The sequence below is a fragment of the Triticum aestivum genome, chromosome 4B (genome assembly GCF_018294505.1).
Source record: "Triticum aestivum cultivar Chinese Spring chromosome 4B, IWGSC CS RefSeq v2.1, whole genome shotgun sequence".
NCBI lineage: Eukaryota > Viridiplantae > Streptophyta > Magnoliopsida > Poales > Poaceae > Triticum > Triticum aestivum.
In genome coordinates this window covers 181,596,930-181,669,018 of record NC_057804.1, presented here as the reverse complement: position 1 = coordinate 181,669,018, position 72,089 = coordinate 181,596,930, and the positions used below count along the sequence as shown (strand labels likewise).

Sequence of the window (72,089 nt, the reverse complement as noted above, 5' to 3'; positions counted from 1 at the left end):
AACTGTACCCACAAAAAATGAACATCAGATTGCAGAATTGAACCAACCAATTAACTGGACAGTGGAACAAATGAACCAAACAATTAACTGAGCACCACATTGTAGAATAGAACATATACTAGAAGATAAGACAGTTACCAAATCAAGAATGCTTGATGACTACAAGAAATGTAGCAATTGTTGGACCAAACTATTAACTAAACATTACATTTCAGAAGATCAGATTGGATATTAACATTATAGAGGACAATTCACTAGAAGGCACTTGCGCTAGCCTTGAGAAAATACCATGAACTGTATTTTGAAGTAGCCAACCGCGTCGCGACATCGATAGTGGCCTCGAAGGCAAGGTGCTCCTCCAAGATCTGGCGATCGACACGCATGGCAGCCATCGCGACCTCATCCGCGCGTGCGACCGCGATTTGCTTCTCCCTGCCAGATGCTCCTGAGCTCCTCGCTATACTTCATGCAAAAATGGCTATGGGCGGCGCTTATTTGGAGGACGGGGCAATCATTTGGGCAGAAGGTGTCGCATTGTCCGTCGGGGCATGTGTGATGGAGAAGGAGGAGGAGGATGGGGTGTGGATTACCTGACTATATGGATGAGGTCGTGCAGCAAGAAGAAGGGTCGCTGGCGAGGAGGAGGCGCTATAAGTAAGCAGTGACGGTTTGAACTTGGAAAGGAAGGAGGAACAATGGAAATGTGGCTTTTGGTCGGGGGGAGGGGGCAGGGAGCTAGATATTTCTGCGGTTGCCGAAAATCTTTGCTCGGTGACACAAGAAACTGGCGTGAAGTGTGGTTGAAGTGTGGGTAGTGGACTATAGACGATGAAGATTTCGGCATAAGCCATACAAGAGGGTGTGCCAAGATATTTTATATCACATCGCACACGATTCTTGCTAGTAAACTGTTTATGGTGCACCTAATTTTTCATTCTAATTTGAAAGACAAAATGGTGTTACGGAGGGAAAGGATGGTGTTTGAATTGCTAGAACATTTATCTTCAGTGAACATGCAACTATATGAGTGTCGTGTTAAAATTTGGAATTATTCAGGGTTCGTTTGGCCTTTTCTACACATTAATTGAGTTTCTAGGATTTAATATGCATAATTCGAATTTGAACTACAAGCACATGCTCCGGTGCACCGAAATGAGTTGAAAAATCATGTATGTGTCCTTCGGTGAATGTTTAGTTCCCATGCAAGAAATGTGAATGAATTTCAAACACCTCGGCATCATGGCTCGACCGGAAACATTGAGATACTTGGTTTTTAAATTCCTGTAAATCCAAAAATTGCCTAAATATCATGAAACTTGGCATGATATCATTCAATTGCACTAATATGTTGTGGTAAAAAGTTTATCCTATTTGGGACAAGTTTTGGTATAAGCTTCTTACAAAACGGAGCTTCTCTCAAGAAGCCTCATGGTTCCAAGAGGGGATGTGTCACCTTTGTGTGCAAAAGGACATACACCGCCTCTTCCCCGTGAGTCATGGACTTAGCACTACAGTAGAATAGAATATGTTGGTAGGGTATAAGGGAAGTCAAAAAGGAAGAAAATCTCGTATCAACTTGCTGGATCGATGGGCAATGGAGAGGCCTATCAATCGATATCGATGCGAGGAGTAGGGATTGCCATGCAACAGATGCACTAGAGCTATAAGTGTATGAAAGCTCAATACTGAAACTAAGTGGGTGTGCATCCAACTTGCCTTCTCATGAAGACCTCGAGCATTTGAGAAAGCCCGTCATCAGAATATACAAGTCAAGTTCTGTAATGAAAAAATCCCACTAGTATATGAAAGTGATAAATCAGGAGACTCTCTCTATGAAGAACATGGTGTCACTTTGAAGCATAGGTGTGGTAAAAGGATAGTAGCATTGTCCCTTCTCTCTTTTTCTGTTATTTTTTTAGAACAATATCATGAACCTCATCCCCACATTTTGGAGGACTCATCAGTCTCCATCATTCTTTACCTCATTGGGACAATGCTCTAATAATGATGATCTTCACACTTTTATTTACTTACAACACGATAAATTGAAATAAGATGACTCTATATGAATGCCTCTACTAGTGTACCAAGATGTGCAATGATCTAGTATAACACATATAACAATGATGAACGGTGGCTTTGCCAAAAATATCATTTCAGCTCTATATGATCATGCAAATCAATATGATGATGAACACAAATGTGATAAGACGGAATGGTGGAAGTTGCATGGCAGTATATCTCGTAGTGGCTATGGAAATGCCATGATAGGTAGGTATGGTGGTAGTTTTTTAGGAAGATATAGGGGGGCTTATGTGGGACAGAGAGTATCATATCACGGGATTTGGATGCACTTGCGAAGTTTGCACTGACTCTCAAGGTGAGAAAGGGCAATGCACGGTACCGAAGAGGCTAGCAATATGTGGATAGGTGGGAGTGCCGTATTAGTCCATTAGATCATCGATGGCATGTGTTGCCGCAACCGTCTATTTGTACAACAAGGTGATAGAATTTTTATAAATATATTACACATGAATAGTGAAAGTTGTATTTATACAAAAGAACTCATGTATGAGTTGTGAATTGAGGGGAATATCACACACACTAAAAGATTTCACACATACAAATTAACTTGATACAACAGTTTGCACAACAATCTTTGAATGAACCAAATATAAAATCGAATGCAACATGTATATGCTCTTCAATGATGAATTTAATCATATGGCCCACTTCACTATTGGCAACTTATCAAAGTGCAAACTAAAGTTAGTGATACTGGAAAAGATGTGTTAGTACTCTTTCATAGGAACAGAAACATCTGAAAGGGAGTAACAATTAAGGGGGTATACTTTCTAATTTCACCAAAACACATATTATTCATCAATAATATATGGCCACATGAATTAAATGTCGCGCACCAGTGCTCTTCTATGTGACCAAAAAAATCATGCAAATTGGTGATAACAATCCCACCATGTCCTTAAAGTGAAGTAGATTACACATGAATTTGGATCGGATCCATCACAAACTTGAAGCAATCTACGGTCATCTTCATGCAAGCATTTGCAACACAGACTGCAACTCTTTGAACTTTCCTAAAAACGCATCCAATTAACAAATTCGGTAAATTCTCAACACAAAAATTGAGGGAAGTCAATGGACAACAACATTGTGATATCTATACCTACTTGCAAGCATTGTGTGAGCTGCCTCTACAATACCTCATATAACAAAACATGTTCATGTAAAGCATGTAAGATCAATGTGATTGTTTACGTTCCCAGTTATTACATCATGGTACTTGGTTCTAGCAAGCGGAGATCGGAGTACAAGAAGCAAGCCATGGCGGACAATGGCGTCAATAGCAAGTTGCATGGCGCTGAAGAATTAAGTGATGGCACATACAAAGAGCAACATCTCATCGGGGCAAGCCACAATGCCATCACCACTATCAACCAGCCATACAAGCACATGTGCCGTAGTTCCAATAGGAAGTAGCTCCATACACCCCCATGCATAGAAAGACCACTACACAAAGGTCCTCCAATGACGTGCAGCAGTGTGTCTCCCCCTAGGCACAACCTCAATGGATGGAAGAAAACGGGTCTAGCAATGTTTTTCAAACAAGCGTAGAAGCTAAAGCACGAGCAATAGTCTAGACAGAGTGATTTGGGGGAATAAATAAAAGAGTAATCAGATTGTTAAATGAAGGATGTTTCTGAAACAAGTTAATTCAAGCTGCTCATTGAAACAAATCTCTAGATAAGTTGTGGTTCAATTTTTGTAGCAAGAACATAAGAAATAAAAGTATTAACTCAAGAATCCATACAGTATAAAGCAACTAATATTTTTCAAAAGAACAAAGAAACTCTCATGTTGTATGGATATTCTTCTATACACTGATCCCATAACACGAAACTAATGCTAATCTAGTAAATCATAGAGTTTCGACCTTTGGTTAACTTCAGACAGCCGGAATTGTGCTGGTTAGAAACAAAACATATTCGAAGGCATAGGAAAGTTCAAATGGGGTAAAATATATAAACAAAAAAATATAGATGACTACATACTTCCACATTACGACAACTTGAAAATATTTGTCTTATGAGTTCAGGCTCCATTCAAGAAACGAGAAAATAGTTTGACATCAAAATTAATGCATCTCTTGCTCCATGACACTGATGTGATTATGAGTCCAAATCGCAATAACAAGTATCCAGATTGCTCTCCTATGGAATGTCTTTGTAGAGTAGAAATTTAAACATATAATGAGGCTGGCCAACTTGCCTCTAGAGGGCTCCCTCGTGCGAAACCCCTTTTGGCCGTCTGATCTGGACTTCGGCGCATTTGGATTGTTGGATATTCCCCTCATGGTTAAATCTTTTTCACCGCACGGTTGTTTTTCGTGTCCAATGACGGCTGGGCTCATCTCGAGCTCGCATTGGCTGGTCAGACCCGCGCATGTGCGGGAGGTTTTTGCCCAATCCGCTCCTCCCGTGCTGCATCGTCCTCCTTGCCCAATCCCCTCGTCCCGCACCACCTGAACCCTAGCCCCCTTTCCCCGATCCCCACAGCAGCCGCCTCCTCTCCTCGCCTCCATGCTGCCGGCCTTGTTGAGGGAGTCCTGGATTAGGGGGTATCCGGACAGCCGGACTGTATACTTTGGCCGGACTGTTGGACCATGAAGATACAAGACTCAAGACTTCGTCCCGTGTCCGGATGGGACTCTTATTTGCGTGGAAGACAAGCTTGGTGATCCGGATATTATATTTTCTTTGTAACCGACTCCATGTAAACCCTAGACCTCCCCGGTGTCTATATAAACCAGAGGGTTTAGTCCTTAGAGACAGAATCATAATCATCATAGGCTAGCTCCCAGGGTTTAGCCTCTAAGATCTCGTGGTAGATCAACTCTTGTAACACTCATATCATCAATATCAAACAAGCAGGAAGTAGGGTTTTACCTCCATCAAGGGGGCCCGAACCTGGGTAAAACATCGTGTCCCTTGCCTCCTGTTACCATTGGCCTTAGACGCATAGATCGGGACCCCCTACCCGAGATCCGCCGGTTTTGACACTGACATTGGTGCTTTCATTGAGAGTTCCTCTCTGTCGTCGCTGCAAGGCTCGATGGCCCTCATTGTCAAGGACAACATCACCTCCAGGGGAGCGCTGGCTGTAGGCCAAACTCTCCGACTAGGCGGCTTCGTCATGATTGCCCAATCGGCTGCCGCGCCGACGATGACCTCTCGGGTCATCACGAATGGCCTCCACGTCAATTCGGAACTCGCCGAACAGATGGATCCAAGCGAGCTCTCCTCCCTCAACGAACTCTTGGATCGCATTGCCGCTTTGGGAGTCGCCACAGACTATGACCGGATTGGGCTTAAACCCGACCAAAGGGATATTAAATCCCCATCGGTCACCCACGAGATAGCGGTAGTGGAGGAGTCACATGTGGATTATCCCTCTATTTTGAGGACGAATTATGTCCGGATTACCGAGCACTCTGAGCCGGATACCCGCTCACGGGAGGACATGACCCAAACCCCGGACTTAGAATCGGGTATCGGGCCGGAAAAATCAGGCAGCACCCCGGATCCCGAGCTATCAAGCCCGGAAGCTCCTCTGCCCCTAGGCGTTAGATCAGATCAGAATCCAGATTCAGCTACACCCACCCACCCGGACTTCAACTGTCTCTCCCATATCGCAAGAGCCCCAAGAGACAGTACATTGCTACTGGGCCAGATTCCTCCTTGTGCTAAACAAGGTCAAGGACTATCGTGAGGAAGACGCAATCTCACTTTTCTGCAAAAACTGCATGAACAAAGGGATCCTTAATGCTATAAGTTGTTGTGACATAATACACCTTGCTGACTTAGCAGCCATAGTAGAGAAGTACTGTGCGATGGAAAGCGCCTGGAAAACCCAAACAGAATTTTGGGATGGTCCAGCTCTCACTAAAACCATTGTCCGAGCTAAACGGGCAAACTCTCGTAAGTTAGCCGATCCAATCCCCAAGAAACCAAAGCCCACCCCAGGGCGTGGAACCGTATTGGAAGAATGGCTCAATGGGCCATGTAAACTCCACAGCACGCCGGATACTACCCCAACGCATAGCCTTAGAGCATGTTGGATACTCCGGCAGGTAGCAAAAAGTGGCGAGGACCTCCTTGTAAGCCATAAAGCAGAACAACATCCTGCCAAAGAAAACAATGCGGTACTGACAGTCTTTGAGACTTTCGCCTCAAACAATAGGCGCAAGTGAGCTCATCGAAATTTTGCTGAAATCTGCCACGTGGCAAAAATAAATCCGTGGAACGACACTGCTATAACTTTTAGTGCCAGTGATGAACCTCAATTCCAGACAGTCCGGGCACCAGCCGCTTTGGTCCTTAGCCCAATCGTGGACGGCTTTTGGCTCACTAAAGTACTCATGGACGGCGGAAGCGGATTAAACTTGATCTACGAAGAAACACTCAACAAGATGGAAATTGATAAAAGCCGCATTGAGCAAAGCGGCACAATCTTCAGGGGAATCATCCCTAGTCGGGAAGCACGGTGTGCGGGTAAAATCACACTCGATGTGGTATTCGACACTCCGGAGAATTACAGGTCCGAAGAAATCACATTCCAAGTGGCTCCTTTCAGCAGCGGATACCACACCCTTTTAGGGCGGGACGCGTTCACAAGCTTTCAAGCTATACCCCATTACGGGTACATGAACCTTAAAATGCCCGGACCCAATGGAATCATCACTCTAGACAGTGATCCGGACGTCGCACTTTGCGCCGAAAATAAAACCGCAACACTAGCCCTGGAAGAATTATCTGAAGCTCTAGCAGCCGAAGAACTAACAACGCTGTGCGCTACCATGGACAAGGACAACATGATACTCGACAAGCGACCCAAGTCCACCTCATTTAAACCTGCAGACGAGATAGTCAAATTCCAGGTCCATCCAACGGACCCCAGGAAGACAGCTTCCATCGGGACACAGTTGAGCCCCACAATAGACGCTGCACTACGAGACTTCCTACGCGAGAATTGGGACATTTTCGCCTGGCACCCTTCAGACATGCCGGGCATCCCACGCAAACTGGATGAACACAACCTCAATATACTGAAAGGATACAAGCCTGTCAGACAGACTCTTAGGCGCTTCTCAGAGCCCAAACAGCAAGCCATGGGAGAAGAGCTAGCCAAGCTACTTGAGGCCGGATTCATCAGAGATATCAAGCATCCGGATTGGCTGGCAAATCTGGTAATGGTACCGAAGAAGGACAAATCCTGGCGCCTATGCGTCGACTTCAAAGACCTCAACAAGGCTTGCCCCAAGGATCCCTTCCCCCTCCCTCGCATCGACCAAATCATCGACGCCACCGCATGACACGACTCACTGTGTTTCCTTGACACATACTCTGGATACCATCAAATAAAGATGGCAGAGTCTGACCAAGCTGCAACGGCCTTCATAACGCCATATGGTCCTTTCTGCTTCAACACTATGCCTTTCGGGCTTAAAATGCCGGCGCAACCTATCAACGCATGATTCAAACATGCCTCGAAAAGCAAATCGGCAAAACAGTGGAGGCATATGTGGACGACGTGGTCATAAAAACAAGACACGTCGAAACCATAATAGACGACTTGAGGCTTGCGTTCGATAACCTCCGAACATACAACATCAAGCTAAACCCGGAAAATTGTGTTTTCGGCGTACCCTCCGGGAAGTTGCTCGGCTTCATTGTTTTCAACAGAGGAATTGAAGAAAATCTGGCAAAAATCCGAGCTCTGCCGCAGTTGGCTATCCCAACAGACCTCAAGCATATCCAGAAACTAGCTAGATGTGTGGCTGCCTTAAGCCGCTTTATCTCCCGATTGGGAGAAAAGGCATTACCTCTTTACCACCTTCTTCGGCGCACCGAACATTTCATGTGGACGGATGCAGCCGCGGCCAGGCTGGACGAAATAAAAACCTTATTGGCCAGTAATCCAGTCCTAACAGCGCCAAATACTGGCGAACCTATGCTATTGTACATAGCCGCAACACATCAAGTTGTAAGCGCAGTGCTCGTCGTCGAACGAGAGGCTGACCGATACAAATTCCCGCTCCAGAAGCCAGTATATTACGTATCCACGGTACTCGCCCCATGCAAATCCCAATACCCACACTATCAAAAGATAGCATATGCGGTCTTCATGGCATCCCGGAAGCTACGGCACTACTTCCAGGAGTGTTCGATTACGGTGGCCTCTGAAGTATCACTCAATGACATAATAAACAACCGCGACGCTACGGGCCGGATTGCTAAATGGGCCATCGAGCTCCTTCCATTTGACATAACATACAAACCACGGCAGGCCATTAAGTCGCAAGTACTGGCTGACTTTGTCGACGAATGGACAGAAGCCGAACTCCCTAAAGAGTACGGTGCATACTCTAACTGGATCATGCACTTCGACGACTCTAAAATGCTGGCCCGATTGGGAGCAGGTGTAGTCCTGACGTCTCCCACCGGAGACACAGTCCAATACGTACTCCAAATATTGTACACAGACTCCAACAACGCAGCCGAATACGAGGCTCTGTTGCATGGTCTTCGGATGGCAGTATCTATGGGCATTCAACGCGTGGAGGTGCGCGGGAATTCGAACCTCGCAATATCACAAATAAACGGATACTTTGATGCCAAGGATCCGAAAATGGCGGCCTACCATAATGCCATCCTCAAAATTTCATCTCGGTTCGAGGGGCTTGAATTCCACCATGTGGCTCGAGAAAACAATCAAGCGGCGGATATCCTCGCCCGCATCGGCGCTAAACGCGACCCTGTCCCAACTAACATATTCCTGGAAAGGCTGTTCAAGCCATCCGTGGTATGGGAAGGGGAGTCCGGCAAAACTGGCATGGATCCAAATACACCCCTAGATTCTGAACCATCAGACGTAATCGGAGGCTCCGCCACCAAAATAACACCTTCGGCCCACGAAATCATGGCTGTAATCGCCACGTGGACCAAGCCTTTCTTGGCCTACCTAAATAGGCAGGAGCTCCCCGAGGACCAAAATGAAGCACATTGCATCGTGCGGCATTCCAAAGCCTACAAAGTCCATGAGGGAGAACTCTATAAGAAAAGTGCGACCAGAGTGCTCCAAATATGCATCTCCGAAGAGGAAGGGCGGCAGCTCTTGGTTGAAATCCATGCCGGACTCGGCGGACACCACGCTGCGGCTCGGGCACTTGTCAGCAAGGCCTTCCGTACAGGCTTTTATTGGCCGACAGCCCGAGCAGACGCACAGGATCTTGTCCAACACTGCGTCATTTGCCAGCTCTTTACCAACCAGAGCCACATGCCCCCTACCGCTCTCCAAACAATCCCCATTACTTGGCCCTTCGTGGTCTGGGGGCTGGATATGGTCGGACCCCTTAAAGGGGGAAGCCATAAGAAAAAATACTTATTGGTCATGGTGGACAAATTCACCAAATGGATAGAGGCCAAACCAGTTAAAACGGCCAAATCCGGACCAGTGATAGACTTCATATCAGGGGTTGTACACCGTTACAGCGTCCCCCACAGCATCATCACTGATAACGTCTCAAACTTCACAGCCGCTGAAGTGAAAACTTGGTGCGGCAACATGGGCATTAAGCTCGACTACGCCTCCGTCTACCATCCCCAAACAAACGGTCAGGTCGAACATGCAAATGGTCTCATTATGAGCGGCATCAGACCCAGACTAGTGCGATCCTTGACAGAATCGGACATGCACTGGGTTGAGGAGCTCGACTCCGTACTCTGGGGGCTGCGGACCACGCTGAATCGCACCACCGGATACACACCATTTTTTATGGTATACGGCGCAGAAGCAGTACTACCCTGCGACATAATACATGATTCGCCTCGCCTGCGCATGTATGAAGAGAAGGAAGCCAAATTAGATCGGCAGGACAACGTAGATGCCCTGGAGGAGCACAACGTCGCAAAAGTCCATTCCGTATTCTATCAGCAGCAGGCTCGACGGTACCAAAACAGAGAAGTGCGGGCCAAAACTTATAATATTGGCGAACTCGTTCTACGCGTACCAGAGAAGAAGAAGGACAAGCTCAAACATAAGTGGGAGGGTCCCTTCGTTATTGATAAAGTTCTCACCGGAGGAGCATACTGCCTACGTAATGCATCCGATAACAGACTCGAGCCGAACCCATGGAACGCGGCCAGACTCCGGAGATTCTACGCCTAGCGCCAAACTCAGTGTTCGTCTCCTTACCCCCTCCTTTTTAATCACGTTCCTCCACTTTTTTCCTTTCTCGCCCTTTTTCCTTCTTCACACAAAGTACTCAATACAGTGCGGATGCCCGGATCACTCCGGCCGCACTATGTGTGTAAGCCATACCTGGGGGCTTCCTATACGGAACTATATATAATTGCTTCCATGGCTCCTTGCCTATCACATATGCGTTCTTTTTCCATATGTGCCTTTTCTTCACCATTATATGCATCGATATGACTTAAGATGTGGCCATGCTGGGTTGCCTGGCTCTTGTGTTTATGCCCTACGTGCTCGTTAATTTGGCTAGGGCATAAGGGGAGCACCTCTGCGATTGTTACTGCCGGTCCAGCCAGATGTGTACCTCAGACTGGGTGAAGCCGAAAGCTAGCGTTCTTAAGGGAATATTCGGTCGGTGAACAGAAGATGTTTTTTCTTCGTTTATCACAACATGAATCCCTAGAAGTTTTGTATCCTGCGTCTCTGTTCACAGTCCGGACATGTACATAGATGCATGCGTACCCAGGGAAAGGAACCCCTAAAGGAACTATTCTCCCTGGAAGATGTTTCTTACTATCCATGTAATATAACATAACTAGTTGGGTACTTGTCTGTTCAAGCACTTATGACCCCTACGCCTGGTTTCCACGCATACCCCGGTTCTGCATAACTGAGCAAGTATTCGGATACACCCCGGACTGTCGGATCCGGGGGCTGAAGCTAAAAGGTCGACCATGAAAAATGATTTTAATCCGGCTAGGGACTACATATGTCCATTGAATTACATAGTCACTTGGACTGAATATATTCTTCCTCTATACCGTCCAACCGGCTATCTAGCTTACAATCCTGTTGGGAATACTTTGCGGCTTATGCTACTTGGTCATACACCAGACTCACGGGAATTTCTTGCCCATCTGGCCCCGCCGGTCCGACTTTGGACATATGGTTCGGGTCAAGCTTGGTGTAGCACGTCTTCACCATGGCCCAGGCTTCTCTTGCACCTTGTCGGCAGGCTGACATCTTCCACAATCGGAAGCGCCACCGTGCTCCTTGGAGCATATCCACGAGCTCCCGCATGTCTTTTGGCAGGGAGGGGGATGGCCACAAGGCCTGGGCAATACCCTCCATCACCTACCGAGCTCGCTCGTGCAGCTGTGAGAGGTCTCGCAGTAAATCACCTGCGGATGCGGGCGTCTCCTCTTCAGGGCGGCTCGTCAACATACCTACAGATATAAACTCTTTCAATATGCTTCCTCGCCGAGCTGTACTACACTTCGTATAGGCATTTACCATCAATGCCACGACGAAGCCTTCTGTTCTCCTTCACGGAGTCCCCCAGCTGAGCGCGAACATCTCCTAATTCGACGCCCAGCCGGACATTGGCATCTTGAAGATTGTTCTTCTCCTGCCTAACTTGCATAAGAACACGCTCGCCAGCTTTTAGATGCCTTTGGAGATGTGACTCATTACCTCTTACGACCTCCGGATCCACCCCGGGATTGTCTACAGAATTTTCTGTTAGACTTATCATGCAAGCCACTTACTAACTGGTACATTTCCATACAATTGAGACAAATGTTACTAGATGAGGCCTTCTGGGATTCCTCTAGCTTGGCAACCGTGGCCCTCAGCTGGGTCTTGCACTCCTCCAGCTCTCGAGACAATTGGGCATTCTTATCTACAAGGACCTATGCATAAATTGATCCTTAAAACAGTTGTTCCAACCATTTGAAGTCTTAGGGGCTACTGCTATACATGCTTATCAAATTTCTTACCCATATATCTTTGGCATACTGGTTCGTCGCCCGAGCAAGCCCGCCTTGAGCAGCTCGGATGTATGCGTCTCCCAAATTGAAAGCATTAAATGCCTCTTCGAAAAAGATGTTATTGCAAAGTACAGCCCGTCGGCACCGGTGATTCATGGCACTCTCTACTTCGGAATTCGTGGTAGAGAGCATATCCGCATCCTCTGTCGGAGGACAATTCGGCATCTGCCCCGTGTCCGCCTCCTCTCTCGAAGCCAGTTCTGGAATCCGGCTGGTGGAGGCGTGGTTGGCAGGATCTCTGGATATAGTCCGGCAACTCCTCTTTCTGCCAGGACACAAAGGACGCTGTTACATTTCAAACACAGTAACCATAGAGCAGATTATTACCATACCTCTGTAATGGCGTTTCGGCCGTAACCGCCTTCCTCTTAAGCCTGCCCGATCCTGACGCCCTTTGCTGAAGAGCCCCCAGGGACTCGGCGCCACGTTTCGGTGGTCGCCTCTACAAAAATAGGATATTTTAGGCATAAGGCATGGTGTCAGAAAGGAGTCCTCTTCGGAGGATAAGGTTTCAGATTTGCCTAAATGCGATGCGGGCAGCAGTCCGGGATAGTCGGTGACAATAGCCACCGTGGCGCCATCGCAGTTGGCCTGATAAAATGTCTCGTTGGCAAGCTCCACAGTAATATCCGGATCTTCTTTGAGTCCGGGATCGAAGGCCCTTCCGGGGTCCTCTGGCTGCGGGGAGGGGCTGTTGAATCCTTCTACGGTCCTCCTCAGTTCCTGCTCAGAAATATTGAGGTAAATAATTATGACGAAGGATGCCAGAAGGGATGGAGCGGGGGCAAAGAGTGGCGACTTACCCAGCTTGGGGGGTTGTACATAGAAAACCCATCCCATGGTTTAATATGAAGGAATTCTTCTTCTTCTCCTTTATACAAATCGGACAATATCCTTGCCAGAGCAGTGGCAGAGTCCGGACCTTTACGACCACAGCGGGTGGCATCATCTTCCCCGTTGTAATGCCACATGGGCTTCCCTTGATATTGAAGCGGCTGAACTCCCCGCATTATGCATATTGCCATAACCTCGACTATTGTCAGCCCTGATTTGGCCAGTATCTTTATCCTGTTCATCAAGAAGTGTACTTCTCTGGTATCCTCCTCTTGGGGGCCCTAAGGGCGCCAACTTCGGCGTGCCTTCGGCGGAGGATTACTGAACTCCGGGAGACCAGTCCGGACTGGATCCGGAAGGGGAACATCATCAACATAAAACCACTCCAAGGGCCAGTACACAGGTGCCTTCTTGGGAGTACCGGATAGGTATCCGGTCTCGGCGATGCGCCATACTTTGGCTCCGCCCACTTGGCATATGGATTCCCCTGGTTGCGAGGGACGAGGCAAAACAACTTCTTCCATAACCCGAAGTGAGCCTCGCAACCCAGAAATAGTTCACAAAGGGCAACGTATCCTGCTATATGCAGCACGGAGGCAGGGGTGAAGTTGTGCAACTGGAGACCGTAGAACTCCAAGAGCCCGCGAAGGAATGGGTGAATTGGAAACCCGACACCTCTTAGCAGATGCGAGATGAGGCATATTCGCTCCCCCGGGGATGGATTAGGAGATCTCTCCGCTTGCTCCCCGCCATTATAGGTGGTTAGTCCGGCTCGGACGGGGACCATGAAAGCTGGTGGAAGAAACCCTTGGGTCTGCAACTCTATCAAACGACTTTGAGGAACTGAACAATCTTCACAGTCGCCTGGCTTGGAGCGAGGGGAACAAGAAGAAGAGCTGCGGCGACCGGCCATGTCGGAATGGTTTTTTCCGGAGCACTCTGTTGGATGCTTGCTCGAGGGAAGAGGGTGAGGTTTGGATCTGAGGATCCCCGTCCCTTCAAATAGACGGTTTGCCTGCAGGACCGGGGTGGCGAATGCAAAAATGCCTCGGCTCCTCGTATTCGCTCGACACGTGGAGATGGTCATTATTGAAGCACAGAAGCCGAGGAGTACAACATTGATGGGAAGCCGAACATTGTTTGTTGCAACAAGTACTTTGGAGTATTCGGAGATGGAACCCACCTTGCAATGCCGAAGATAAAACTGCGCGCCGAACTCATCGTCATTGCAACCTGGTTCAGGGGCTACTGAGGGAGTCCTGGATTAGGGGGTATCCGGACAGCCGGAATATATACTTTGGCCGGACTGTTGGACCATGAAGATACAAGACTCAAGACTTCGTCCCGTGTCCAGATGGGACTCTCCTTTGTGTGGAAGACAAGCTTGGCGATCCGGATATTATATTTCCTTCTTTGTAACCGACTCCATGTAAACCCTAGCCCTCTCCAGTGTCTATATAAACCGGAGGGTTTAGTCCTTAGAGACAGAATCATAATCATCATAGGCTAGCTCCTAGGGTTTAGCCTCTACGATCTCGTGGTAGATCAACTCTTGTAACACTCATATCATCAATATCAAACAAGCAGGAAGTAGGGTTTTACCTCCATCAAGAGGGCCCGAACCTGGGTAAACATTGTGTCCCCTGCCTCCTGTTACCATTAGCCTAAGACGCACAGATCGGGACCCCCTACCTGAGATCCGCCGGTTTTGTCACCGACACCCGGCACAACCAAAGCTTCCTCAACAAGCCAGCTCCACCTGTGGCGTGCTCTGCAATCCAGCCATGGGTCAGCTCCCGTCCCATCCAGGTCGTATGATGGGACGAGTCCCTTGCCTCCTGCTACCATTGTCCTTAGACGCACAGATCGGGACCCCCTACCCGGGATCCGCCAGTTTTGACACCGACACTTGTCTCTTCGCTCGTCTCCTCCTCTCCTCTTCTATGTCGCCATGGTTCCAGATTGGCCGCGGGTCGGCGTCATGCGGGAGCAGGGCAGCGGGATCATCGCGGAGGAATGGAGGGTGAAAGTGCAACTATCCCTGGGTGGTTTTGGTAATGATTAACAACATATAGCTCACTGAACTAATGCTATTTCAAGATGAATATTTCAGGAAAGTTCAATGATTAGCATGGCATGGATTAGGATTGTGGACCCTTCAAAATGCTAAGGACAAAGGATTGGCTCAAGCTCTAAAGCTCAAGACTCTACATTTCACTTTTAGTGATCCAAGATCACATTGAGTCTATAGGAAAAGCCAATACTATTAAAAGGGGATGAGGTGTGGCTTAATGGCTTGCTTGCTCAAAATGCTTAGTGATATGCTCCAAAGCCCTCAACCACTTTCTCATATCCACAATGTCCCAAACCAAAAGTCAAACTTGGCCCCACCGATTTGATCCATCCGGCGCCACCGAGTTCATTTGACATAGCCACTGCTAGAAACCCTAGTCACTTTGGTCTAACCGATAGGGATCTCGGTCTCACCGAGATGGGATTGCAAACTCATTGTTTCCCTTCGTAATGTTTCGGTCTAACTGAGATGAGCGGTCGGTCCCACCGGGTTCGCAATGCAAACCCCTGTTTCCTTTTTGTAACGTTTTGGTCCCACCGAGATGAGCAAATCGGTCCCACCGAGTTTGCCTGGCCAACTCTCTGGTAAGCTTATTACCAAAGTTGGTCCCACCAAGTTTGTGTAATCGGTCTCAACGAGATTACGTTATGCCCTAACCCTAATAAAATCGGTCCCACTGAGTTGACATGTCGGTCCCATCGAAATGCCTAACAGTCACATTATGAACTAAATCGGTCCGACCGAGTTTTCTGATTCGGTCCCACCAAGTTTGGTAAATTGTGTGTAACCATTATATTTTGTGTGGAGGCTATATATACCCCTCCACCCTCTCCTCATTCGTGAGGGAAGCCATCAGAACATGCCTACACTTCCAACATTCATTTTCTAAGAGAGAACCACCTACTCATGTGTTGAGACCAAGATATTCCAATCCAACCATATGAATCTTGATCTCTAGCCTTCCCCAAGTTGCTTCCCACTCAAATCATCTTTCCACCAAATCCAATCCTATGAGAGAGATTTGAGTGTTGGGGAGACTATCATTTGAAGCATAAGAGCAAGGAGTTCATCATCAACACACCATCTATTACCTTTTGGAGAGTGGTGTCTCCTAGATTGGTTAGGTGTCACTTGGGAGCCTCCATCAAGATTGTGGAGTTGAACCAACGAGTTTGTACAGGCAAGGAGATCGCCTACTTCGTGAAGATCTGCCCTAGTGAGGCAAGTCCTTCGTGGGCGATGGCCATGGTGGGATAGACAAGGTTGCTTCTTCGTGGACCCTTCATGGGTGGAGCCCTCCGTGGACTCGCGCAGTCGTTACCCTTCGTGGGTTGAAGTGTCCATCAACGTGGTTGTACGATAGCACCACCTATCGGAACCACGCCAAAAATCTCCATGTCTCCAATTGCGGTTGCTCCCTCCAAACTCCTCCTTTTACCTCCATATGCAATGATTTACATTCCGCTGCTATACTCTTAGAATTGCATGTGTAGGTTGATTGCTTGACTGGTGCTAAGTTGCTAAAATCTGCCAAGATCTAAAATTGGGAAAAGGCTAGATTTTTATTTGGTCAAGTAGTCTAATCACCTCCCCTCTAGACATACTTTCGATCCTACAAGTGATATCAGAGCTACGGTCTCCTTGCCTTGATTTCCATAGCTTTTAGTGATCATAGCCTTGGTTTCACAACCTAGGAGAGTATGGTGTCTAGCGAGGGAAATTACCACCATAGAGGTCCTTACTTTGATGGTACTAATTTTGCTAGTTGGAAGCATAAGATGAAGATGCATATTCTTGGACATAATCCCGCCGTTTGGGCTATTGTGTGTATTGGCTTGCAAGGTGAATTCTTCGATGGGAGGGAACTAAACCGTGAAGCTACCGCAGAAGAGTTGAAGATGCTGCAATACAATGCTCAAGCTTGTGATATCCTCTTCAACGGATTGTGCCCCGAAGAATTCAACATAATCAGCTGCCTTGAGAATGCAAAGGAAATTTGGGATACTTTGATTGATATGCATGAAGGTACCGACTCCGTTAAGGAATCCAAATTGGATGCGCTTCAAAGTCAACTTGACAAGTTCAAAATGAAGGATGGTGAAGGTGTCGCTGAAATGTACTCTAGGCTTGCTCTCATCACAAATGAGATTGCCGGCTTAGGAAGTAAAGAGATGACCGATAGATTCATCATCAAGAAGATCCTAAGAGCCTTGGATGGAAAATATGATACCATGTGCACCTTGATCCAAATGATGCCCAATTACAAAGATCTCAAGCCAACAGAAGTCATTGGATGAATTATTGCTCATGAGATGTCACTCAAGGATAAAGAGGAACTTCACAACAAGTCAAGTGGTGCTTACAAAGCCTCATGTGATGCTCCTACATCATCAAGTGAGAAACAAACCTTCAATGAAGAATTGAGCCTAATGGTGAAGAACTTCAACAAATTCTACAAAAGTAGAAGCAAGGAAAGAAGTTCCAAGTCAAGGTCCTATAATGACAAAAGATCTTCGAGTCGTGAATGTAATTGCTACAATTGTGGAAGACCCGGACACTACTCCAATGAGTATACGGCTCCCTACAAAAGGAGAGAAGATTCACCTAAAAGAAGAAGTAGAGAGAAGAATCACCACCAAGAGAGAGAAGGAGTAGAGATGATCGTTATGAACAAAGAACCTCCCGGAGAAGCAAGGATTCAAAAAGGAAGGACAAATCATCAAAGAGCTACACAAAGTGAAGATATCAAACTCATGTTGGTGAATGGGTATCCGGCTCTGACTCCGACCATCACTCCGAGAGAAGTTATCACTCTGACTCTGAATATACTCAAGATGAAGGTGTTGCTAGTCTAGCACTAGTGTCAACCAACTCCTATGACATATTTGACTCACCAAATGAAGGAATTGGAAGATGCTTCATGGCTAAAGTCCCAAAGTTATCACATCCCGAGTATGTTGATTTCAATAGTGATGAAGATGATTTGTTAGGTGATGATGATTTACTTGTTGACAACTCTAGTGATGAATACTATGGTGAAACATCAATTAATCATGCTAATCAGGATAGAACAAATGACAATGATAAAGAGAAGATTGATCGTCTAACTAAAGAACTAAACACTCTTAAGTTAGCTCATGAAACTACCTTGGAAGATCATCGAGAACTTTTAAAGACTCATGAGAAGTTACACTTTGAAAAGCTCAACCTAGAGCAAGAGCATGAGTTTTTAAAGGCAATCAATGATGATCTTCGCAAGAAAAGTTCTTCTTACATTGCCAAGCGTTTACTCTTGTCCACTTACATGCCACAAGTTAAATATAGCAACAAAACTAAGAAAGATTCTTCTTCTAGTAGTAACAATAATCATGCTAAATCCAATGTTGTTGCTTCTAGTAGTTCTCTTGATTCCACTAATGATTCTATTATCCAAGTTACACTAGAGCAATAAAATAGCTTATTGAAGGGAATTATAGAGAAAGGTATTTACAAGAGCCTTGCCGGAAGTAAGCAATTTGAGGAAATTGTACGCAAGCAAGGAAGGCACCGAAAGAATCAAGGTGTTGGTTTTGAATGAAAGTTTAATGCAAACGGAGTTGAGTGGGAAGAAGATCAATACCCGAAGACGAAGTTTGTTCCTCAACAAGAGAAGTATGATCCTACTTATTTACAAGGGACACATGCTCAAGATAATCTTCCACCACAACACCACAAGTAAAAAGGCAAGGATAAGCTTCAAGAGGAGATTGATGCATTTGAAGAAGCTCCCAAGGCCTTGGTCAAGTGGGTTCCCAAGACTACATCAAGTTCTACTTCATCAAGTATGACTACAACCCCAAGGATTCCCATCAAGATGATGTGGATCCCGAAGAAGAAGAACTAGAGAGTTCTTGAGGGTGACTCTGCCAACACACTTCACTCACATCATTTTGGCAAGAACAAGTGCAAACAACTTCCACATCTTGCACTAGTTCAAGGAGTCACAAACCCTCTTGTTGGTAAGACAAGGGACAAGGTAACCTAATGCTTTCATGGACATCATCTTGTGTGTACTTCACTCTATGTCTATGGATATCCTTACTTTTTCCTTGTGGGACTAACCCGTGTAGGTATTGAAAGTGCAACTCACTCCAATGGATAGCTCCGAATGATCTACATCAACATTGAGCATCCACATCTTCAACACCTACATGAAGTCATCATCAACAAAACCCAAGGTTAGTTCATCCCTCTTAGGGGGGATATCACATCTAGGGGGAGCTTTACTCTAAGAATTGAGCTAAAGCAACTCTAATGGTGTGAACACAACAATGCTTTATGTAAAAGTGGTAACCCCACTTGTGCTTAAATGATGAGTATGACCTATGATCAAATGTTCTCATTTGACTCCTAAGTCAATATACTCATATATAGATGACCTAGTCATCGCAAATTGCTTGATAGATGCTAGAGTGTTTGTGCATGCTTTGCCACATATTTCATTTGCCATTTTATTGTGTGAGCATGCTGATTGCATATTTTACTCATTCAAGGACATCCACTTGTTGTTTTGATTGATTGGCTCTTTCTCTCTTTACCAAGTGGATGGGCAAGAATGCCTAAGAACCTTCTTTAGCTATCTATGATTTTCTCGTCTCAAACTCTATTCATGCTACCTCACAAATTTTGATCAAGTCAGATTCGAACCACTCTGTGTGAGGAGCACTCGGAGTCCCCGGTTCGTCATAGACTTAAACTTCCAAAACCTGTTTGTGCATTTCGGTCTGATCGAGTCATCCATTTCGGTCACACCGAGTTCACTAAGTTAATCTAGGTTTTCATCTCGATGCAACCGATTTGAACACTTCGGTCACACCGAGTTGCAGCAACCGCTTGTGATTCTGCAATCTCGGTGCCACCGAGTTGTTCCACTCGGTCACACCGGCAGGGTCGGGATATATATACCCGCGGGTGAGATTTTGGAAATTTCTTCAAAACCCCTCAGCCCACGCGTGTCCTGCTCTGGCTCCTCGTGTCTCCGGATTGCCTCCTCACTGCCAGTGACCTCCCGCCGCTGGTTTCTGCCACTGTCGACGGAATCTGCTCCGCCGTTGCCGCCGTAGCGAACACCCGCCGAACTAGGGTATGTGTTAGACCCCTTGTGCTGTCTTTTTACCTCCAATTCCTAGCACGAGGACAATGCCATGATTCTTGCCACGAATGCAATCAATCTATCCAGAGAAAACTTCTTAGGCTTAGTTTGGTTCGAAAATTTTAGGGTTAGCTCTCTACAGAACTCATCTCGGACCGACCGAATTGTAGAAATCGGTCTCACCGATTTGGCTTCGGCCATTGCACATGCGCTTTTCGGTTTGACCGAAAATTGCAAATTGGTGTGACCGAGTTCAATTCTCTGTGAAACCCTAGCAATCTCTGTGCCATCGAACTGTGACTCAGTTTGACCGAGTTCACTAGTTTAGGTTCCAAATGTTGCTTCAGTATCACCAAGTTTATCAATCCGGTAGCTCCGAGATCATTTCTGTAGAGAATTAAAAGTAAGTTTTTGACTCATTTGTTTTGCAAAACCTCTGTACTTTGTGATGCTCATTTACTCTACCTCATCTATATCTATTCACAGGGTTTGCTGTCAGCTTGCCTGCCAAGATGTCTGACCAAAGTGATAGCCAGAATAAGTCTGAAGAGCAAGTGCAAATGAGTGAGGGCACTAGTACCTCAAGCAGCTATGATGAGGGCAGCAGGAGCACACCAAGTAACTTGCCCAAGACAACTACTAGAGCAAGGAAGAAGAGAACCTCAGACTCTGAAGATGAGGATTATGTTGCATCTGAGGATGAGGCCACCTCAAAGAAGAAGGTGATGAAGAAGGAGTATGGCACTGCTGCTTCAACAAAGCCTGGCATGAACAGGAAGGCACCATCAAGGAGAGTGCCTACATCCAAGCCAAAAAAGTTGCCACAGGAGAAACCATGAAATTCACAATTGAATCAGATGAAGGTGAAGCAGCTGGTGATGGCAAGAAGAAGAGGGCAAGAACCACTACTACAAAAGTTCTGGGAAGGTCAACTATGGTGAGAGATTCTGAAGAGGAAGAGGAAGAGGATGCTGCACCAGCACCCAAGTCCTAAAAGCTTATGGGAGATGCAATCAAGTCAGGGGCTGCTCCTAAGCCCAAACCTTCTCCCAAAGCTGCTGCTCCAGCCACCAAGTCTGCACCCAAGAGAAGCACAAGAAACATCCTTGCTGAAGAGAAGAATAAGGCCCCAGTGCCTGAAGCTGAAGAAGAAGAAGCTGAAGCCCAAGTGCTGAGAAAGCTCAAACCAAAGATTCCAGACCACAATGACACTCATCCAGTGGCAGAGGACATGAACATCAGGAAGGATGTAGGTCTAAGACTTTGGAGGAAGAGTGACCCTTATGCTGTGAGAAGGAGAACTGCTGTGGATTACAGGTTCCACACCAAAGAACAACAAGACTTCTATGAGACCATTCTGCTTGACAAAAAGCCAATTTTCTGTGATATGAGATGGGTTGACTGGACATACATCAGAGAGAATGAAGATCACTTCCCAGGTGTATATGATAGCTTCAAGGCTTGTGGAGTTGACAAGTTTGTTGGCTAGAAGCTCACTAAGTGGAATGATGAGCTGATCATGCAATTCTACTCCACTGCTCACTTGTATCCAGATGGTAGGATAGTATGTATGTCAGAAGGTACAAGGTACCAATCAACTGTTGATGAATGAGCCAAGTTGATAAATGCCCCAGCAGCTCATGAGGATGACTTGGGATGTGTATGCCAAGAAGAAGAAAGACCACAACTCAATGGCAAGTATGTACAAGGAAATTCCTGATGAACCCCTGGAAACTCATAAGTTGGGCTCAGTGAAGTATCTGTTGTCTGGTCTGCCTACAATCAACACCATACTGAGGCATACTCTTTTGCCCAAGTCTGGAGATCACAAGATGATAAGAGTACATTCAATCAATTTGCTACACATTTTTGATGTTCCTCAGAAATTCAAGGTGATGAGTCTGATTGTAGAGACAATCAAGAGGACAACTGCTGATCAGAAAAGGTCTTGTGGGTATGCTCCACAAATTTAGGTGCTCATCAACTCAAAGATGGGCACAAACACTTATTTGTTGGACAAGGAGCGCTTACCTCTCAAGCCAGAATTTGAAGACAACACAGTGGTCATGGATGAGAATGATCCTTCATTAGTGCAAGCACATGAGAAGAGAGCAAAGGCAAGGGCAGATAAGGCTGCAAAGATGCCAAGTGCAGAAGAGGCATCTCAGGTGTTCTTGAAGAGCAAACAAGATTAATTTGGATTTCTGATCCAATCCACCTTGAGGATTGATAAGGGCTTGGCCACCCTGACTCAGAATCAAGAGAGTTTGGAGAGATCATTGAGCAAAAATTCTATGATCTTGATGTAAAAGTAACTAAGATTCAGTCAGTAGTTGAGCAACTCCAGGAGGAAGCAGAGGAGAAGAAAGGCAAGGCAACTACAGAAGCTTTTCAGTATGTGCCAAGAGGACAGAGGTCTGCTGCAGTGCCAGTTCTAGATACACAAGCTACTACATTAGCACCAGCAGCAACATCTTCAGTGCCACCTCCAGAAGCGACTCCAGCAGCTCCAGCTACATCTACTGAAGCCTTCGTCCTTGGAGTCATCTCTATACCACCTCATGGAGACCAAGCCCGAGAGACGCATAGCACTATGCATATTTGAACTTTTTGGTAACTTGTTGCCAAAGGGGAGAAAAATGTGTAGATCATAACCTTCGAGAGAGAGTGTGTTGCTTTTTGTCTCTCTTGCACTCTATTTGGTTGAACTTTATTGTATGCTTGCTTGATACATTATGTTCTTTTTGTGAGATACTTGGATGATCATTTGTTTGATCATATGCTACTTTAATGTGTGATTGAATGATATTATCTCTTATATTCATATATGATCATTCACTTTGCTTGGTGATGAGTGCATGCTTTTAATTGTTATCATTTTGAGCGCTCCACCAAGATGTATGTGACATGGAAGAGTAACCCATGATACTAATTGATTGTGCATTTGCATTCAAAAGCAAATCTTAAATAGTGCACAAATTTAGGGGAGCTCTTGCTTATCACATACTTCTCAAAGCGATGATGTATTTCAATATTATTATCATTTGTCGAAGCTTTGATCTATATGTTGTCATCAATTACCAAAAAGGGGGAGATTGAAAGTGCAACTATCCCTGGGTGGTTTTAGTAATGATTAACAACATATAGCTCATTGAACTAATGCTATTTCAAGATGAATATTTCAAGAAAGTTCAATGATTGATATGGCATGGATTAGGATTGTGGACCCCTCAAAATGCTAAGGACAAAGGATTGGCTCAAGCTCTAAAGCTCAAGACTCTACATTTCACTTTTAGTGATCCAAGATCACATTGAGTCTATAGGAAAAGCTAATACTATTAAAAGGGGATGAAGTGTTTCTTAATGGCTTGCTTGCTCAAAATGCTTAGTGATATGCTCCAAAGGCCTCAACCACTTTCTCATATCCACATATGTCCCAAACCAAAAGTTAAACTCGGCCCCACCGATTTGACCCATCCGGCGCCACCGAGTTCATTTGACACAACCACTGCCAGAAACCCTAGTCACTTTGGTCTAACCGATAGGGATCTCGGTCTCACCAAGATGGGATTGCAAACTTCCTGTTTCCCTTCATAACGTTTCGGTCTAACCGAGATGAGCGATCGGTCCCACCGAGTTCACAATGCAAACTCCCTGTTTCGTTTTCATAATGTTTCGGTCCCACCGAGATGAGCGAATCGGTCCCATCGAGTTTGCCTGACCAACTCTCTGGTAAGTTTATTACCAAAGTCAGTCCCACCGAGTTTGTATAATCGGTCTCACCGAGATTACGTTATGCCCTAACCCTAATAAAATCAGTCCAACGAAGTTGACATGTCAATCGCACCGAAATGCCCAACGGTCATATTATGAACTAAATCGATCCAACCGAGTTTTCTGATTTGGTCCCACTGAGTTTGATAAATTGTGTGTAACCGTTAGATTTTGTGTGGAGGCTATATATACCCCTCCACCCTCTCCTCATTTGTGAGGGAATCCATCAGAACATGCCTACACTTTCAGCATTCATTTTCTGAAAGAGAACCACCTACTCATGTGTTGAGACCAAGATATTCCAATCCAACTATATGAATCTTGATCTCCAGCCTTCCCCAAGTTGCTTTCCACTCAAATCATCTTTCCACTAAATCCAATCCTATGAGAGAGAGTTGAGTGTTGGGGAGACTATCATTTGAAGCACAAGAGTAAGAATTTCATCATCAACACACCATCTATTACCTTTTGGAGAGTGGTATCTCCTAGATTGGTTAGGTGTCACTTGGGAGCCTCCGTAAAGATTGTGGAGTTGAACGAAGGAGTTTGTAGGGGCAAGGAGATCGCCTACTTTTTGAAGATATACCCTAGCGAGGCAAGTCTTTCATGGGCGATGGCCATGGTGGGATAGACAATGTTGCTTCTTCGTGGACCCTTCGTTGGTGGAGCCCTCCGTGGACTTGCACAGCCGTTACCCTTCGTGGGTTGAAGTCTCCATCAACGTGGATGTACAATAGCACCACCTATCGGAACCACACAAAAAATCTTCGTGTCTCTAATTGCGTTTGCTCCCTCAAAACTCCTCCCTTTATCTTCATATGCAATGATTTACATTCCGCTGCTATACTCTTAGAATTGCATGTGTAGGTTGATTGCTTGACTTGTGCTAAGTTGCTAAAATCTGCCAAAAACTAAAATTGGGAAAAGGCTAGATTTTTATTTAATCAAGTAGTCTAATTACCCCCCTCTAGACATACTTTCGATCCTACAAAGGGGAGGATGCGGACAATAGGGGAAGGAGGTGGCTCGCGAGGAGGACAAGGAACAAGGGGAAGGAGTAGGGTGACGCCTCGCATTCCGTCCTCCTCCCTGCGGCGGTTGGCTGGTCGACTCGTCGCGCCACCGCATCCTCACCTCCTCTGTGCCATGAGTGACGGTCCACTCCCTCCTCCTCCATCCTCCCTCGCTCGTCAGCCACCATCGCACGAACCTCCCTAGTCAGGGTCGGGGCGGAAGGCCATGGCCAATCTTGAGCCTCTAGACGAAGCAACATGGGTTGGTGGAGCATTGGATATGGGAAGGGTCAATGGTTGAGGGTCGCTGACCGGAGCAGCAGGAGAAAGACCTTGATGTGGTTCCGGTTTGCCTCTACATCCTTCCTCTCTTTCCCTAGGTTTTGATCTTACAATTTCAGTGAAGCTGCATCATCCAACATAGCGAGATGAAGTACTCAGAAATTTTTTGCAGCAAGTGCGATTGATAGTTAGGCAATTGATCTGATTCTGAATCTTCCCTTCTTCCAGTACTTATTTCATACTCTCTCTAATTGGTCAATGTGCTATGCAAAATTGTTCGATATATGGATTAAATTTGCTTTCGTACTTGTCTGCATCGTACTTAATGTTATTCCCTTCTGAATTAGCAAGATTTAGACGATAATTCACAACAATGTCAATGTTAGGTCTGACTCACCATCAGTGCTCTTTAGGTTACAAAGGGTTTTTAATTGAGCATTCAACTCCACCTTTGTCAGTATAAAAAATTTGTAAAGAGCTTTGGTCAATTATTTATTATCTGTGTGCATTATGTACTATGCATGGTACTAACTGAGAGTGTTGTTGCCAGTAAGTATGCGCTGGTCTACTTTGGATTTTTTTTATACTTTATACTTGCTTTGCTATTTGTCATGTATGCACATGATTTGGATTGATCTACTTAGAACCATGAGTTTACGCAAATTGATATCTATTAGGATTGCTTCGCTCCTATTAACATGCAATGCCAATTGTGACATGACAGAGTTGTCTAAAGTGGAACTGATGGTCATCACCGCTGACTAAGCTGTTGAGCCCAAGAACTATGGCACAATGGTGGCCTAGCTGTTCAACTTCTCAACACCGTTCAATTTTGACTTTGGTCGTCCTTGCGTCCACTCAGCAGAGAAGTATCTATACTGAATTTCTGCTCTAGATAACTTAAACTCATATAATTATCTCTAATACCCAGTCCAAATCATTAGTGCTAGATCGACAACTTTTTAGCCATATTTGTGGGAAGTGCATTGCATGTGTAACTAAACTGGGCTGGACCAATCTTGAGGTTTACCATGAATTTTTATAAAATGGTCCTTAAGCAAGGCACTGGCAATCACGAATAGCTCATATATTCAGGGTATGTGCCCCTTGTGCTATATTTATAGCAGGTTGTACTCAGCGTAAATTGTGAGATTTGATCTGGTAGAGAAGAAGCACCGAGATAGTCTGGTCTTACCTACATATGAGTCATTATTGAGGACTGAGCATCAAGCGTGATTCTGTTTCCAGTCCATGTAGATTAGCCATTTGACGACTTAACTAGAAATTATATAGGTTTTTAGTATATATATGTTCAGTTATGTTGTCATGAGCTGTGACACGAATTAATAGAAAATAACCATGTAGTATCTTTTTTTATACGAGTAAAGTATGTGCAATAAATTTGCAAAAATGGTCCATCAACTAGCTGAATAAAAAACACTCTATGCGAAAGGCGAACAAACATACTAAAGCACAAGTCGTAGTAATTCCAAAGTATTTTTACAACTGCATTTTAGCGGGCTATATCATGATTTGCTTTTTCTGAACCTTGATAATATTATTCAGGATTCGCGACAACAGTCTTTTGATTAGTACTTATTTTGGAATACGGAAAATGGGCTGCGAGGTGGCAAATATCAGATATTGGCTAGCCCTTTTCTATCCATTATATACTGACTATTTTCAGTTCTATGCATAGATTACTTTTTAAGGAAATCTGTAGTTGTCAAAACTGTGTAGTTCAGTATCTATCATTTTTCTCTATTTCATATTTTATGCTTACATCTCAGGTTTGGACAGTTAGAGAAAAAGTATGTGAAGGAGTGTGCGAGGAACTAGGAAAGAAGCACAAACGACATGATGCTAATATATCTGTAAGAAATTTGGCATGTGAGTTTATGCCATACTCCATCCTCTCTCGAATCTCGATGAATAATCAACAGGTGTGCCTTTAACTCTCATATTTCTTTTGGTGTGTTGCAGCATACTGCAGTGGCATGGTAATTATTGTTGACATAAGGTTGTCTGCCTTCATGATTTGTCAGGCCTCATGTTTGTAGCGTGTTGTTTACCATGGCTACCCTTTGTTCCATATGGTATAGGAACTGCAAGGTTTCTACTAATCGTCGCCAAGTTTTTACAGGCATAGCTAAATCCAAAGTTGTTTCAGTATTGAGAATAATAGGAACAAATTTAGCGAAACACAAGTGTGCAGGCTGCCAATTTAGTGCTTGGGTACACCCTCTCTTGATTTTTAGTTCATTGGTTAATTTAGAATCTAGAAATAAATTCCTCTTTGCTTATGGATTCCCCACTTTTTGCAAGGGAATTATTTTATAATAAGTACATATGGAGACACCACAGTATTTTCAGTTTGCTTTATTCAAGGGTCAAACACCAGTAGAAATTTCTTTGTTGAACACTTACACCGAATAGATAATATGTCAGCATATTTGAAAAACTCAGCTAGGAATCTTAGTTTTGAAAGAGCCATACACCTATTATTGCAAGATATATACCGTCAATGTCAAGATCCTGATGTTCTATATTGCTGCCACATGAGAATAATAGCAGCAAAAAACGGCAATGTGGTGGTATCTTGCGGTGAGATATATTATTGCTTTTATTCTGAACAAATACCAAATATGACTGCACTTAATTTCTTCTTCAGGAAAAGCGTTGTGGATGCTGAGATTATGAATGCAACTACTACCAACAATGAAGAGGTGGCAGATAGGTAAGTCTACATGCATGCCGTTAGAGAAACACCTAGAAACGATCAGGAACACATCCTGGATTGGCAACTATGCTAGGATGGTACGTTAAACAGTGGCATGTATCAAAATTATACCATTCCATGATTACTATGTATTTTCACCCTTTTGTTTCTAGTTGATACATAACTTTTGCTGCATGAATTTTTGTTCGATATTACCTCTCAATTATGTTTGTCTAAATACTTTCTTTTTCTGTACCAATATCATGCTAACTGAAACTCAGTTTTGTTCCAATGAATTTTGGTTGAATTTTCACTAAGGTGATGTAGGTTAGTGGCTGGAAGGGGTGCAAGCGTTTCTAAAAAGCTAACATTACTTGATCCATCAATCCAAATTAATTCTCGCAATACTAATTATGCAACTGTCTTCCGGTGGTCTAGTAACAAGCAATATGCATGAATAACATGTGTTTTGGGCCAACCATTAATTGTGGAAGGGCAATGTAACTTCTTGTCTTTATTTTTGACAAGAACAGTAGGAGCTCTGCCTTTGCATTATAGTGGGGAAAAGAAATACATAGTACATTGAGAATGGGCAAGAGAAAAGCCCAGAAAACACCCTTACTCGCACTCGCTTAGAAAACTACTACAAAGGGAGAAACAAAAACCATCCCATAAGTGTTCCTACCCAGCCACCGTAATTGTTAGACAGATGGCCTCATTGAACATTCTAATATCGTCGCGAATAAGGGTCACCAAGGCCCTCGGCGTCATCTCGGTATTCACAAAAACTCCTCTTTTTGCTCCTTCCAAAGATGTCATGCAGTGTATGCTGATAGGAAAAAGTTCTTTTGTTTTGCTCCTTCCAAAGATGCATGCCATGCAGTGTATGCTGATAAGGCTATCTCCTCAGCGACCCTGTTTGGTGCACCATGTTGCATATAGAGCTTCTTCCACCAATCTGAAACTGAAATTGCCGACTGAGATGCTCTACGGTCTCCGGTTCTGGGTCACATAGACAGCAACAGACATTGTGTGGCCATCCTCTGGTTTGCAGCCGGTCAGCGGTCCAGTTTCTATTCTGCGGGAAGAGCCAGATTTACAAATTTACCTTTCCCTCAAGCTTGGTCCGTACTCGTGCAATCCGGGCTGCTCAATCCTTGCAGAGCTAAAGTATGCTCAGATTATCTACCAAGTCGTGATGATTGCTTCTTTTATCAGCCTGTCCTTACATACACTGGGGATGAAGATCAATCAACTGTACAAACTTCTATTGAGTAAGCTCATTTTTAAGTTCAGATATAATTATGTGTCTCGAATTCTTGTTATTTTTCATTTCTTATATGAAATAAATCATCTGTGGCATACTTGGTTTCTCATATTGTCTTGGTTTTAGATTTAAAGTGACATTTTCTATTTTTGCAAACCAGAGGGGTTGTTCTTATAAATGTATTGCTACTTCTTTTCGCTGCTATAAAATGCTTGGTTGATCTCCGTAGTAGATGCATGTGAGACTACAGATTGTTGCAATATTAGTTCTTAACTTTGTGAGCAATGAATATAACATTTGTAAGAGTTGGACCTTGGTACCGTTTTGCAAAATAAGATGACAGCTCACATTTTTTGGATGACCCAATGCTTCTTTGGTGAAATTTGATCAGCCTTACATGTACGTTTGAAATGTTATGTTGTATACAGTTCATTAGGCACTGGAACTTGCCAAACATTAATGTTTATGTTTTTTACCTGTTTCCTATTTTCCCAGTCACATCTCTGAAATGTTTCCACCGAAGCAAGGACTCTGTTTTCCTCGCATGTTAATTATTTGAGAGGCAAATAAAATATTGTTGTTGGCCTACGAATTATCACATCATTCCACTGATTCTTTTTAGATAATTTTCTGTTAGACTTTTTGTTTCTTGAAAGCTCAAAATAGTAACTGGCATCTTCCCCATATTGCATCATTTTATAGTCACAATCAGGAGATATAGTTGATCCTTCATTTCTCTTGGAACGTTAATCCAAACATCTGAAAATGAAACTAAAGCTATGTACAGAGAGAATGTGTAGACTCTCTTGCTGGGCATGAACTCCGGTATGCCTACTACGAGTGAGACCACTTCACTTTGCTTCCAATATAGTAGATGGCGGAAGGGGTGCATGCTCTTAAATACAACCATTAGACAAGTATATGTAGCCATTTCCTCTGTAGAAAGGAATGCTATTTTAGCTGGATGTGAGTTTTTAACCTTTCATTGATGAAGAGAACCGATGATCTTCCTACATAAGTTTATTTTTACCTATGTATTATTGTCATGTTCCATTGTTTGGGTGATTTACCTAGGCTATGCACGTACATATATTATTGCCATGTTCCCCTTATTCATGCATCATGGAACATTGCTGCCAAGTTGATGTTTTGTTGCTCTATGCACTGGTGTGATAGACTGCCATTTGTTTTGTCGAACAATTTCCCAAACTGATTTTCCATTGCTCTGTGTACTGGTGTTACAGACTGCTATTTGTTTTGTCTAGCTTAGTAAGTACTCCCTCTGTTCCTAAAAATAAGTCTTTTTGGAGATTTCAATATGAACTACATACAGAGCAAAATGAGTGAATCTACACTCTAAACTCATTTGGTTTACATTCTCATGATATACACATGCCCATTTTCTATTTTAGCTATCATTTGCCAACCTCTTCATTATCTCACTATGCACATGTGTTTCTATATACATATGTGATTAAAATTATGGTGTTTACAAAACGACATGTTACCTCAATGCCATTTTTGAAGAACAAGTATGTGGCTCGGGAGAGCCTGGTTGCCGTATGCGGTCATCATGAGTGGCCGCATTGTTTGGTCCTTAACAATTTTGACTGAAGATTCCTGGACTTTACCATTGGGAAATCATGTGAGAAGAATGTTCCAGGTATTCTTTGGAAAGACATGTGTATACATGACATGTGTCCCACTATCATTTTTTTGCCTTTGTGAGTTGCTGAGAAGATCTTAGGATGTTTGATTGGTCATTTCAACTCAGATGAAGTTCTTAGGATGATGAGGTTGCATCTTATGCGAATGTACTGTGATGGATTCAGATAGATTTCAGAGTGGCGAAACCTTTTGAAGTCACAGCTAACGCGGCTCTATGTTACCAAAATAAGATAACAAAATATGCATGCTTAAATATATGTTTTCAAAGATAATTTGCCCTTCATTTTTCGCCTAGGGTTTGAATTGTTACCTGAAGTAGTTGCTAAAACCCACTTATACTAACAAAGTCAAATATTTTTAAAACACTTAGGGCTTGACATGGTCTTTGCGCTTCCTCACAAATAAAATTGCTGAAAAATGCAAATATTTCAACGCGTATATGTTTTTGAATGGGACTATGTGCCATGCATGTAGAGAATTCTAAAATAGCAGTAAAAGGAGAAATCTCACCGCTTCATATTCTACTTCGGACGGGCCACACACAAAATTGTCTATGAACTGGGCTAGGTAGCATATGGGCCTTTCAAGTACCTATGCCTCCATATGCACAACACAGAGAGTTTTTTTTTTGTGCACATGGAAAATAAAAGTTTGGTATAAACACTGCTAAAAAACACATACTTAATTGGTCTATACATCTTATACAAATATGTCTTTTGTTTCAAACTTAGATTTCTCAATGTGATAACCATATTTTCAACTAAAAAAATCTTCCTTAATTGCTCTATATTGTATACCCGAGCATGAACATGAACAAATAAAAAGCAATTTTATTCTGTTTTGGAATATTCAAAATTAGAAAAATAAAAGTAGTACGAAAAGTGCATGAGCAGAAGAGAAGCCTAGGGGTGCGCCCTACCCTGTAGGCGCGCCTCCCAAGCTTGTGGCCCACTCATGTACCTTCCGGACCCCCATTTCCTCCCAGAATACTTTGCATGGTAAAAATACATTAAATAATCTCCGAATGTTTTGACTACAATATCATGACAGTATCCTTTGTTCTTGTTTCGAGTATTCCTGTAGCAGATTTAGAGCAACATTTCTTCGCAAGAGTCGGCCCGGGAGAGTCGTGCCTCTGACCCAATATCGGATCCTAGAGCATACAACGAAGCTAATCCCTTTGGGTTGTCAACGGAGGGAGAAATAGAAGCAGACCTAAAAAGAGTGGATGCCATGGAAGAGGATCAAGAAGTTACTTCTCTCCCTCAACCTGGAGCCATGCTTGAGGAACTCCAGAGCTCAGTCCTGCCGGATTCGGTCACACCTCCCAATGCTAAATTTATGGGATAATTAGATTTATGCCCCTAGTTGTGTCCCACTCGTCTGTTTTACCCCTAATTCCCAAAAGTCACTGGTTCTGTCCAACTCAATTTGCTCCTCTTATGCTTTTGCCCTTTGACCGTTTGACTGTCAGTTTGAAAACTTCATAACTAATTCATACTAAATCAGAAAAATGCAAATAAGATACCAAAATGTTCAGAAAAACATCACCTATATGTCAGTGACATTTGCATTCATAAAAAAAGTGTTGGAAAGTGCACATCTGAGTTTTAGATCTTTTGATACCACCATGAATAGTAAATTCTAAAAAAATTCAAAAAAAATATGGTGGCAAAGAACGATAAATGTTCTAAGTGCTTGCCAAGTTTCATTAGGGAACGACATTCGTGGAAGTCGTGGCAAAAAATAATCTATTTTGGAGTGCTGATTGTTTTTTTGCCACGGCACCTACGAATGTTATTCCCTGATGAAACTTGACAGGCACTTAAAACATTTGTCATTCTTTGCCACCAATTTTTTTTGAATTTTTTAGATTTTACTATTCATGGTGGTAGCATAAGAGCTAAAACTCGGATGGGCACTTTCCAACACTTTTTTCATGAATGCAAATGACACTGACATATAGGTGATGTTTTTATGAACATTTTGGTATCTTATTTGCATTTTTCTGATTTAGTATGAATTAGTTATGAAGTTTTCAAACTAACGGTCAAACGGTCAAAGGGTAAAAGCATAAGAGTAAAGTGACTTGGACAGAACCGGTGACTTTTGGGAATTAGGGGTAAAACAGACGAGTGGGACACAACTAGGGGCATAAATCTAATTATCCCTAAATTTATCTCTTATAATAATTTGAAAAGGAGTGTTGCCTTTCCCCCCGCAGCCATGATGCATCCATGGGTGGACGATGCTCTAACAGTCACAGGCAAACTCTGCAAGGAAATTATGGATCTCAGGCAACAAAATAATAAGCTCGAAGAGGAGAATCATATTCTAAAAGGCATTATTGCCAAGAATATTGCACCACCACCTCCGAAGAAGGAGACTTGAGTACATGGGTATGGGCACTCCCCTTGGCTTGTGCCAAGCTTGGGGGAGGTGCCCCAGTATTGTATCACCATCACATCTTTATCTTTATCGTTTATCTTAGTTCAATCCTTTTGGTTAGGTCGTTATCTAGTAGATTAAAAGTTTTAGTATGATCTAGTTTTGAAGTTTTTGCTTTGAGTTCTATCTATGTAATCGAGTGTGAGAGCTATATAATAAAAAATAGTTTTGAGTTGAGGGCCTTGCTTTCTTGCCTTGATCTTGGAAAAGAAAATGAATAAAAGAAATAAAAAGATAATATAATAATCTTATGGAGAGTGATGACCACATATAAGGAGTATGATGCATGATATTTGTTGAGGGTTGACAAACATAGTATTGGTCATTGTTGCAATTAATAGGAAGTAATAAAGAAAGAGAGGTCTCACATATAAATACACTATCTTGGACATCTTTAATGATTGTGAGCACTCATTAAAACATTATATGCTAATAAGTTGATGTTGGACAAGGAATACAACATAATGAGTTATGTTCCCTTATATCCGAATAGAAGTTATAATGCCTTGGATCCTCCAATATGTTGAGCTTGCTTCTCATCCTATGCTAGCAAAAAAATTCGCACTAAGTAGAGATACTAGTTGTGCATCCAAAAACCCTTAGCCCAATTTTACCATGAGAGTCCACTATATCTACCTATGGATTGAGTAAGATCCTTCAAGCAATTTGTCATCGGTGCAAGCAATAAAAAATTCTCTCTAAATATGTATGATTTTTAGTGTGAGGAAAAAAACTTTATACGAACTTGTGATGGGGAAGAAATAAAAGCGACGGACTGCATAATAAAGTTCTCTATCACAAGCGGCAATATAAAGAGACGTTCCAGATTTCTTGCATCCAACCAAAAAGCGCAAGACAACCTCAGCTTCCCTCTAAGAAGGGCCTATCTTTTATTTTTATTTTCTACCTTTATGCAAGAGTCATGGTGATTTTCACCCTTCCTTTTATATTTTCTCTTTTTGACAAGAACTATGTGTTGGGGAAAGATCCAGACATACATATCCACTCGGATGTAGGTGATCATAAATATTATTGTTGACGTTACCCTTAAGGTGAATGGTTGGGAGGCGAAATTATAAGCCCCTATTGAAAGTGCAACTAATCCCTGGGTGGCTTTGGTAATTCCTAACAACATATAGCTCATTGAACTAATGCTCTTTTAAGATGATCATTTCAGAAAGTTCAATGATTGGCATGGCATGGACAAGAGATGTGGACCCCTCAAAATGCTAAGGACACATATTGGCAACAAGCTCAAGACTCTACATTTTTATTTAAGTGATCCAGGATCACATTGAGTCCATAGGAAAGCCAATACTATTAAAAGGGGATGAGGTGTTGTTTAATGGCTTACTTGCTCAAGATGCTTAGTGATATGTCGCCTACTTCATGAAGATCTACCCAAGTGAGGCAAGTCCTTCATGGGTGATGGCCATGGTGGGATAGACAAGGTTGCTTCTTCGTGGACCCTTCATGGGTGGAGCCCTCCGTGGACTCGCGCAATGCTTACCCTTCATGGGTTGAAGTCTCCATCAACGTGGATGTACGATAGCACCATCTATCGGAACCACACCAAAAATCTCCTTGTCAACATTGCGTTTGATCCCTCAAAACTCCTCCCATTTACTTTCTTGCAAGTTGCATGCTTTACTTTCCGCTGCTTATATACTCTTTGCATGCTTGCTTGAATTGTGTTGTGATTGCTTGACTTGTGCTAAGTTGGTAAAATCTGCCAAGAACTAAAATTAGGAAAAGGTTAAGTTTTTATTTGATCAAGTAGTCTAATCACCCCCCTCTAGACATACTTTCGATCCTACAAGTGGTATCAGAGCTTTGGTCTCCATTTGCCTTGATTTCCATAGCTTTGGTGATCATAGCCTTGGTTTCACAACCTAGGAGAGTGTGGCGTCTAGCGAGGGAATTTATCACCATAGAGGTCCTTACTTTGATGGTACAAATTTTGCTAGTTGGAAACATAAGATGAAAATGCATATTCTTGGGCATAACCCATCCGTTTGGGCTATTGTGTGTATTGGTTTGCAAGGTGAATTCTTCGATGGGAGAGAACCAAATCGTGAAGCTTGTAAAAGTAGAGGCGTGGAAGTGTATACTTTGGAGCAGGGACGCATGTGTGTTTATATACATAACAAAGTACATGATCGGCATGTTGTTGTAGTCTTGACCCATCCTCCAAGCTATACAAGAGATAGGATCAAATCTACCTAACAACCTGTCTGGTTTACATCACACGCACGCACACAATAACGTGACACATATGTCACGTATGTTTACAAGTACAAGCCTATCATTTAACATCCTCCCTCAATCTCAACATATCAAGGTTTAGATTATTTCTGAAGGCTTGAAGTTGTCGAACTTGTAGTGGCTTAGTAAAACCATCTGCCACTTGATCTCCAGTTGGGATGAACTTTATCTCTAACCTTTTTTGTGCAACTCTTTCTCAGACAAAATGAAAATCAATCTCTATGTGTTTTGTTCTTGCATGAAACACAGGATTTGCAGAAAGATACGTTGCTCCAAGATTGTCACACCATAAACGTGACACATGTGATCTAGAGACACCCAATTCATCAAGAAGTGTTTCCACCCACATTACCTCTGTAGTAGCATTTGCTAGCGACTTATATTCTGCCTCAGTGCTGGATCTTGACACAGTTGCTTGTTTCTTTGCTTGCCATGACACAAAATTGGAGCCAAGAAACACTGCAAAACCTCCTGTGGACTTTCTATCATCTGGGCAACCTTCCCAATCTGCATCAGAGAAAGCACTTACTGTAGTTGACGAAGACTTGCATATGCTCAACCCAATTCTAGCACTTCCCCGAATGTATCTGAGTACTCTTTTCACAGCTGTCCAATGTACGGCGGTTGGTGCATGCAAGATTTTAGTTCCCTCTTCTTGACTTAACAGTTTGCCCTCATTCAGTGAGAACTTTTCTGTGGTTGACATAGGTGTACTAGAAGGCTTACAATCCTTCATTCCTACACGGCTTAAGATGTCCAAGGCATATTTCTCTTGTGTGAGCAGAATGCCATCTTGCATCTTCTTTACTTCAATGCCTAAGAAATAGTTCAGATCTCCCAAATCTTTTAATGCAAATTCACTTCTTAAGTTTCTTAACAAAGCTAACGTGGCATCTTGTGAGGAGCTTGCTACAATTATGTCATCCACATAAATCAACATATATATGATCACCTTTCCCTTTTCGAAGAAGAACTGTCGGGGGGATGAACCCCGGGCAGGCAACAGAACCCGGATCCTTTTCAAAAACAATGGCGTCGGCATCGCCCCTCAAGCCGGCATGCGCGTGGCTGGGTCGCTCGACTCGGCCAAGCCCCGCAACCGGTGAGCTCTCCGACCCGGCAAGACACGTCGACTCGGCCTCAACAACTAGCACAAGACAGCCAAACCCGATGAGGGAGTCCTGGATTAGGGGGTATCCGGACAGCCGTACTATATACTTTGGCCGGACTATTGGACCGTGAAGATACAAGACTCAAGACTTCGTCCCGTGTCCGGATGGGACTCTCCTTTGCATGGAAGACAAGCTTGGCGATCCGGATATTATATTTCCTTCTTTGTAACTGACTCCATGTAACCCTAGCCCTCTCCGGTGTCTATATAAACCGGGGGGTTTAGTCCTTAGGGACAGAATCATAATCATCATAGGCTAGCTTCTAGGGTTTAGCCTCTACGATCTCGTGGTAGATCAACTCTTGTAATACCCATATCATCAATATCAATCAAGAAGGAAGTAGGGTTTTACCTCCATCAAGAGGGCCCGAACCTGGGTAAACATTGTGTCCCCTGCCTCCTGTTACCATTAGCCTAAGACGCACAGATCGGGACCCCCTACCCGAGATCCGCCGGTTTTGACACCGACATTGGTGCTTTCATTGAGAGTTCCTCTGTGTCGTCGCTGCAAGGCTCGATGGCCCGTCTCGTTGTCAAGGACAACATCACCTCTGGGAGAGCGCTGGCTGTAGGCCAAACTCTCCAACTAGGCGGCTTCATCATGGTCGCCCAATCGGCTGTCGCGCCGACGATGACCTCTCGGGTCATCACGAATAGCCTCCACGTCAATTCGGAACTCGCCGAACAGATGGATCTGATGGAGCTATCCTCCCTTAATGATCTCTTGGATCACATCGCTACTTTGGGAGTCGCCATAGACTATGACCGGATTGGGCTTAAACCCGACCAAAGGGATATTAAATCCCCGTCGGTCACCCATGAGATAGCAGTAATGGAGGAGCCACATACGAATTATCCCTCTATTTTTAGGACGAATTATGTCCGGATCACCGAGCTCCCTGAGCCGGACACCCGCTCAAGGGAAGACATGACCCAGACCCCGGACTTAGAATCGGGTATTGGGCCGGAAAAATTGGGCAGGACCCCGGATCCCGAGCTGTCAAGCCCGGAAGCTCCCTTGCCCCAGGGCGTTAGATCGGATCAGAATCCAGATTCAGCTACACCCACCCACCCGGACTTAAACCGTCTCTCCCATATCTAACAAGAGCCCCAAGAGACAGTACATCGCTACTGGGCCAGATTCCACCTTGTGCTAAACAAGGTCAAGGACTGTCGTCAGGAGGACGCAGTCTCACTTTTCTGCAAAAGCTGCACGAACAAAGGAATCCTTAATGCTATAAGTCGCCGTGACATAGTATACTTTGCTGATTTGGCAACCATACTAAAGAAGTACTGTGCGATGGAAAGCGCCTAGAAAACCCAAACAGAATTTTGGGATAGTCCGGCTCTCACTAAAACCTTTGTCCGAGCTAAACGGGCGAACTCTCATAAGTCAGCTGATCCAATCCCCAAGAAACCAAAGCCCACCCCAGGGCGTGGAACCATGTTGGAAGAATGGCTCAATGGGCCATGTAAACTCCATAGCATGCCGAAAACTACACCAACACATAGCCTTAGAGCATGTTGGATACTCCGGTAGGTAGCAAAAAGTGGGGAGGATCTTCTTGTAAGCCATAAAGCAGAACAACATCCTGCCAAAGAAAACAATACGGTACTAACAGTCTTAGAGACTTTCGCCTCAAACAATAGGCGCAAGCAAGCTCATCAAAGCTCCGCTGAAATCTGCCACGTGGCAAAAATAAATCCGTGGAACGACACTGCTATAACTTTTAGTGCTAGTGATGAACCTCAATTCCAGACATTCTGGGCACCAGCCGCTTTGGTCCTTAGCCCAATCATGGACGGCTTTTGGCTCACTAAAGTACTCATGGACGGCGGAAGCGGATTAAACTTGATCTACGAAGAAACACTCAACAAGATGGAAATTGATAAAAGCCGCATTGAGCAAAGCGGCACAACCTTCAGGGGAATCATCCCCAGTCGGGAAGCACGGTATGCGGGAAAAATCACACTCGATGTGGTATTCGGCACTCCGGAGAATTACAGGTCCGAAGAAATCACATTCCAAGTGGCTCCTTTCAGCAGCGGATACCACGCCCTTTTAGGGTGGGACGTGTTCACAAGCTTTCAAGCTATACCCCACTGCGGGTACATGAAGCTTAAGATGCCCGGACCCAATGGAATCATCACTCTAGCCAGTGATCCGAATGTCGCACTTCGCTCCAAAAATAAAACCGCAGCACTAGCCCTGGAAGCATTATCAGAAGCTCTCGCAGCCTAAGAACTAACAACGCTGCGTGCCACCATGGACAGAGACAATGTGATACTCGACAAGCGACCCAAGTCCATCTCATTCAAACCCGCAGACGAGATAGTCAAATTCCAGGTCCACCCAACGGACCCCACGAAGACCGCTTCCATCGGGACATAGTTGAGCCCCACAATGGACGCCGCACTACGAGAATTCCTACGCGAGAATTGGGACATCTTTGCCTGGCACCCTTCGGACATGCCGGGCATCCCATTCAGACTAGCCGAACACAACCTCAATATACTGAAAGGATACAAGCCAATCAAACAGACTCTTAGGCGCTTCTCAGAGCCCAAGCGGCAAGCCATGGGGGAAGAGCTAGCCAAGCTTCTCGAGGCCGGATTCATCAAAGATATCAAGCATCCAGATTGGCTAGCAAATCTGGTAATGGTACCAAAAAAGGACAAATCCTGGCGCCTATGTGTCGACTTCAAAGACCTCAACAATGCTTGCCCCAAGGATCCCTTCCCCCTCCCTCACATCGACCAAATCATCGACGCCACCGCAGGACACGACTCACTGTGTTTTCTCGACGCATACTCTGGATACCATAAAATAAAGATTGCAGAGTCCGACCAAGTTGCAACGGCTTTCATAACGCCATATGGTCCTTTCTGCTTCAACACTATGCCTTTCGGGCTTAAAAATGCTGGCGCAACCTATCAACGCATGATTCAAACATGCCTGGAAAGGGAAATCGGCAAAACAGTGGAGGCATATGTGGACAACGTGGTCATAAAAACAAGACACGTCAAAACCCTAATAGACGACTTGAGGCTTACGTTCGATAACCTCCGAACATACGACATCAAGCTGAACCCGGAAAAATGTGTTTTCGGCATCCCCTCTGGGAAACTGCTCGGCTTCATTGTTTCCAATAGAGGAATTGAAGCAAATCCGGCAAAAATCCGAGCTCTGTCACAGTTGGCTATACCAACAGACCTCAAGCATATCCAGAAACTAGCTGGATGTGTGCTGCCTTAAACCGCTTTATCTCCCGGTTAGGAGAAAAGGCATTACCTCTTTACCGCCTTCTTTCGCGCACCAAACACTTCGTGTGAACGGATGCGACTGCGGCCGGACTAGACGAAATAAAGACCTTACTGGCCAGTAATCCATCCCTAACAGCGCCAAATACTGGCAAACCTATGCTATTGTACATAGCTGCAACACATCAAGTTGTAAGCGCAGTGCTCGTCGTCGAACGAGGGGCTGACGGATACAAATTCCCGCTCCAGAAGCCGGTATATTACGTATCCACGGTCCTCACCCCATGCAAATCCCGATACCCACACTATCAAAAGATAGCATACGTGGTCTTCATGGCATCCCGGAAGCTACGACACTACTTTCAAGAGTGTTCGATTACGGTGGCCTCTGAAGTACCACTCAACGACATAATAAATAACCGCGACGCTACGGGCCGGATTGCTAAATGGGCCATCGAGATCCTTCCGTTCGACATAACATACAAGCCATGGCGGGCCATCAAGAAGCAAGTTGTCACGTCCCTAGTTCTGATAATGCCAAGTGCTAGCATCTGGTGTTGCATCATGTTTAAATTCAAGGAATTTGAATTGAGGGAATTTTCCAAGCCTCACAAATTTTAAGAGAAGGGCAAAGAACCCTGGAAAATGCATTCAGTATTTCCAAAATGGCCTTAAATAATATTGGTTATATTTTGGCAAAGGTTTTGCACCAAACCAAAAATAATGAACATTTTTGAGGAATATTTTGGGCACTGAATTTAAATCATTATTCTATTTGCATTTGAAATTATATTCACAATATATATAGAATATATTTTCAAATACCTTGGAACATTTTATGTGCTTTGGATTAGTCCATTCAGCAACATAGAAATACCCAGAGGATATTTGGCACTGTTTAGAATCTATTTTGGAATTTAAACAGTGGCAAAGTTTAAAACAAACAAACAAAACAGAAAACAAATAAGAAAATAAGGAGGAAAAGGTTTACCTGGACTTACCTTGAGCCCACCTAGCGCCCCACCTGGCCCAGCACTGTGGCTGAGGCCAGCCCAACTCCCCACCGTCTTCAACCTCTGCCAGTAGGCAGAGGCGTGTCGCCCACGCACGCACCTGAGGTTTCCACCTTCTGCTTCGTGCTGGCGGCCTCCCCTTCGAGCCTCTCCGCACCTGGAGACGCCTAGCACCCCCTGCATCTTTCCCCCTCTCTGGTTCCTCCCTCTCCCCCCAGCGCTCGCGCCCGCAGCCACCCGAGCGAGCCCGTTGCCGCCATTCACCGCCACCGCAACCACCACGCACGCCTCGCCTCGTAGTCCGGCTCGCTAGCTCCGCCCCAACGCCGTGGAGCCACATGGCAAAACACGCGACCGCAGGAGGCCCGCAACGCCGTCACCACCGTCATCTTCAACCTCAGGCGCCGCTGATCTCCCTCGCCGATTCGTCGTCCTCAACACGCCCCGGCTACCCCGAGCATCACTTCGTGATCTACGTGAGCACCGTCGTCTTTCCCCTCTCTTCTCACTGCCGAATGCGTCGCCTAGCCGTGTTTTTCCATGGAGCCGAAAGCTTCTGCCCGCCGGCCATGTCACTGTCGTCGCTGCAGCCGCTCAGGCTCGAAGCCGAGCGCATCTCCGTGCTCAGTACAGCTCCAGGAGCACCTAGAAGCCACCCGTTGCTCCTGCCGTGCACCATAGCAAAGTATGCATCATCGCCCAAACTCCGGCCACCGCTGCGAGCTTGCCTCCGGCGAGCTCGGGCCACCTCAGCCCCTACCGTTTGCACAGATGGATGCGGGCGAGTCCCAGCTCCGCGTAGATGCCCTCCGCCGGCCATTTGGTCATCGGAGGAGGAATCCCGAGCCCTCCGCCGTCTCCGGCCTTGCCGGCGACGAGCCTCAGGTCAACTCCGGTGAGTTTGACCCGGGTTGACCCAGTTTGACTCCCCCAGAGCCACTGACATGCGGGCCCCGCCTGGCTAATTAAGTTAGGTTAGTATTAACTAAGCTAGGTTAGTTTAGTTAGACACTGACACTCGGGACCCACCGGTCAGTTTGACCTGGGCCGCCCGTTGACCTGCTGACGTCACTAATACGTCATGCTGACGCAATATTTGTTTCCGGGATTTTAATAAATCTTAAATGATTTATTAATTCCAGAAAATAGTGCTAACTTCAAAAATTTATATAAATTCAACCGTAACTCAGAATGAAATAAGTTATATATGAAAAATGATAAGAAAAATTCAATCTATCCATCTGCACTTGTTTCATGCATGTTTAAACAACTTAACCTTGATGTTTAGTGCAAAACATGATAAGGCACTATTTGAATTCATAATTTGAATTTGGGGTAGAACCTTTGGTTCAATATGACCCAAATCCATCTCTGGTTGTAGTTGCATTAGGCCAACACACTCATATTGCCATGTCACAAGCATGCATCATATTGTGCATTGCATTGATTGTGTTTCCTTCTCTGTTGCCGGTATTTTTCCCCTCTCGGTAGACGATATTCCGACGTTGTGATCGTTGACACTGATTAAGATTCAATGCTATCTTCAGAAGTGCCAGGCAAGCAAAACCCCCTTGTTCATTCCGATACAATCCTACTCTCTCGCTCTTGCTCTCTTTTACTGCATTAGGACAACAATGATTCATCTGTTACTTGCTGCGGTAGTTGAACCCCTTTATCCTTTGCATGACCTGTCATTGCCACAGTAAATAGATGAAACCCACTAGCATGAGTAGGAGTTGTTTGAGCCCTGTTGTGCCTACTCATTCATGCTTGTTTTTCATGCCTGCTACTGCTTAGAGTTGAGTCAGGTCTGATTCATCGGGGATGAATTGGAATGTTGTGAAACATGTCCTACTGTGTGTGAGCTAAGTGTGTGAACACGATTTGGTAAAGGTAGCGGTGAGAGGCCATGTAGGAGTACATGGTGGGTTGTCTCATTGAAGCCGTCCTTAGGAACTGAGTTCTGTGTTTGTGATCCATGAACAGTTACTACCACACATTGGGCTCCGGGCACTCCAAGCTCTCTCGACTTATTAATCAACTTGATCTCTGTCCAGGAGTTGCAACTAGTTTCTGGTGTTTGTAGGTAGTGTTAGTAGTCTACAAAGTGGCACCTGGTACAGGTGGGCTTGGGACAGACTAGGCACAGTGGACCAGTGTACCAAGTAGCACCTGGATGGTGGGCTTGGGAACCCTGCACACATCGTTTGGGGGCGTGAGCGACACCCCGGCCGAATCTCCTTGTGGATGGAACCCGAATAGGCGATAAACCTGGACGAGAGACTTGTGTGGTTAGTCAGGTCGTGGCCGACACCCTCGCTGGGCTTCCGCTTGAAGGTTGCCGAGTACATGTCGTGTAAATGGCGGTAAGTGGTGAGAGCATGTGTGAAGAAGTACACCCCTGCAGGGTTAATATGATCTATTCGAATAGCCGTGTTCGCGGTAAAGGACTTCTGGGTTGCCTATACAGTTCATAGACAAGTGAAAGTGGATACTCTAAAATGCGCAAGATAAGCGTGAGTGCTATGGATGGCGTTCTCGTAGGGAGCCGGGAGCGGATCCATAGTGGTGTATTGATATGGTGAATATGTGGACTCGTGTGCGCCACCTCAAAGAGTTACTTGCAGTCGTAGTTCAGGATAGCCACCGAGTCAAAGCTGGCTTGCTGCAGTTAAACCCCACCATCCCCTTTGTTGATACTGATGCATATGTAGATAGATCTGATGTAAGTCTTGCTGGGTACATTTGTACTCACGTTGCTTAATTTATGTTTTTGCCGAGAGACTTCAGTCTCGCTAGTAGTTCCACGTGGACTTCGACGTTTAGCTTGTTACCTCAGCTACGATCTTGTGACCTCGACAGGATCTGATAGACAGTCAGGATTCTCAACCCTTTTCTTTTGTAGATGTCTGTACTCAGACATGTTAAGCTTCCGCTTGTGCTTGACTTGTTTGCTCTGAATGTTGGGTCATGAGACTCATGTTTGTAATATCTCGCTCCTCGGAGCCTACTGAATAAAATACTTGAGTCATAGAGTCATGTTGTGATGCCATGTTGTATTTGCACATATCGAGCATATTGTGTGTATGTTATTGAAATGCTTGGTATGTGTGGGATCTGACAACCTAGTTGTTTATCCTTGGTAGCCTCTCTTACTGGGAAATGTCTCCTAGTGCTTCCACTGAGCCATGGTAGCTTGCTACTGCTCCGAAACACTTAGGCTGGCCGGCATGTGTCCTTCTTCATTCCTGTGTCTGTCCCTTCGGGGAAATGTCACGCGGTGTATACCGGAGTCCTGTTAGCCTGCTACAGCCTGGTTTACCGGAGTCCTGCTAGCCCAGTTGCTACAGCCCGGATCCACTCGCTGATGACCGACACGTTCGTTGTTGGGTCATGTATGCCTGTCCCTGTAAGTTAGTGCCACTTTGGGTTCACGACTAGCCATGTCAGCCCGGATTCTTTGTCATATGGATGCTAGCGGCACTATCATATACGTGAGCCAAAATGCGCAAACGGTCCCGGGCCAGGTAAGGTGGCACCCGTGGGAATACCGTGCGTGAGGCCGCAAAGTGATATGATCTGTTACATGCTAGATCGGTGTGACTTAGGGTCAGGATCCTGACAGCTTTGGTATCAGAGCTTGAATGCCTGTAGGATTACCAAGCCAAACTGGTCAAAGTTGAGTCTAGAAATGCTTTAGTTATGTAAGGGAATTGATTGTGGGATGGAACATAAGGCTCTTTTTACTCCTTATACCTTATGCCCTTCTGATCTGAGTCATCTTATCTTTCCTACGGGGTGAAGGAACTAGGTTTTCTCTTCTTTCTATCAGGATCACGTGTTACTAATCCATAGACTCTTAGGATTGATGGATTTAGACCTCAGTTCAGTTCCTACTATCTCTGTGTGTTCATAGATGGTCTCGGAACCTTGTTATTGTGCTTCTGAGTGGTTATGCCACCATTTTTATAGGATGTCTCAAATCTTTTGAGCATTTACAGCCATTATGTTATCCGAGTCATCCCAGGTTTCTAAATAGTCTGATGCATTTGCAAATCCTTTCCCTCTGATTTCGATGTTCCTTTGGGCCAGATTAACCACACTAATCAGTGAGTTGAGGTGCTCTATTGCCTCGACATATATGTTGGAGTTATTATTATGACCCTAGGTGTCTTAGGGGATTATCTAGTAATCTAGCCATGATTTGTGTCCTAGTGTGATGATTCTGGCCATTATTCTCGAAAGCATCATGTGATGCCATTTAGTAGTAGGTATTCTATTCCTGGGTTCTTGAACCCGAGAATCACCCTACTTACCTCCTGTTGATAGTGTTTGCTAGTTCCTTTAGGATATTGGTAACTTTGCGATAGTCCTCGAGGTCCGTGGTATTTCCTTCTTTCAAATACTATGAACCGCTTATGGCAGAAGTTCCTCGCTGAACTGAAGGATCACAATCAGAGTACTCTTGAGGAGTTCTCCATTCATAATTGTGAATCTGCCAGTTCTACCCTTTCCGCATGGGTTATCCGGAAGAAATGTTGAGCTTCGCTCGACATACTAATCTATGCATCCACAACTCAAAAAATTATATGTTCCTTTGAGTTGTTCTTTTTAGTTGTTTTCTGACCTTCGTCTATCAATTGATAGTCAAGAGTATGCGTGCCTTCGTTCATCGATGCCTATTACTCTTGTGGTCCGTTAAGCCATTCTATTCCGGAATGACTAGGAGAAACAAACTCCAGTACCTCATCCATATCTAGGATTGGGTCAAAGTAGTTGTATTTCACAGATCAAAATGCCAATCCATCTTTTGATTCTGTTCCACCCTGGAGTATTACCCCCTTTATGTCAGGATTTTCATGAGAATTGCACCGGCCCTTGGGAATTCTTGATGTAGTGATACTTCTTGCCATCATTACTCATTCCTCGGTTCCGTGTTGTCGCAACCGAAGTGCTGACAAGTGAATCGTGATGTGTGAAATCTATATTCCTAGCAACCATGTTGCATAGTGATTAATGGACGATAATCTCATTCTTAGTGTGTTGGTTATGGAATCATCATTCTAGGATTGATCGTGCTACCTAGTCCTTACTTCCGGTGCACTTTTCGATCAATGAGTTAGGGCTATGCCAATCCCTTGCTTATTTGATCATTTCGTCTTGCCCTTAGAAGCAAGATTGTTCCCAAGCTTAATAATATATCGGTGGTTCGTGATTTTCCGATTATCTTCTTGGAAGTATCACCAGGTTGGCACCTGACCGCTATGTTGAGTTCGTTGGCAAGTTGGTTGCTTGTAACCACCCCCTTCTCCAAGAATCTGTGTTGCATACCCCTGAGCTGGTTGGTTAAGCTAAACAACAACTTGGAGAATTGGAAGATGAAAGCTTGTCTGACTCAGTTCATTCCAAAGGGATATCCTTGTGTGTGTGTGTGTGTGTTAAAGAAAGATGATATTCTCATCGAGTGGTCCTCGTGATCAGTTGTTGGATCTGTTGTCCTGTCAAAACTTTGATTTGAGTGTGGGCTATCCTCAAATCAAATCAGAACCAACAATATTCGTAATGTTGTCTTACTCGTGGTTGATACCTCGAGCATACACCATTACATCTTTTGGTCTGACCAATACTATCACATTGTTCACATAACGGTGGAAGTCCAGTGATATGGAAATTCCGATGAGTTGTTGTTGAGCCCATCAGCAACATTTTGTCTCCTCCATGATTTGTGTTGAACATCCAGCTAGTGTTGGAAACTTGTGTAAGCATTTCCTTCATGCCCCGTTCATGAAGTATACGTTTGGATGAAAGAAGTGACTTCCTTTGATTCACGTGCATTTGATGTAAGTTGCCGCCGTGAATTCGAGAAAGTTTGTTTTTGCTCCTCTGGAATCATCCCAAGTCAGTCATGCATGTGCGAAGTATTCTATGGTCTGATAGACTAATCATCTTCATTCCATATGTATCCCTAGCACACCAAGCCACTGATTGAGTTGTTCAAAGATAAAGGAGTCTGTCCAAGGTGAACTCTTTGGACTTCCACGCGTGGAGACTTCGATGTCATTAATGATGGTTCCCCACCTGAACTCGGTAGTGTTTTATTGTAAGACTACCATGTGATAATGTTTTGTCTGGGACAACGTGTTCACATGTGTGTAGCAGAACCAGCTCATGTTTTGGAGCTTGCTATCGTAGTTCATATTCCGAGAATCTCGCAACGTCATCTCGTTGATTTGTGTTGCAACCTTTCTTTCTGGACATGCTGAGTCTGAAGTATCCTATCACCAATCAGATCTGAATCTCAGGCAGATATGATGGTTGGAACATTCCCAACAGTTGCATTTTGTTCCCAGCTTGCACCGCCATTGTGCCAATTCCCATGGGCTGCCCTCTCAGTAATTGTTGTTTAGGATCATCTTCAAAAGTGGTCCTACCATGGGTCCCATCCATTTCCGATGATAAGAAAAATCATCCATTGCGTTGTCTTCAACAAGGTAGTCCACATCATCCATTCTAGTCCGAGTATGTGATTCTTTCGAACCCCTCCAAACGATCGCTTGAGAATTGCCTTAGGCTGGTATAAAGAGTTTCAATGATCTTTGAATCAAAGGTAATTCTTTTTGCCACTTAAGGGGATATTTCTACAAGTCACCTTCCCTAAGGTGCCCCGTTATGGTATCATGGCAACTAAACTCCTCGCTACGTTGGCAATCGTTTACCACCTTCTTAAGTGTGGAATTGTTGTCTACCTAGTGAACCCTCGTCATCTGTTCCACTCCATCCATCTAGATGTGTGTTTTGTGTCTCAACCCGAGAGATGGTTCTACGTCTCATTCCGTGAGTTGCTTGATCTTCGAGAAGATCGATTCTTCTAGAGTTTTCCTTTCTTCTCATTGTCATGTTGGATGGAGTTCTCAAAGCAAGACGTCGAGACAAAGATGGTGATCGAATCAACGCCCCTATGAAGTGCAACCTGGATCGTGAAGATTGTGTTAGTTTGCGTTCCCCCTTCATCTTACCCTATGCTTGAATCTCGAGACGAGATTCTTGTTTAGTGGGGGTGAGTTGTCACGTCCCTAGTTCTGATAATGCCAAGTGCTAGCATCTGGTGTTGCATCATGTTTAAATTCAAGGATTTTGAATTGAGGGAATTTTCCAAGCCTCACAAATTTTAAGAGAAGGGCAAAGAACCCTGGAAAATGCATTCAGTATTTCCAAAATGGCCTTAAATAATGTTGGTTATATTTTGGCAAAGGTTTTGCACCAAACCAAAAATAATGAACATTTTTGAGGAATATTTTGGGCACCAAATTTAAATCATTATTCTATTTGCATTTGAAATTATATTCATAATATATATAGAATATATTTTCAAATACCTTGGAACATTTTATGTGCTTTGGATTAGTCCATTCAGCAACATAGAAATAACAAGAGGATATTTGGCACTGTTTAGAATCTGTTTTGGAATTTAAACAGTGGCAAAGTTTAAAACAAACAAACAAAACAGAAAACAAATAAGAAAATAAGGAGGAAAAGGTTTACCTGGACTTACCTTGAGCCCACCTAGCGCCCCACCTGGCCCAGCACCGTGGCTGAGGCCAGCCCAACTCCCCACCGTCTTCAACCTCTCCCACTAGGCAGAGGCGTGTCGCCCACGCACGCACCTGAGGTTTCCACCTTCTGCTTCGTGCTGGCGGCCTCCCGTTCGAGCCTCTCCGCGCCTGGAGACGCCTAGCACCCCCTGCATCTTTCCCCCTCTCTGGTTCCTCCCTCTCCCCCCAGCGCTCGCGCCCGCAGCCACCCGAGCGAGCCCGTCGCCGCCATTCACCGCCACCGCAGCCACCACACACGCCTCACCTCGTAGTCCGGCTCGCTAGCTCCGCCCCAACGCCGTGGAGCCACACGGCAAAACACGCGACCGCAGGAGGCCCGCAACACCGTCACCACCGTCATCTTCAACCTCAGGCGCCGCTGATCTCCCTCGTCGATTCGTCGTCCTCAACACGCCCCCGGCTACCCCGAGCATCACTTCGTGATCTACGTGAGCACCGTCGTCTTTCCCCTCTCTTCTCGCTGCCGAATGCGTCGCCTAGCCGTGTTTTTCCATGGAGCCGAAAGCTTCTGCCCGCCGGCCATGTCACTGTCGTCGCTGCAGCCGCTCAGGCTCGAAGCCGAGCGCGTCTCCGTGCTCAGTACAGCTCCAGGAGCACCTAGAAGCCACCCGTTGCTCCTGCCGTGCACCATAGCGAAGTTTGCATCATCGCCCAAACTCCGGCCACCGCCGCGAGCTTGCCTCCAGCGAGTTCGGGCCACCTCAGCCCCTGCCGTTTGCACTGATGGATGCGAGCGAGTCCCAGCTCCGCGTAGATGCCCTCCGCCGGCCATTTGGTCACCGGAGGAGGAATCCCGAGCCCTCCGCCGTCTTCGGCCTTGCCGGCGACGAGCCTTGGGTCAACTCTGGCGAGTTTGACCCGGGTTGACCCAGTTTGACTCCCCCAGAGCCACTGACATGCGGGCCCCGCCCGGCTAATTAAGTTAGGTTAGTATTAACTAAGCTAGGTTAGTTTAGTTAGACACTGACACTCGGGACCCACCGGTCAGTTTGACCTGGGCTGCCCGTTGACCTGCTGACGTCACTAATATGTCATGCTGACGCAGTATTTGTTTCTGGGATTTTAATAAATCTTAAATGATTTATTAATTCCAGAAAATAGTGCTAACTTCAAAAATTTATATAAATTCAACCGTAACTCAGAATGAAATAAGTTATATATGAAAAATGATCAGAAAAATTCAATCTATCCATCTGCACTTGTTTCATGCATGTTTAAACAACTTAACCTTGATGTTTAGTGCAAACATGATAAGGCACTATTTGAATTCATAATTTGAATTTGGGGTTGAACCTTTGGTTCAATATGACCCAAATCCATCTGGTTGTAGTTGCATTAGGCCAACACACTCATATTGCCATGTCACAAGCATGCATCATATTTGTGCATTGCATTGATTGTGTTTCCTTCTGTATTGCCGGTATTTTTCCCCTCTCGGTAGATGATGTTCCGACGTTGTGATCGTTGACACTGATTAAGATTCAATGCTATCTTCAGAAGTGCCAGGCAAGAAAAACCCCCTTGTTCATTCCGATACAATCCTACTCTCTCGCTCTTGCTCCCTTTTACCGCATTAGGACAACAATGATTCATCTGTTACTTGCTGCGGTAGTTGAACCCCTTTATCCTTTGCATGACCTGTCATTGCCACAGTAAATAGATGAAACCCACTAGCATGAGTAGGAGTTGTTTGAGCCCTGTTGTGCCTACTCATTCATGCTTGTTTTTCATGCCTGCTACTGCTTAGAGTTGAGTCAGGTCTGATTCATCGGGGATGAATTGGAATGTTGTGAAACATGTCCTACTGTGTGTGAGCTAAGTGTGTGAACACGATTTGGTAAAGGTAGCGGTGAGAGGCCATGTAGGAGTACATGGTGGGTTGTCTCATTGAAGCCGTCCTTAGGAACTGAGTTCTGTGTTTGTGATCCATGAATAGTTACTACCACACATTGGGCTACGGGCACTCCAAGCTCTCTCGACTTATTAATCAACTTGATCTCTGTCCAGGAGTTACAACTAGTTTCTGGTGTTTGTAGGTAGTGTTAGTAGTCTACAAAGTGGCACCTGGTACAGGTGGGGTTGGGACAGACTAGGCACAGTGGCCCGGTGTACCAAGTAGCACCCGGATGGTGGGCTTGGGAACCATGCACACATCATTTGGGGCTGTGAGCGACACCCCGGCCGGATCTCCTTGCGGATGGAACCCGAATAGGCGATAAACCTGGACGAGAGACTTGTGTGGTTAGTCAGGTCATGGCCGACACCCTCGCTGGGCTTCCGCTTGAAGGTTGCCGAGTACATGTCGTGTAAACGATGGTAAGTGGTGAGAGCGTGTGTGAAGAAGTACACCCCTGCAGGGTTAATATGATCTATTTGAATAGCCGTGTCCGCGGTAAAGGACTTCTGGGTTGCCTATACAGTTCATAGACAAGTGAAAGTGGATACTCTAAAATGCGCAAGATAAGCGTGAGTGCTATGGATGGCGTTCTCGTAGGGAGACGGGAGCGGATCCATAGTGGTGTATTGATATGGTGAATATGTGGACTCGTGTGCGCCACCTCAAAGAGTTACTTGTAGTCGTAGTTCAGGATAGCCACCGAGTCAAAGCTGGCTTGTTGCAGTTAAACCCCACCATCCCCTTTGTTGATACTGATGCATATGTAGATAGATCTGATGTAAGTCTTGCTGGGTACATTTGTACTCATGTTGCTTAATTTATGTTTTTGCAGAGAGACTTCAGTCTCGCTAGTAGTTCCACGTGGACTTCAACGTTTAGCTTGTTACCTCAGCTACGATCTTGTGCCCTCGGAAGGATCTGATAGACAGTCAGGATTCTCAGCCCTTTTCTTTTGTAGATGTCTGTACTCAGACATGTTAAGCTTCCGCTTGTGCTTGACTTATTTGCTCTGAATGTTGGGTCATGAGACTCCTGTTTGTAATATCTCGCTCCTCGGAGCCTACTGAATAAAATACTTGAGTCGTAGAGTCATGTTGTGATGCCATGTTGTATTTGCACATATCGAGCATATTGTGTGTATGTTATTGAAATGCTTGGTATGTGTGGGATCCGACAACCTAGTTGTTTATCCTTGGTAGCCTCTCTTACTGGGAAATGTCTCCTAGTGCTTCCACTGAGCCATGGTAGCTTGCTACTGCTCCGGAACACTTAGGCTGGCTGGCATGTGCCCTTCTTCGTTCCTGTGTCTGTCCCTTCAGGGAAATGTCACGCGGTGTATACCGGAGTCCTGTTAGCCTGCTACAGCCCGGTTTACCGGAGTCCTGCTAGCCCAGTTGCTACAGCCCGGATCCAGTCGTTGATGACCGACACGTTCATTGTTGGGTCATGTATTCCTGTCCCTGTAAGTTAGTGCCACTTTGGGTTCACGACTAGCCATGTCAGCCCGGATTCTTTGTCATATGGATGCTAGTGGCACTATCATATATGTGAGCCAAAATGTGCAAACGGTCCCGGGCCAGGTAAGGTGGCACCCGTGGGAATACCGTGCGTGAGGCCGCAAAGTGATATGATATGTTACATGCTAGATCGGTGTGACTTAGGGTCGGGGTCCTGACACAAGTACTGGCTGACTTTGTCGCCGAATGGACAGAAGCCGAACTCCCTAAAGAGTACGACGCGTACTCTAACTGGATCATGCACTTCGACGACTCTAAAATGCTGGCCGGATTGGGAGCAGGTGTAGTCCTCACCCCTTCCACTAGAGACACGGTCCAATACGTACTCCAAATATTATACACAGACTCCAAAAATGCAGCCGAATACGAGGCTCTGTTGCATGGTCTTTGGATGGCAGTCTCTATGGGCATTCAACGCCTGGAGGTGCGCGGGGATTCAAACCTCGCAATATCACAAATAAACGGAGACTTTTATGCCAAGGATCCTAAAATGGCGGCCTACCGTAATGCCGTCCTCAAAATGTCAGCTCGGTTCGAGGGCCTCGAATTCCACCATGTGGCTCGAGAAAACAATCAAGCGGCGGATATCCTCGCCCGCATCAGCGCGAAACGCGACCCTGTCCCACCTAACATATTCCTGGAAAGGCTGTTCAAGCCATCCGTGGTATGGGAAGGGGAGTCCGACAACACTAGCACGAATCCGAATACACCCCCAGATTCCGAACCATCAGACATAATCGGAGGCTCCACCACCGAAATAACACCTTCGGCCCATGAAATCATGGCTGTAATCGCCCCGTGGACTGAGCCTTTCTTGGCCTACCTAAATAGGTAGGAGCTCCCCAAGGACCAAAATGAAGCACGTTGCATCGTGCGGCATTCTAAAGCTTACAAAGTCCATGAAGGGGAACTCTATAAGAAAAGTGTGACCGGAGTGCTCCAAAGGTGCATCTCCGAAGAGGAAGGGCGGCAGCTCTTGGCTGAAATCCATGCCGGACTCGGCGGACACCACCCTGCAGCTCGGGCACTTGTCCGCAAGGCCTTCCGCATAGGCTTTTATTGGCCTCCAGCCCGAGCAGACGCACATGACCTTGTCCAACACTGCGTCGGTTGCCAGCTCTTTGCCAATTAGAGCCACATGCCCCCTAGCGCTCTCCAAATAATCCCCATCACTTGGCCCTTCGCGGTCTGTGGGCTGGATATGGCCGGACCCCTCAAGGGGGGAGCCACAAGAAAAAATACTTATTGGTCATGGTAGACAAGTTCACCAAATGGATAGAAGCCAAACTAGTCAAAACGGCCGAATCCGGACCAATGATAGACTTCATATCTGGGGTTGTACACCGATACGGCATCCCCCACAGCATCATCACTAACAATGGCTCAAACTTCACAACCGATGAAGTAAAAACTTGGTGCGGCAACATGGGCATTAAGCTCGATTACGCCTCCGTCTACCATCCCCAAACAAACGGCCATGTAGAACGTGCAAACGGTCTCATCATGAGCGGCATCAAACCCAGACTAGTGCGATCCTTGACAGAATCGGACACGCACTGGGTCGAGGAGATCGACTCCATCCTCTGGGGGTTGCGGACCACGCCGAATCGCACCACCGGATACACACCATTTTTTATGGTGTACGGCGCAGAAGCAGTATTACCCTGCGACATAATACATGATTCACCTCGCTTGCGCATGTACGAAGATAAGGAAGCCGAGTTAGATCGGCAGGACAACTTAGATGCCCTGGAGGAGGAGTGCGATGTCGCGAAAGCCTGTTCCACATTCTATCAGCAGCAGGCTCAATGGTACCAAAGCAGAGAAGTGGAGGACAAAACTTATAATATTGGCGAACTCGTTCTACGCCTACTGGAGAAGAAGAAGGACACACTCAAATCTAAGTGGGAGGGTCCCTTCGTTATTGATAAAGTTCTCATCGGAGGAGCATACCGCTTACGTAATGCATCCGATAACAGACTCAAGCCAAACCCATGGAACGCGGCCAGACTCCGGAGATTCTATGCCTAGCGCCGAACTCAGTGTTCGTCTCCTTACCCCCTCCTTTTTAATTATGTTCCCTCCTTTTTCCTTTCTCGACCTTTTTCCCTCTTCACACAAAGTACTCAATACAGTGCGGACGCCCGGATCACTCCTGCCGCACTATGTGTGTAAGCCATACCTGGGGGCTTCCTATACGGAAGCTAAATATAATTACTTTAATGGCTTTTTTCCCATCACATATGCGTTCTTTTTCCATATGTGCCTTTTCTTCACCATTATATGCATCAATATGACTTAAGATGTGGCCATGCTGGGTTGCCTGGCTCTTGTGTTTATGCCCTACGTTCCTGTTAATTCGGCTAGGGCATAAGGGGAGCACCTCTGCGATTGTTACTGCCGGTTCAGCCGGATGTGTACCTCAGATTGGGTGAAGCCCAAAGCTAGCGTTCTTCCGGGAATATTCGGTCGGTGAGCAAAAGATGTTCCTTTCGTTTATTACAATGTAAATCCCCAGAAGTTTTGTATCCTGCGTCTCTATTTGCAGTCCGGACATGTACATCGATGCATGCGTACCCAGGGAAAGGAACCCCTAACGGAAGTATTCTCCCTGGATGATGTTTCTTACTATCCATGTAATATACCTAGTTGGGTACTTGTCTGTTCAAGCACTTATGACCCCTACGCCTGGTTTCCAGGCATACCCCGGTTCTGCATAACTGAGCGGGTATTCGGATACACCTCGGACTATCGGATCCAGGGGCTGAAGTGAAAAGGTCTGCCATGACAAATGATTTTTAATCCGGCTAGGGACTACATATGTCCATTCAATTACATAGTCACATGGACTGACTATATTCTTCCTCTATACCGTCCAACATGCTATCTAGCTTACAATCCTGTTGGGAATACTTTGCGGCTAATGCTACCTGGTCGTACACCAGACTAACGGGAATTTCTTGCCCATCTGTCCCCGCCGGTCCAACTTCGGCCATATGGTTCGGGTCAAGCTTGGTGTAGCGCGTCTTCACCATGGCCCAGGCTTCTCTTGCACCTTGTCGGCAGGCTGACATCTTCCACAATCGGAAGCGCCGCCATGCTCCTTGGAGCACATCCACGAGCTCCCCCATGCCTTTTGACAGGGAGGTGGATGGCCACAAGGCCTGGGTAATACCCTGCATCACCTGCCGAGCTCGCTCGTGCAGCTGTGAGAGGTCTTGCAGCATATCACCTGCGGACGCGGGCATCTCCTCTTCAGGGCGGCCCGTCAACATACCTACAAACATAAACTTTTTTCAATAGGCTTCCTCGCTGAGCTGTACTATAGTTCGTCTAGGCACTCACCATAAATGCCGCGACGAAGCCTTCTATTCTCCTTTACGGAGTCCGCTAGCTGAGCGCGAACATCTTTTAATTCGACGCCCAGCTGGACATTGGCATCTTGAAGATTGTTCTTCTCCTTCCTAACTTGCGTAAGAACACGCTCGCCAGCTTTTAGCTGCCTTTGGAGATGCGACTTGTTATCTCTTACGACCTCCGGATTCACCCCGGGATTGTCTGCAGAATTTTCTGTTAGACTTATCATACAAGCCACTCACTAACTGGTACATTTCCGTACAATTGAGACAAATGTTACCAGATGAGGCCTTCTGGGATTCCTCTAACTTGGCAACAGTGGCTCTCAGCTGGGTCTTGCACTCCTCCAGCTCTCGAGACAATTGGGCATTCTTATCTACAAGGACCTGTGCATAAATTGATCCTTAAAATAGATGTTCCAACTGTTTCAAGTCTCAGGGGCTACTGCTATACATGCTTATCAAATTTTCTTACCCGTATATCTTTGGCATACTGGTCCGTCGCTCGGGCAAGCCCGCCTTGAGCAGCTCGGATGTATGCGTCCCCCGAATTGAAAGCATTAATGCCTCTTCAGAAAAGATGTTGTTGTTGCGAAGTACGGCCCGTCGGCATCGGTGATTCATGGCGCTCTCTACTTCGGAATTCATGGCGGAGAGCATATCCGCATCCTCTGTCGGAGGACAATTCGGCATCGGCCCCGCGTCCGTTTCCTCTCTCGAAGCCGGTTCCGGAATCCGGCTGGTGGAGGCGTGATTGGCAGGATCTTCGGATATAGTCCGGCTACTCTTCTTTCTGCCAAGACACGAAGGACGCTCGTACATTTCAAACACAATAATGACGGAGTAGGTTTTTGCCATACCTCTGTAGCGGTGTTTCGGCCCTAACTGCCTTCCTCTTAAGCTTGCCTGATCCGGACGCCCTTTGCCGACGAGCCCCTAGGGGCTCGACGCCGTGTCCTGACGGTCGTCTCTACAAAAAATACAATATTTCAAGCATGACATCAGAAAGGAGTCCTCTTAGAAGGATAGAGTTTTGGCCTTGCTTACACACGATGAAGGCCGCGGTCTGGGATAGTCAGCGACAATAGCCATCGAGGCACCATCATAGCTGGCCTGATAAAACGTCCCGTTGACAAGCTCCACAATAATATCCAGATCTTCTTCAAATCTGGCATCGAAGAACCTTCTGGGGTCCTCTGGCTGCGGGGAGGGGCTGTTGAACCCTTCTACAGCCCTCCTCGGTTCCTGCTCAGAAATGTCGAGGTAAATAATCTTGACGAAGGACGCCAGAATGAATGAAGCGGGGGAAAAGGGTGACGACTTACCCAGCTTGGGGGGTTGTACATAGAAAACCCACCCCGCGGTTTAATGTGAAGGAATTCTTCTTCTCCTCCTTTATACAGATCGAACAATATCCTCGCCAGAGCAGTGGCAGAGTCCGGACCCTTACGGCCACAACGGGTGGCATCATCTTCCCCGTTGTAGTGCCACATGGGCTTCCCCCGATATTGAAGCGGCTGCACTCCCTGCATTATGCATATTGCCATAACCTCAACTATCGTTAGCCTGGATTTGTCCAGTAACTTTATCCTGCTCATCAGGAAGTGTATTTCTCTGGTATCCTCCTCTTGGGGGCCCCGAGGGCGCCAGCTTCGACGTGCCTTCGGTGGAGCGTTACTGAACTTAGGGAGACCTGTCCGGACTGGATCCGGAAGGGGAACGTCGTCGACATAAAACCACTCCGAAGGCCAGTTCTCCGGTGCCTTCTTAGGAGTACCGGATAGGTATCCGGTCTCGGTGATGCGCCATACTTCGGCTCCGCCCACTTGACATAGGGATTCCCACTGGTTGCGAGGGACAAGGCAGAACAACTTCTTCCATAACCCAAAGTGAGCCTCGCAGCCTAGAAATAGCTCACAAAGGGTAACATATCCTATTATATGCAGCACGGAGGCAGGGGTGAAGTTGTGCAACTGGAGGCCGTAGAACTCCAAGTGCCCACGAAGAAATGGGTGGATAGGAAACCCGACGCCCCTTAGCAGATGCGGGATGAGGCATATTCGTTCCTCTGGGGATGGATTAGGAGATCCCTCCGCTTGCTCCCCACTGTTATAGGAGGCTAGTCCGGCTCGGACGGGGACCATGAACGCTGGTGGGAGAAACCCTTGGGTCTGTAGCTCTATCAAACGGCTGTGAGGAACTGAACACTCTTCCCAGTCACCCGACTTGGAGCGAGGGGAGCGAGAAGAAGAGCTGCGGCGACCGACCATGTTGGAATGGTTTTTCCGGAGCACTCTGTTAGATGCTTGCTCGAGGGAAGAGGGTGTGGTTTGGATCTGAGAATCCCCGTCTCTTCAAATAGACGGTTAGCCTGCCGGACCAGGGGTGGCAAATGAAAAAATGCCTCGGCTCCTCATATTCGCTCGACACATGGAGATGGTCATTATTGAGGCACAGGAGCCGAGGAGTACAACATTGATGGGAAGCCGGACACTGTTTGTTGCAACAGGTACTTTGGAGTATTCGGAGATGGAACCCACCTTGCAATGCCGAACACAAAACTGCGCGCCAGACTCATCGTCATTGAAGCCTGGTTCAGGGCCTACTGAGGGAGTCCTGGATTAGGGGGTATCCGGACAGTAGGACTATATACTTTGGCCGGACTGCTTCACCTTGAAGATACAAGACTCAAGACTTCGTCCCGTGTTCGGATGGGACTCTCCTTTGCGTGGACAAGCTTGGCGATCCGGATATTATATTTCCTTCTTTGTAACTGACTCCATGTTAACCCTAGCCATCTCCGGTGTCTATATAAACTGGGGGGTTTAGTCCTTAGGGACAGAATCATAATCATCATAGGCTAGCTTCTAGGGTTTAGTCTCTACGATCTCGTGGTAGATCAACTCTTATAATACCCATATCATCAATATCAATCAAGCAGGAAGTAGGGTTTTACCTCCATCAAGAGGGCCCGAACCTGGGTAAACATTGTGTCCCCTGCCTCTTGTTACCATTAGCCTAAGACGCATAGATCAGGACCCCCTACCTGAGATCCGCCGGTTTTGTCATCGACACCCGGCACAACCAAAGCTTCCTCGACAAGCCAGCTCCACCCGTGGCGTGCTCCGCAATCCAGCCACGGGTCAGTTCCCGTCCCATCCAGGCCGTATGATGGGACGAGTCTTCAATCATCGATGACCAAGGCAATAGTGCCCCGCCCATGCCTCTGGCCAGCCGGAGTGTGGCAACAGTGCCCCACACCTACCCGCTGACCAGGGCTGGCGTGGCTACAGTGCCCCCGCCCTCACAGCTGACGACAACAAGCGGCGACCCGACGGAGAGCCACTATACAGGACTCGACTCGGCCGCGCCTTGATGATCGACAAGACGGCGCACAGTCCCCCTAGGCACGTGGGGCCCGCACCTAGGGGAACCTGGCGAACCACATGCCCTTAGCGGGTCCCAGCCCGGGTCCCCGGACGCCGACAGCCCGGACCCACCGACTTGTAACATTACCATTGTAACCCTGGGGGGGTTGGTCTATAAAACCCCCAGGATCCCTCACGTGTAGGAAATGAGGGGGAAAAAGGCCAGTAAGCGTAGAACTAGCCACTGAGACAACAACACCAGAGAGAAGGAGCAGCCTAAGCCTTGGTCAGCTTCCTTCCTCCCCCATACAGCTCCAGGAGCAACATTGTACTATCAAACATCAAACTACACTCGGCAGGACTAGGGGTGTTATCTCCCCGGAGAGCCCCGAACCTGGGTATGTCCGGCGTCCCGCGACCGCTCATACCAACCTCGCCTCTGGAGCCCACCAGCACCCTCGAGCCTCCTCCTCTCTTTAGCCATCCCTTGGCATGTGCCGTGCGCCCACCATGATAGTTGGCGCCCACCATGGGGCAGCCCGAGGAGCTGGTCGGGAGCATGCTTCAGACGGGGCCCTTCTCCTACTCCAACGAGTTCGTCACACTGGCGGACGACGTCGTCGGCGCGCTCGCTGCCTCCTTCGCTGCGCTGCGCATCTTCGATGCGTTCACGACCGACGAGTACCCCAGCAAGGTGATCAGCTACTCCGACTCCCCCCTCTCCCTCGGCGGCGGCGTTTCCGCCGGGGCATGGAAGTCCATGTGGAGGTCTTCGTGACCGGTGATGGCGCCTCCTCCTCGTCGAGCAAGACAAGGAAGGCTGCCAAAGCCAGGGCCGCTGCAGAACGGACCGCACCATTCGATCCGTTGCGCGCCGTGATGCAGAGCCTCCGCATCCCCATTGGCACCGATGTCGATGCCACCAACGTCGTTGAGGCCCGAACCCAGCTCGAGGAATGTCCGAGATGCTCGCCGCCACCTAGCGCCGTCAAGACGCTGCTCAGCTGGAGTGCAATGCTGCCTACGGATTCACGCCCGCCGCGGCCGAGCCAAGCCGGGTCGCCGATGTGCATGCCCAGGGAGGAGCGATTGGCTGGGCTCTTGGCGTCGTCCCGACCGTCTACGAGACCCCAGCGAAGAACATGCGCGCTGCCCAGGCAGCCGCAGTCGGCCTGGACTAGCTCACAGGTGAGGAGCTGAAGGAGCGCATCGGGCAGATGCACGAACTCCTCAATGCGGCCAACACCCAGCAGGACCGCCTCAACTAGCTCACCAAGCCGGCGGGATCCGGCTCCGCCCGCCTTGGCGGACCCGGCGAACTTCTGCACATAGCTTCTTCGCCACCCGGCGAGGCGCACTCCGGCCGAGCCTAGACTTGGCGTGACCCGGCCGCCACAGCCGCCGACGGATTGGGCGACGAGCCCGTCCCAGAGATCCAGCATGGACCCGGCCAGCATGGCCGGCGTCCGGCTCCAACCGACCCGACCCCCCGTGGCCTGGCCGCCAGTCGACACGGCCCACGCGCCATCAACGACGCTGATGCTCGCCACCGCCTCGATCAGCTCGCTCGCTCCCTGGAGGTGGAGGAGAGCGGCGCTATCGGGCCGGCATGCTTCATCCCACGCATCCGGGAAGAGCCCTTTCCCAAAGGGTTCATGCTCCCCCGCGACACCCCCAAGTACAACGGGACCGTGAAGCCAGAAGACTGCCTCACTGACTACACCACGGCCATTGGCATCACCGGTGCCAATCGTCGTCTCGCCGTGTGCTACGCACCGCTCATGCTCCAAGGGTCGGCCCGCACGTGGTTGAACAGCCTGCCGATGGGCAGCATCAACACGTGGGTCGATTTCGAGCAAGCCTTCGTCCGCAACTTCACGGGGACCTACAAGCGACCCGACCGCCCTAGCCAACTCACCATGTGCATGCAAGGGCCTGCAAAGACCGGTCGCGAGTACCTCGCATGCTGACCGAGCTCCGGAACAGCTGCGAGGGCGTCCATGAAGTCCAGGCGATCCAGTACTTCGTCAGCGGGTGCCGAGACGGCACCCTCCTCAAGCACAAGTTCTTACGCTCCGAGCCGGCCACCATGGCCGCGCTCATGGTTTTTTTTTGACTATAAACAGTAGGGTAAAACCCCACTACAATTTTTATTAAAATAAAGTAGAACAACAAATTAGTCTGAAAGGCTTGAGATAAGCCCAAGAAACAAAAAAAGGCTAAAGACCTAAAAAGACTAGCAACATAAAAGAATAAAGGAAGAAAAAGGAGAGAAAGAAGCTAAAGAGCTAAAAATCCTAAGAAGAAAAATTACAACAGGCCATCAAGCCAAACTGAGAATTGCCTCTCATGCTTCTTCCTCATCCTATATTTGAGAAGCTTCAGTTCCTCCAGAAAAATGAACTTCCACCCTTGGAAAGAAGGTGCAATATTCTCAAAGATTTTATTGTTTCTGGTGATCCAAATGGCCCAAGCTCCAAGAATGATTATGTCCATGTAAAATGGGTACCTTATCTTATCTTTGAGGTCCTGGAATGCTTCTAATACAGACAGATTTGGAGCTCTTGTGGGACAAATGAAGTCCCAACATTGTTGAACAAATGGACAACCCCAAAAGAGATGATTCAATGTTTCTTCTAGAGGACAGCCTCCAACAGCACAATTGTAATCTTCCAACACAAACTTCTTCCTTCTAAGTAAGTTTCTGGTGTTAACTCGATCATGTAGAAGTTGCCAGAAGAAAACTTTATGCTTTGGTTGGTAGGAACTCTGCCAGATCCAGTTGAAATGAGGGGGTGTCTGTTTGTGACCAATTAAGACTTTATATGCTTTGATGGAGGAGTAGTGCTCAGTTCCCCAAATGTAGCTCCAAGTATCTAAAGAGTTTAAATGTTCAGATTGTCTCATGGCTAAACAAATGTCTTCCATTTGTAAGAATTCCTCATAGGCCTCAGTTGTCAAGGGGAGGAAGAATAAATCCTGCAGGTACTCAGTCTGGAAAACTTGTTGAATATTCAGCTGGGGATTTTTGACAAAAGAGAACAGGTGGGGAAATTGGTGTTTAAGAATTGCTTGGCTCCACAGATCATCCCAAAAGAATGCACTAACACCATCCCCCACATTACATCTAGCAATAGCTTTGTACTGATCAATGAGGGCTAAGTTGGACTTCCACCAGAATGATCCAATCATGTTGTCCCCTGGTAATTTCCCATCATTGTAATATGTCTCCCAGATCAAGTTTACCCAGGGAATATCATGCCTGTTGAAGAATTTGTGAAGGTTTTTCATGAGCAGGGTCTTATTATGAGTGAAGATATCTAAAACACCTAGGCCTCCCTGGTCTCATGGTGACGGCGGACAAATACGCCAACGCCGACTCCGCCATGAAGATCTAGGTGGCGCTGGATGAAGCCGGCAAGGCAAAGCCGGTTCCCCTTCCGAAGCCAGCCGATGAAAGCAGCCGGTAGCAGCATCACCAGAACAACAAGCACAAGGCCGACCAGCCGGTGCAGCGCCACGACAACCGACTCGTTGCGGCCACCGAGCCCGCGGTGGACCCGACGGCAAAGCGCCGGCAAACCGGCAAGACAGCTTGGCAACCCGCCATGAGTTTGAAAGAGATGCTCGATGCCCCCTGCAAGCACCACAGCGGCGCAAGACCCTCCATGCACACGCTTTGGTAGTGCGCCATCACCAAGCCCATCATGAGGGGCGATGTCCCGCCTCCTCCGGCTCCGGATCTAGGCGCGGGGCAGCCGCCTCCACCTCCACCGCCGCCTCCAGCTGGCAGCGCGATGCGCGACGACACCTACCCGGACCAGAACGCGGCCTACATGGTCTTCACTAGCCTCGACAACGACAAGGGTAGCGAGCGCCTCCTTCGGCAAAAGGTGAACACCGTCGTCCCGGCCAAGCCGGAGTTCATGCACTGGTCAGATCGCCCGATCACCTGGACCTGGGAGGATCACCCGGCAGTCTTGTCGAGTCCGGGTGGTTACGCCCTCGTCCTCAACCCCACCATCATCGCGCAGTGCACATGCAAGTTCCCCCGAGTCCTCATCGACGGCGGCAACAACATTAACATCCTCTACCGCGACACGATGACCAAGCTCGGCCTCAAGGCCGAGGACCTGGAGCCAACCCGGACGATCTTCCACGGCATCGTGCCAGGCCTCTCCTGCTCTCCCATTGGCCGGGCCCGGCTCGATGTCCAGTTCGGTGACAGCAGCCACTTCTGACGCGAACCAGTCCGGTTCGAGGTGGTGGACCTGTCCAGCGCGTACCATGCATTGCTGGGCCGGCCCGCACTCGCCAAGTTCATGGCGGTTCCCCGTTACGCGTATCTGAAGATGAAGATGCCGGGTCGCAAGGGCCTCATCACCATCACCGGCGATTACCACAAGTCCCTGGAGTGCACTCGAGACGGCGCCAAGTTGGCCGAGTCGCTGGTCATTGCCGAGGAGCGGCGCCAGCTCGAACGGATCATCGCCTTGGCAAGCGAGGCCTCTGCCGCGTCGATCCTGACCAAGGACCCGGCCGACGAGGCCGCCTTCAAACCCTCCAAGGAGACCAAGAAAGTGAAGCTGAACCTGGAAGACCCCAGCTGCAGCAAGTATGTTGTCGTAGGCGCCCGCCTGGACAGCAAATAGGAAGGCGAGCTCGTCGACTTCCTCCATGAGAATTGGGATATCTTCGCATGGACCCCCAAGGACATGCCGGGTATCCCGAGGAAGTACGCCGAGCACAAACTTCACGTCCGCAAGGATGCCAAGCCTGTCCGTCAGCCTCTACGATGTTTTTTGGAAGAGAAGAGAAGAACCATTGGTGAAGAGGTCTCCCAGCTTTTGGCGGCCGGCTTCATAATGGAAGTGTTTCACCCCAAGTGGCTGGCCAATCCAGTCCTCGTCCTGAAGAAGAACAAGACCTCGCGCATGTGTATCGAATACACCAGCCTCAACAAGGCCTGTCCCAAGGATCCATTCGCTCTCCCGCGGATCGACCAAGTCATCGACTCGACCGCTGGGTGCGAGCTCCTGTCCTTCCTGGACGCTTACTCCGGCTACCACCAGATCAAGCTGGACCCGGCCGACGCCCTGAAGATGTCCTTCATCACGCCCTTTGGGGCGTATTGCTACATTACCATGTCGTTCGGCTTGAAGAACACTGACGCCACCTTCCAGCGCTGCATGCAGAAATGCCTGCTCCCGCAACTCGGACGGAATATCCACGTTTACATGGACGTCGTCATGGTAAAGACCAAGCAGCACCTCACGCTCCTCGACGACTTGAAGGAAACATTCGCCAACCTTCGCGAATACATGGTCAAGCTTAACCCGGAAAAGTGCATTTTTGGCGTCCCGGCCGGAAAGCTACTTGGCTTCCTCATCTCGGAACTCGGCATTGAGGCAAACCCGGAGAAGATCAAGGCCATCGAGCGCATGCGCAAGCCGGCTCGGCTGCACGATGTCCAGAAGTTCACCAGATGCTTGGCCTCGGTCAGCCAGTTTCTAAGCCGGCTGGGCGAGAGGGCGCTACCCCTGTACCAGCTGATGAAGAAGACGAACCCATTCGAATGGAACGACAAGGCAGATGAGGCCTTCCAAGACCTCAAGCGCATGCTCTCCACCGCACCAGTTCTGGCCGCGCCGACCGACAAGGAGCCGCTGTTGCTCTACATAGCCACGACCTCGCGGGTGGTCAGCACGGTGCTGGTGGTCGAGCGACCAGAGAAGGGCAAGATCCAAGCCGTCCAACGCCCAGTCTACTACCTGAGCGAGGTGCTCTCCATCTCCAAGCAGAACTACCCGCACTACCACAAGATGTGTTACGGTGTGTACTTTACTGCCAAGAAGCTGAAGAAGTACTTCCAAGAGCATGTCGTCACCGTGGTCAGCACGACGCCTATCGGAGAAATCATTGGGTGCCGGGAAGCCTCTGGCAGGGTCGCCAAGTGGGCGATCCAGCTAGCCGGCCACACCATCCTCTACGAGCCCCGCACCACGATCAAGTCTCAAGCCCTGGCCGACTTCCTCGTCGACTGGACCGAGACCCAGTACTTGCCGCCACCCCCCGACTCGACGCATTGGCGCATGCATTTCTATGGATCCAAGATGCAACTCGGCCTGGGGGCCAGCATCGTACTATCGTCCCTGAAGGGCGACCAGCTCCGCTACACGCTCCAGATCCACTTCACCGCCTCCAACAACGTCGCCGAGTACGAAGCCCTTGTGCACAGCCTCCAGCTCGCCAAGGAACTTGGCATCCGGCGCATCATGTGCTACGGCGACTCAGACCTAGTGGTGCAGCAGTGCTCCAGCACGTGGGACGCCCGCGACTCCAACATGGCAAGCTACCGCTTCCTCATCTAGAAGCTGTCCAGATCCTTCAAGGACTGCGAGTTCCTCCATGTCACGCGCGCGGAGAACGAAGCAGCCGACACGCTTGCCAAGATTGCCTCGACCCGACAGTCCATCCCGTCTGGCGTCTCCCTCGAGCACCTGCGCAAGCCGTCCGTCAAGCCATCGTCGGACTCCGAGTCCATCCACGTTCCAGACGACCCGACCTCACCTCAACCCGGCCCGGGGGCTGCTGAACTCGGCCTGGGGGCTGCTCAGATCGACCCGGCCACCATCGCCCCAGACCCGGCAGTTGCCATCCCCGACCCGAGGGCTGCTCAACCTGGCTCGTGGGTTGCCGACTTGGAACCCACCCTGGTGGCCGTCTTCTCCGTGGTTACGGCTCCGTTTTGGGCCCTCCCAATATCAGATTCCTGGAGAACGGGGTTCTCCCCATGGACGAGATCGAAGCCCGGCAAGTGCAGCGCTGGGCCTCCGCCTACAACATCATCAACAACAAGCTCGCCAAGCGCAGCTCCACCGACGTGTTCCAGCATTGCGTCGAGCAGGAACAGGGCATCGACATCCTCCTTGACATACACCAGGGCGAATGCTGGCACCACGCCGTGTCGCGATCCCTGGTGGACAAGGCGTTCCGCCATGGTTTCTAATGGCCCACAACCCTCCAAGATGCCGAGTCGCTCGTTCTCAAGTGTGAGAGGTGCCAGCGCTTCAGCAAACACAGCCACCAGTCGGCTTCAGCACTCCGCACCATTCCGATCGCCTGGCCCTTCGCGGTCTGGGGACTCGACATGGTGGGACCCTTAAAAACCGCTCGAGGCGGCATGACGCACCTGCTGGTGGTAGTGGACAAGTTCACCAAGTGGATCGAGGCATGGCCAATCTAGAAACTAGATGGGCCAACAGCCGTTCGGTTCATCAGGGACATAGCGGTGTGCTACGGCATGCCGAACAGCATCATCACGGACAACGGCACCAACTTCGCCAAAGGCGCGCTCGAGCAATACTGCTCCGTCTCCGGCATCTGCCTCGACCTGGCCTCCGTTGCACATCCACAGTCCAACGGGCAGGTCGAGCGGGCCAACAGACTCATCCTTTCAGGCGTCAAGCCACGACTCGTCGAGCCACTCATCCGCTCACCCGGCAGCTAGCTTGACGAGTTGCCGTCCATTCTCTGGAGTCTCCGCACCATGCTGAATCGATCGACCGGGTTCACCCCGTTCTTCCTCGTCTATGGAGCCAAAGCCGTCATCCCGACCGACGTCGAGTTTGACTTGCCGCACGTCACGATGTACACCGAAGCCGAAGCCAGAGAAGCCCGCGAAGATGGCGTCGACCTGCTTGAAGAAGCACGCCTCCTGGTGCTCAGCCATTCAGTCATCTACCAGCAAGGCCTGAGGCACTACCACAGCAAGAAGATCAAGCCCCTCGCATTCCGCGAGAGCGACCTCGTCCTCCGACTTGTCCAAGAGCAAGCAGGCCAGCACAAGCTGTCCCCTCCATGGGAGGGCCCATTCATCGTGAGCAGGGCCTTGCGCGATCGCAATGCCTACTACCTCATCGACGCACGCAAGTCAAAGAAGCGCAAGAAAGACACCGCCGGCGAAGAAACGACCCGGCCGTGGAACGCGGAACTCCTCCACCCTTTTTACAGTTAGCCGCACGAGTGTATGTATCGTCGCCTTTTGTAAACGCATGAAACTATGGGTGAGGGAGTCCTGGATTAGGGGGTGTCCGTATGGCTGTACTATGACCTTTGGCCGGACTCCTGGACTATGAAGATACAAGATTGAAGACTCCGTCCCGTGTCCGGATGGGACTTTCCTTGGCGTGGAAGGCAAGCTTGGCGATACGATATGAAGATCTCCTCCTATTGTAACCGACTCTGTGTAACCCTAGCCCTCTCCAGTGTCTATATAAACCGGAGAGTTTTAATCCGTAGGAGGAAGAACAATCACACCATAGGCTAGCTTCTAGGGTTTAGCCTCTCTGATCTCGTGGTAGATCTACTCTTGTACTACCCATATCATCAATATTAATCAAGCAGGAGTAGGGTTTTACCTCCATCGAGAGGGCCCGAACCTGGGTAAAAACATCGTGTCCCTTGTCTCCTGTTACCATCCGCCTAGACGCACAGTTCGGGACCCCCTACCCGAGATCCGCCGGTTTTGACACCGACATTGGTGCTTTCATTGAGAGTTCCTCTGTGTCGTCGCCCTTAGGCCCGATGGCTTCTTCGATCATCAACCACGACGGGTCCAGGGTGAGACCTTTCTCCCCGGACAGATCTTCGTATTCGGCGGCTTCGCACTGCGGGCCAACTCGCTTGGCCATCTGGAGCAGATCGAAAGTTACGCCCCTGGCCATCAGGTCAGGTTTGGAAGCTTAAACTACATGGCCGACATCCGCGGGGACTTGATCTTCGACGGATTCGAGCCACGACCGAGCGTGTCGCACTGTCTCGATGGGCATGATCTAGCTCTGCCGCCGGACAGCGCCCAGAGCGCCGCTCAGGTGTCCGCTCCGACCATTAGCCCGGAGCCGACTGCCCTAACCAGGGACGGACGGTTAGACGCCGCCCCAGGAGCCGCAATCTCTACGGCGATAGAGCCGAATACCAGCCTAGTCCTTTGCAAGGCCCGTGACTCCAAGGTGCCGGACTCCGTTCCGGACTCCGTATATCCTGCACCTCTTCCAATCGAACCCGGTTGGCTCCGATCATGGAGTTCACCACCACGGACGTCTTTCAGCACTCGCCCTTTGGCGATATCCTGAATTCACTAAAGTCTCTCTCTTTGTCAGGAGAGCCCTGGCCGAACTATGGTCAGCATGGTTGGGATACGGACGACGAAGAAATTCGAGGCCCACCCACCACCCACTTCGTAGCCACTGTCGATGATTCAACCGACATGCTCGACTTTGACTCCAAAGACATCGACGGTATGGACGCCGATGAAGGAGACGACCAAGAACCAGCACCTATAGGGAACTGGAAAGCCACCTCGTCATATGACATATACATGGTGGACACCCCCAAAGCAGGGGATGGCGAGGAAAAAACGGAGGATGACCCCTCCAAGAAGCAACCCAAGCGCCGATGTCAGCGGCGCCGCTCTAAGTCCTGCCAAAGCAAAAACGGCGATTCCGGCACCGGAGATAACAACACGCCGGACAGTGCCGAAGATAACCCCCTCCAACAGGATTTAGTGCTGGAGGACGAAGGAGCTAGCCCTCATGAGAGGGCGGCCGACAGAGAGGTTGAGGACGACAACTATATGCCTCCCTCCGAAGACGAGGCAAGCCTCGACGATGACGAATTCGTCGTGCCAGAGGATCCCGTCGAACAAGAGCGTTTCAAACGCAGGCTTATGGCCACGGCAAGCAGCCTCAAGAAAAAACAGCAGCAGCTTAGAGCTGACCAAGACTTACTAGCCGACAGATGGACCGAAGTCCTGGCGGCCGAAGAGCATAAACTCGAGCGCCCCTCCAAGATCTACCCAAAGCGCAGGCTGCTACCCCAACTTGAGGAGGAAGCAACTAAACCTACATCACCAGCGTACGATGCGCCTGATCGGCCACCCCGTGGCCGTGACAGAGAGGCCTTCAGGCCCTCGACCCAAGCTGCACCCCGCCACTGCTCAAAACATACCAGAGTACGGGGAGACGCAACAGACCTGCGAGACATATTGGAGAATAAGGCAAGGCAAACAAGATCGATCTACGGATCGCATGGGCGCCTCGCTTCACGTGACGCTAGCCGTCACGCCGGACATGATAAGTACGGCCAGGCCAAATACAACAGACCAAGCTCATCTGAGCTGCGTCGTGATATACCCCAATACATGGGTGCCGCACACCCACTATGCTTCACAGACGAAGTAATGGATCATCAAATCCCCGAGGGCTTTAAACCCGTAAACATCGAATCATACGATGGCACAACTGATCCCGCGGTATGGATCGAGGATTATCTCCTTCATATCCACATGGCCCGTGGTGATGATCTACACGCCATCAAATACCTCCCGCTCAAGCTTAAAGGACCAGCTCGACATTGGCTTAACAGCCTGCCAGTAGAGTCAATTATTTGCTGGGAGGACCTAGAATCCGCATCCCTGGACAATTTCCAGGGCACTTATGTGCGACCACCAGACGCCGATGACCTAAGCCACATAATCCAGCAGCCAGAGGAATCGGCCAGGCAATTCTGGACACGGTTCCTAACCAAGAAAAATCAAATAGTCGACTGTCCGGACGCCGAGGCCCTTGCAGCCTTCAGGCACAACATCCGAGACGAATGGCTTGCCCGGCACCTAGGACAGGAAAAGCCGAAATCTATGGCAGCCCTCACGACACTCATGACCCGCTTTTGTGCGGGAGAAGACAGCTGGCTAGCTCGCAGCAATAACATAACCAAGAGCCCTGGCAATTCGGATACCAAGGACAACAATGGCAGGTCACGTCGCAACAAGCACAAGCGCCGCATTAACGGCGACAATACTGAGGATACGGCAGTCAACGCCGAATTCAGAGGCTCTAAACCCGGTCAGCGGAAGAAGCCATTCAAAAGAAACCCCCCGGGCCCATCCAACTTAGATCGGATACTCGGCCGCTCGTGCCAGATACACGACACCCCTGAACAACCAGCCAACCACACCAACAGGGATTGTTGGGTGTTCAAGCAGGCAGGCAAGTTAAGTGCCGAAACCAGAGACAAGGGGCTGCGTAGCGATGACGAGGAGGAGCCCCGGCCGCCTAACAACAGAAGACCGAAGGGATTCCCCCAGCAAGTGCAGACGGTGAACATGATATATGCGACCCACATCCCCAAAAGGGAGCGGAAGCATGCTCTCAAGGACATCTATGCGTTGGAGCCAGTGGCCCCAAAGTTCAACCCATGGTCCTCCTGCCCGATCACCTTTGATCGAAGGGACCACCCCACTAGCATCCGTCACGGTGGATTCGCCGCATTGGTCCTAGACCCAATCATTGACGGATTTCACCTCACCAGAGTCCTGATGGACGGCGGCAGCAGCCTAAACCTGCTTTATCAGGATACAATGCGAAAAATGGGTATAGATCCCTCAAGGATTAACCCCACAAAGACAACCTTTAAAGGCGTCATACCAGGTGTAGAAGCCAGCTGTACAGGCTCGGTTACACTCGAAGTGGTCTTCGGATCCCCGGATAATTTCCGAAGCGAAGAGTTAATCTTCGACATAGTCCCATTCCGCAGTGGCTATCACGCCCTGCTCGGACGAACCGCATTTGCAAAATTCAATGTGGTGCCGCACTACGCATATCTCAAGCTCAAGATGCCAGGACCTCGTGGAGTCATCACGGTAAATGGAAACACCGAACGCTCTCTCCGAACAGAGGAGCACACGGTGGCCCTGGCGGCGGAAGTATAGTGTAGCCTCTCAAGGCAATTCTCCAATCCAGGCGTCAAACGTCCGGACAACGTCAAGCAAGCCCGAAGTAACTTACATCAAATCCGGCTGGCACATCCCGAGCAAGCATAGTAGTGCGGCCCCAACCCTAGCCCTCGCCAGATGGTGATATCGGTACCACGCATACATAATTACGCCTTAGAGATACCATGGGCATAAGGGGAGGGGCACAACTACGACACGCCCAGAATGCGGCTCAACCGCACTAAGGGGCTCCCTATTCCGACGTTTCCTTTTTATACACTTTCAGGACCCAACCATTTGGAAGGCCTGTCCGGCAACACACTCGCCGAACATACGATGCAACAGCCAGGGAGAAAACAAGCCGCGTCAAATGACCAGGTGGTCTCTATAACGAGCTTAATACCTGTTTTACTTAAAATCCCGCAGCTTGCCCCTGGAGGGGGACATGTCAAATAATCCCATCTCTTGCTTATCGCACTACTTGTATCGTTCTTCTTTCGCACCAGCCCTTTTTTAATAAATAATACATAGCTCTTATCTATTATTGTACTCATTTATTTTTTATATATACAAATATGTTCAGTCATGACATTCTGCAACCGTACACTTTGGTACGGCCAATACACCAGGGGCTTAAGCACCCCATAACATGGTGTGAGAAGACCGAACACTCTCATGAGTGCGGCACCCCGAACTTATAGCACTATATGCATCGGCTCCAAATTATGTCTTTGGTCAATAGTTGGGTTTGCCCAGCTCCCATGTTTTGGTACCTTACATTGCGCAATGTTGGCTAAGGTAGCGCTGGGAGAACTACTGCGATTGTGCCCGAGTTGAGCTGGGTTAACACCTCAGTAGAGAAAGCTAAAACTGACCATCATGATAGTGCGAGAGACCGGTCGCTATTCGCGAGGTTTTTTGAGTCCTTAAAGACTTATGCCGCTTAGAGCGAGGAACCGGACTTATCCGGCCTAGGCGTGGATAGTGCCCCGAACTCGGTCTTCCGAATACTAGGGGCTTCGCCGAAATTTAAAATTATAGAATTCTATGGCCAAGTGAGAGTGATAAAGCATTATAAGTCCGACGGCCTGGTTCGTTGTGCTGAGCGCCTCCCTAGATGGACCCAAGAATGGGAACAAGAGCGCTCAGGTTTATCCCGAACACCCCAGCACTCGTGGCATGGGGGTCGAAGCCGACGACTTGCATCTCTCAGATTTGATAAACGGCCGCACAGAAGGTAATATTTTAAATTAACAAGCGTTGCTTAACGCATATGAACAAAGTTTTCAGCGTACAGGATAACAGATGCGAGTCTACTCAAATATTACATCTTTGGAGCATTCGTCCACTATACGGCGAGCACCCTTCAGGACACCCTTATAATACATCTCGGGCGTGTGATACTCCTTGCCCGGCGGTGGCGCGTCCGTCAAAAGCTTCTCAGCGTCCAGCTTGCCCCAGTGCACTTTGGCACGGGCAAGGGCCTGACGGGCACCTTCGATACAGACGGAGCGCTTGACGACCTCAATCCACGGACATGC

General features: G+C 47.5%; 1 long non-coding RNA gene across 1 annotated transcript; it reads left to right on the top strand.

Annotated features, from left to right (window-relative positions):
- The first annotated feature begins 24,948 nt into the window (after positions 1-24,948).
- On the top strand, positions 24,949-29,422 carry LOC123091701 (uncharacterized). The gene is made up of 2 exons (XR_006443416.1): positions 24,949-25,277; positions 25,937-29,422. It is a non-coding gene; the product is annotated as an uncharacterized lncRNA (long non-coding RNA).
- The last annotated feature ends 42,667 nt before the right edge of the window (positions 29,423-72,089 follow it).